The 71,145-nt window shown below is 40.9% G+C and overlaps 6 protein-coding genes across 19 annotated transcripts; 5 read left to right on the top strand and 1 right to left on the bottom strand.

Annotated features, from left to right (window-relative positions):
- Positions 1–33,085: 33,085 nt before the first annotated feature.
- Positions 33,086–39,326, top strand: LOC113281765 (chaperone protein ClpB3, chloroplastic-like). Its single transcript, XM_026530606.1, has 10 exons — positions 33,086–33,511; positions 34,296–34,514; positions 34,667–34,904; positions 35,433–35,628; positions 35,813–35,867; positions 36,401–36,551; positions 36,668–36,976; positions 37,377–37,642; positions 37,780–38,706; positions 38,820–39,326. The coding sequence occupies exons 1-10, from the start codon at positions 33,233–33,235 to the stop codon at positions 39,153–39,155; spliced, it is 2,976 nt and encodes a 991-aa protein (XP_026386391.1). The 5' UTR covers positions 33,086–33,232; the 3' UTR covers positions 39,156–39,326.
- Positions 39,327–40,058: 732 nt separating this feature from the next.
- Positions 40,059–47,392, top strand: LOC113281763. 2 transcript variants are annotated; one of them, XM_026530604.1, is made up of 9 exons: positions 40,059–40,263; positions 40,368–40,461; positions 40,690–42,201; positions 42,342–44,156; positions 44,390–45,400; positions 45,769–45,873; positions 46,006–46,095; positions 46,257–46,367; positions 46,468–47,392. In XM_026530604.1, exons 2-9 carry the CDS (start codon positions 40,399–40,401, stop codon positions 47,023–47,025), a joined length of 5,265 nt encoding a protein of 1,754 aa, XP_026386389.1. In that variant the 5' UTR covers positions 40,059–40,263; positions 40,368–40,398; the 3' UTR covers positions 47,026–47,392. The 2 variants fall into 2 exon arrangements, with proteins under 2 accessions (XP_026386389.1, XP_026386388.1); XM_026530603.1 differs by having other exon boundaries at positions 40,059–40,461.
- Positions 47,350–49,951, bottom strand: LOC113281764 (pentatricopeptide repeat-containing protein At3g29290-like). The gene is made up of 2 exons (XM_026530605.1): positions 48,138–49,951; positions 47,350–47,812 (listed from the first exon to the last, which is right to left on the bottom strand). The coding sequence occupies exons 1-2, from the start codon at positions 49,683–49,685 to the stop codon at positions 47,588–47,590; spliced, it is 1,773 nt and encodes a 590-aa protein (XP_026386390.1). The 5' UTR covers positions 49,686–49,951; the 3' UTR covers positions 47,350–47,587.
- A 1,783-nt stretch (positions 49,952–51,734) lies between these two features.
- LOC113281761 lies at positions 51,735–53,170 on the top strand. Its single transcript, XM_026530602.1, has 5 exons — positions 51,735–51,891; positions 52,062–52,135; positions 52,225–52,304; positions 52,548–52,702; positions 52,802–53,170. The coding sequence occupies exons 1-5, from the start codon at positions 51,777–51,779 to the stop codon at positions 53,014–53,016; spliced, it is 639 nt and encodes a 212-aa protein (XP_026386387.1). The 5' UTR covers positions 51,735–51,776; the 3' UTR covers positions 53,017–53,170.
- Positions 53,171–57,814: 4,644 nt separating this feature from the next.
- On the top strand, positions 57,815–58,730 carry LOC113279135. Its single transcript, XM_026527839.1, has 3 exons — positions 57,815–57,869; positions 57,994–58,093; positions 58,239–58,730. The coding sequence occupies exon 3, from the start codon at positions 58,245–58,247 to the stop codon at positions 58,728–58,730; it is 486 nt and encodes a 161-aa protein (XP_026383624.1). The 5' UTR covers positions 57,815–57,869; positions 57,994–58,093; positions 58,239–58,244.
- Positions 58,731–60,193: 1,463 nt separating this feature from the next.
- Positions 60,194–63,818, top strand: LOC113281760. 13 transcript variants are annotated; one of them, XM_026530595.1, is made up of 5 exons: positions 60,194–60,272; positions 60,505–60,580; positions 60,701–61,023; positions 61,345–61,552; positions 62,010–63,818. In XM_026530595.1, the coding sequence occupies exon 5, from the start codon at positions 62,756–62,758 to the stop codon at positions 63,662–63,664; it is 909 nt and encodes a 302-aa protein (XP_026386380.1). In that variant the 5' UTR covers positions 60,194–60,272; positions 60,505–60,580; positions 60,701–61,023; positions 61,345–61,552; positions 62,010–62,755; the 3' UTR covers positions 63,665–63,818. The 13 variants fall into 13 exon arrangements, with proteins under 13 accessions (XP_026386380.1, XP_026386383.1, XP_026386377.1 ...); XM_026530592.1 differs by lacking the exon at positions 60,194–60,272 and adding an exon at positions 60,278–60,318; XM_026530589.1 differs by lacking the exon at positions 60,194–60,272 and adding an exon at positions 60,293–60,391.
- Positions 63,819–71,145: the final 7,327 nt, after the last annotated feature.

Here is a 71,145-nt window from a genome sequence, read left to right as displayed (position 1 = left end):
GCAAACCTAGGGCCAAGCCGCCACACGCGCCATTGGCACATGCCAAGCGACGCTTGCGACCTAGCATGCCAAGCCATGCAAACCTAGGGCCAAGCCGCCACACGTGCCATTGGCACATGCCAAGCGACGCTTGCGACCTAGCATGCCAAGCCGTGCAAACCTATTTCCACCAAGACAACAAGTTTTTGGTCATGAGAAATATAATACTTAGAAAGGAAACTCTGCTAGCTTTCCCAAAAGCTTTCACCTTCTGATACAAGTCAAGTACTACTCTCCCAGAACTGTTCTGGTCTCAACACTCTCTTCGCTTCCCTCCATAAACCAGCCCTTCTCCTCCTCTTTGTGACCGAAGAAAATCCGGAACGACCATTTCTTGGTTTAGACCGGAGTTGTACAGATTGATCTCTCGAATCTAAAGTATTCTCGTGCAGTACATTTGTTTAGGGTTTAGATTTGTTTCTCACTCACCTACCGAAATTACCAAAATCGGCAGAAACGATTTTCACCCATAAACAATTGGCGACCACAGTGGGAGATTGATCTTTCGGTTACAATGTCAGTTTTCAATCCTCGATCTAATACTTCGATCCAGGCATCAGGACGGCAGAAGCAAGCGATCTGTTCAGGGATCCACAACTCGACTACCAGACAACCTGGTTACCAGTCGCAAACCGCAAGAGACGGCTGGGGACTTCACAGAAACCGAAAGCATACGATCCAATCATCAAGTGACTCAAAACGAACAGGGACTTTCCACCATCGCGGCGGTGCTTCCTACGAGACTCGATCTTATACACGGAGGATCCCTTTTTCATCAGGAGATCCGGTAAACCGAGTAAGTCTTGCTTAGAAAGAATATATGGTTTATAATTTCAAGTTTTCACAGGAATGATAAAACCCATAGCCATGTTACATTTCATCCCATGTCATCTACCAACACGCAATGTTCACGGTTCCATATCTTCCATGGGATGTTCGTATCACTTACAATCATAACCAAAAAACGGCATCATCCTAAAACGGTTCATCCCGAATAATAACCCAAAACCCTCATAGGTAACACTTGTCTATCAACCCAGAAATCCAGAAAATCAAAACCATAAGCCAGGTGTTTCATTTGCCTTTCAAAAAAAAAAACAGAAGAATTTCAGAAGACAGATGTGCATCCAAAGGAAGCCATTCAATAGTGGTTTGATCTTCTCGAAGAAGACATCCTTCGTCATTTGGAGGACCGCCTGTTTCAGCTCCAATCTTTTGGACATCCTTCAAACCTCCGCCTCTTGTTATTTGACCACGTCCGCAGAAGGACCTTCGGTCACCTTGGCCTGCAACCTTGGATCTCAGAGAAACCCTAACGCCCAGTCTTCGTGGAATCAGTTGCATGCTCATGTGTACCTACTTTACATCATAATGATTACCAGTCACTATTCATGAGGTAGCTGACGCTACCACAGTAATATTCGAAGAGAAGAACAATATTTCTACAGATTTATGGGAGGCATACCTATGGCTAGGGTCTGCACCAACACAAGAAACGCTGGAGTACATACCTGGAATATGCTGGCCCACTTTATTGCTACTGCTCCATGCCAAGACAGCACCCACACCGGAACCAGCGCCCACGCCAATCCAGCGTCCATGTCAAGCCAGCGCTCGTTCCAACAAGATGCAGCACTAACAACTTGCATCTTTCCAGGGTCAGCAGCTTGCATCTTTTTCAGCGCAGCTTGCGTCCTCCCGACACCGACAACTTGCATCTTTCCAACGCCAGTAGCTTGCGTCTTTTCCAGCGCTGACAGCTTGCGTCCTTCCAGCGTCACACTTGCACTTCCAGCTTGCGTCTTTCCAGCGCCGGTAGCTTGCGTCTTTTCCAGCGCTGACATCTTGCGTCCTTCCAGCGTCACACTTGCACTTCCAGCTTGCATCTTCACAGCAGCTCGGAGCTTTACAACATCTTGCATCTTTGCAGCAGCTTGCATCTTTACAGCAGCTTGCATATTACAGCAGCTTGCATCTTTACAACAACTTGCATTTTACAGCAGCTTGCATCTTCCCAGCGCTAGTAGCTTGCATCCTTCTAGCGTTGCACTTGAACGCCCCGTAGGGAATCAACAATTCGATTTCATCACACGTAAAGATCAGGAACGACTTCTCCAAAATCGAAGCAAAGAAAATCAGCAAACCCCCTGAGTTCACGAAGACTCTCTTCCTGTCAAGAGACGCATGATTTCTGGGGACTTCACCCACAAAACTATGCGGTCCATGATGAAACATTTACATGAGATTCTATGTTTCCCCAAGGCACAACGTCAAGACATATTTGCAGCTCTCAACCGCACCGCATCACAGAAGCATCCTTTTCCAACCAGAGAAATCGTTCCCAAATCCCAACCTCTCTTGGAGAGCACGATTGATAGATGAAACTGGGGACTCCTAACCACTGTCCGCTTGAAGGGCGTCCAGCCTTACAGCACACTGATTGACGCAGCCTCTCCAGCGGCTCCGCTTCAATGTTCGCTTCAGCGGCCGCTCCGCTTTAACATTCGCTCCAACAGCCGCTCCGCTTCAGCGTTCTTTCCATAAGCTGCTCTAGGATCCGAAGACGAAACTCCAGCGTTTTTCCTTCATGAGTTTCAACGTCCTCTCCGAGAAACGAAGCCACTTCAACGCCTCCTTCCTTCCAAGGATCGTGTCGTAGCCGCTGCTCTTTCTTTCTAAGGATTTTTTCATGGCCGCCGATCTTCCTTGCCGAGGGTCGTGCTGTAATCACCACTCCTTCCTTCCAAATTTGCTCACTTACGCATCCAGACAATTCGTTTACTTCCATGGACAGTCTCTTCTGATCACATATGCTGCCAAGAACTGTCGTCGCCCGTTTGTCGATACTAGCCAGAGTTTCACCATGGAAACAATCACTGTAACGGTAACCCGTACTCCTCCATATTTTAGTTACGCGTGGAAAAAGTAACAAAATCACAAGTACGAATACACGATGGTGGTATCCTTATCATGGTCAACCCACTGACCACACAAGATGGAAACATGCAAACTACACATGGGGACTGGAAATATACACGGGAGCCCTTCACTGTTGAAGCTCAGAAGACACGATCATCCATCAAATCATGACCTGAAAAAGCCGAAAATATACAGGAAATGCCTTATTCCATTATTCAAGAGCTCTGAAGGGATTGGAAGGTCGAACAACCTAATCTAATGGAAGATTGAGGTTTTTCAAATAAGAAGTTTTTCAAAGATGTAAAACCGCAAGCGGGATGCTAATTGGTGAAACCCTAACTTATCCATGAATACGAAGAAGATAACAATAAGTCCGCAAAAGCATCAAGATGTCTATGAAACAAAGAGAAACAACAAAAAGGAAAACTGGTCATCGAAAGAAAATACACGAGTTGCCAACGCCTCTGTCAGAGATTCTTCAAGCACTTTCCCCAACAATATCTCGGGCAACAAAGGTTCCATCCAAAAGCAGTATCACCAGTAGTCGACACCTCAACATCCCACTTGGAAACCGCCTCAGCAGCAACAGTATCCGTCTCCTTCCCGACATCCGCTTCAACAGATGACCCAGCATAGACCACTATGACTTCCCCAGCGTCAGCACCAACAGTTTCGTTGTCCGCTCCGTAAGCTGTTTCAGTTTCATCGTCAACCGCAGCGCCATCTTCCTCGTAAATCTCCTCAACAACCTCTCAAAGAGGATTCTTCGATTCATCCGCAGAATCAAGAACTATGACACCGTCTTGGACAGGGAAGTTACGATGGCCTTCTCCTACAAGTTGAACAAACTCAGCTTGCTGCTGTTTTCAACCGGTTTCAACCGAGAGGCGGACTATTCCGCCCTAAAAACTGGTCCTAGAAGAAGTTTTATTACAGTGGAGCCTCTCAATGCGCCGAGATACTTTGTCATATTCCCGCTCTTCCTCCATATTCACCGAAGCCAAAAGGGTCTGGACACACACCCGTATCTCGCATAGATAGGTAGAAGAGCAATAAGATACGAGGAAAGTTTCACATTTGTCCATACAAGGTGATTAGGGTTTGGTGAGGAACGCAGAAAGCATAATACTCTCGAAATTTGAATAAGGAAAGGATTTCCCGTTTCGGATGAGTAAGGAGGAGAGGCGAGCCCGCGAAGACAAGCCAGCGTCGTGTCCAGCAGTCTGCGCTTTCTTCTGCGCCAGCACTTTGCCTAGAAGTCCGCGTTTTCCTCTGCATCAGCACTCTTCCAAGCAGTCTGCGCTTTCTTCTACGCCAGCGCCCTGCCAACAATCCACATTTTTCCTTGTCGCTCTTCCCTTACTAGCGCCATGCCTTGCCAAGCGCTTTACAGAACGGCCCACACCCGTTCCATGCCTGTCAGTGCTAATGGGTCCCTTTCATGCCAAGTCTATGCTAGCAGCTCCGCCTCGCGTTCCAAAGCCTAGCCCTGAAGACACCCAATCATACCGGGATTTGCGCAAAGCTACCAGATGAAAGGATTGCGGATGCTACTTACCTCTCGAAAAAGATTTTTGAATAAGGAAAGAATTCCCTATTAAATCCGCGCATGGAGAAAGGTGATCGGGACCACAAGAGCAAGCCTAACCACTTTCAAGACATCCACGCTTTCCTTGCCAGTGCCAGTCTTGCCAACGCTCCACGACAACTTTTGCAACACTCCGCGCCTTTCATGCTAATCCCATCCAATGCCAACGCTCCGCGCCATCCAGGAAAACCCGCGCTTTCCATGCCAACGCCTTACCAGTGGACCATGTCAGAGCCTTGCCAGCAACCTGCGTTTCCCCTTGCCGACGCCATGCTTTTCCAAGCGGCCCACGCCCATTCCAAGCCCATTGGTGCTGACAAATCCCTTTCATGCCAAGTCTATGCTAGAAGCTCCGCCTCGCGTTCCAAATCCTGGCCCCAAAGACACCCGACCATATCGGGATTTGTGCAAAGCTACCAGATGCAATAATTGCGGATTCTACTTACATCTCGAAAAAAGTCAGACATATCTCCTTGGTCCTCTTTCATGACTTACTGTTTCAGTTCTATCCTCGTCTGTCACCATCTTATGCTTACCTCACAACAAGGCCCCTTGTTCCAAGCTAAGCAGGGGACATAATGTTGATCGTGGTTTTTAGACAAGGGGTAAAATCGTAAAACCTTACGCATAGCATGACGTCCCGGTGACGCTAAACACATTTATTAGAACATTTAATGCACTTATGTAAAAAATTACCAGGGTATCTTTTTTCAAATGCTAAACTAGGGTTTCGACACACAAAACCCTAAGCCGCACAATCGTTGTGCATCATGGCAACTATGCCAAAACCAAAGCCGCACAATCGTTGCGCATCATGGCAACTATGCTAAAACCAAAGCCGCACAATCGCTGCGCATCATGGCAACTATGCCAAAACCAAAGCCGCACAATCGCTGCGCATCATGGCAATTATGCAAAAATCAAAGCCGCACAATCGCTGCGCATCATGGCAATTATGCCAAAACCAAAGCCGCACAATCGCTGCGCATCATGGCGACTATGCCAAAACCAAAGCCGCACAATCGCTGCGCATCATGACAACCATGCCAAAACCAACCCGCACAATCATTGCGCTTCACGACAACTGTGCCAAATTCGAGCTGCACAATCATTGCGCCACACGCGCCATTGGCACATGCCAAGCGACGCTTGCGACCTAGCATGCCAAGCCGTGAAAACCTAGGGCCAAGCCGCAACACGTGCCATTGGCACATGCCAAGCGACGCTTGCAACCTAGCATGCCAAGCCGTGCAAACCTAGGGCCAAGACGCCACACGCGCCATTGGCACATGCCAAGCGACGCTTGCGACCTAGCATGCCAAGCCGTGCAAACCTAGGGCCAAGCCGCCACAGTCGCCATTGGCACATGCCAAGCGACGCTTGCGACCTAGCATGCCAAGCCGTGCAAACATAGGGCCAAGCCGCCACACGCGCCATTGGCACATGCCAAGCGACGCTTGCGACCTAGCATGCCAAGCCGTGCAAACCTAGGGCTAAGCCGACACACGCGCCATTGGCACATGCCAAGCGACGCTTGCGAGCTAGCATGCCAAGCCGTGCAAACCTGGGGCCAAGCCGTCACACGCGCCATTGGAACATGCCAATAGACGCTCGCGACCTAGCATGCCAAGCCGTGCATACCTAGGTCCAAGCCGCCACACGCGCCATTGACACATGCCAAGCGACGCTCGCGACCTAGCATGCAAAGCCGTGCAAACCTAGGGCCAAGCCGCTACACGCGCCATTGACACATGCCAATCGACGCTTGCGACCTAGCATGCCAAGCCGTGCAAACCTAGGGCCAAGCCGCCACAGGCGCCATTGGCACATGCCAAGCGACGATTACGACCTAGCATGCCAAGCTGTGCAAACATAGGGACAAACCGCCACACGTGCCATTGGCACAAGCCAAGCGACGCTCGCGACCTAGCATGCCAAGCCGTGCAAACCTAGGGCCAAGCCGCCACACGCGCCATTGGCACATGCCAAGCGACGCTTGCGACCTAGCATGCCAATCCGTGCAAACCTAGGGCCAAGCCGCCACACGCGCCATTGGCACATGCCAAGCGACGCTAGCGAACTAACATGCCCAGCCGTGCAAACCTAGGGCTAAGCCGACACACGCGCCATTGGCACATGCCAAGCGACGCTTGCGAGCTAATAAATGCCAAGCCGTGCAAACCTTGGGCCAAGCCTCCACACGCGCCATTGGCACATGCCAAGCGACGCTCGCGACCTAGCATGCCAAGCCGTGCATACCTAGGGCCAAGCCGCCACACGCACCATTGACACATGCCAAGCGACGCTCGCGACCTAGCATGCCAAGCCGTGCAAACCTAGGGCCAAGCCGCCACACGCGCCATTGGCACATGCCAAGCGACGCTTGCGACCTAGCATGCCAAGCCGTGCAAAAACCTAGGGTCTAAGCCGACACACGCCCATTGGACACATGCCAAGCGACGCTTGCGACTAGCATGCCAAGCCGTGCTAACCTGGGCCAAGCCGCCACACACGCCATTGGCACATGCCAAGCGACGCTCGACCTAGCATGCCAAGCCGTGCTACCTGGGCCAAGCCGCCACACCGCCATTGGCACCTGCCAAGCGACGCTTGCGACCTAGCATGCCTAGCCGTGCAAACCTAGGGCTAAGCCGCCACACGCGCCATTGGCACATGCCAAGCGACGCTTGCGAGCTAATGCCAGCCGTGCAAACCTATGGGCCATGCCGCCACACGCGCCATTGGCACATGCCAAGCGACGCTTGCGACCTAGCATGCCAAGCCGTGCAAACCTGACCAAGCCGCCACACGCCATTGACACATGCCAAGCACGCTCGCGACCTAGCATGCCAGCCGTGCAAACCTAGGGCCAAACCGCCACACGCGCCATTGGCACATGCCAAGCGACGCTCGCGACCTAGCATGCCAAGCCGTGCAAACCTAGGGCTAAGCCGACCACACACCTTGGTACATGCCAAGCGACGCTTGCGACCTAGCATGCCAAGCCGTGCAAACCTTGGGCCGCCGCCACACGCGCCATTGGCACATGCCAAGCGACGCTCTCGACCTAGCATGCCAAGCCGTGCATACCTAGGGACAAGCCGCCACACACGCCATTGGCACATGCCAAGCGACTCTTGCGACCTAGCATGCCAAGCCGTGAAAACCTAGGGCCAAGCCGCCACACGTGCTATTGGCACATGCCAAGCGACGCTTGCAACCTAGCATGCCAAGCCTTGCAAACCTAGGGCCAAGACGCCACACGCGCCATTGGCACATGCCAAGCGACACTTGCGACCTAGCATGCCAAGCCGCGCAAACCTAGGGCCAAGCCGCCACACACGCCATTGGCACATGCCAAGCGACGCTTGCGACCTAGCATGCCAAGCCGTGCAAACCTAGGGCCAAGCCGCCACAGTCGCCATTGGCACATGCCAAGCGACGCTTGCGACCTAGCATGCCAAGCCGTGCAAACATAGGGCCAAGCCGCCACAGTCGCCATTGGCACATGCCAAGCGACGCTTGCGACCTAGCATGCCAAGCCGTGCAAACATAGGGCCAAGCCGCCACACGCGCCATTGGCACATGCCAAGCGACGCTTGCGACCTAGCATGCCAAGCCGTGCAAACCTAGGGCTAAGCCGACACACGCGCCATTGGCACATGCCTAGCGACGCTTGCGAGCTAGCATGCCAAGCCGTGCAAACCTGGGGCCAAGCCGCCACACGCGCCATTGGCACATGCCAATAGACGCTCGCGACCTATCATGCCAAGCCGTGCATACCTAGGGCCAAGCCGCCACACGCGCCATTGACACATGCCAACCGACGCTCGCGACCTAGCACGCCAAGCCGTGCAAACCTAGGGCCAAGCCGCCATACGCGCCATTGGCACATGCCAAGCGACGCTTGCGACCTAGCATGCCAAGCCGTGCAAACCTAGGGCTAAGCCGACACACGCGCCATTGGCACATGCCTAGCGACGCTTGCGAGCTAGCATGCCAAGCCGTGCAAACCTGGGGCCAAGCCGCCACACGCGCCATTGGCACATGCCAATAGACGCTCGCGACCTATCATGCCAAGCCGTGCATACCTAGGGCCAAGCCGCCACACGCGCCATTGACACATGCCAACCGACGCTCGCGACCTAGCACGCCAAGCCGTGCAAACCTAGGGCCAAGCCGCCATACGCGCCATTGGCACATGCCAAGCGACGCTTGCGACCTAGCATGCCAAGCCGTGCAAACCTAGGGCTAAGCCGACACACGCGCCATTGGCACATGCCAAGCGACGCTTGCGAGCTAGCATGCCAAGCCGTGCAAACCTGGGGCCAAGCCGCCACACGCGCCATTGGCACATGCCAATAGACGCTCGCGACCTAGCATGCCAAGCCGTGCATACCTAGGGCCAAGCCGTCACACGCGCCATTGACACATGCCAAGCGACGCTCGCGACCTAGCATGCCAAGCCGTGCAAACCTAGGGCCAAGCCGCCACATGCGCCATTGGCACATGCCAAGCGCGCTTGCGACCTAGCATGCCAAGCCGTGCAAACCTAGGGCCAAGCCGACACACGCGCCATTGGAACATGCCAAGCGACGCTTGCGACCTTGCATGCCAAGCCGTGCAAACCTAGGGCCAAGCCGCCACACACGCCATTGGCACATGCCAAGTGACGCTTGCGACCTAGCATGCCAAGCCGTGCAAACCTAGGGCCAAGCCGCCACAGGCGCCATTGGCACATGCCAAGCGACGCTTGCGACCTAGCATGCCAAGCCGTGCAAACATAGGGACAAGCCGCCACACGCGCCATTGGCACATGCCAAGCGACGCTTGCGACCTAGCATGCCAAGCCGTGCAAACCTAGGGCCAAGCCGCCACACGCGCCATTGGCACATGCCAAGCGACGCTTGCGACCTAGCATGCCAAGCCGTGCAAACCTAGGGCCAAGCCTCTACACACGCCATTGGCACATGACAAGCGACACTTGCGACCTAGCATGCCAAGACGTGCAAACCTAGGGCCAAGCCGCCACAGGCACCATTGGCACATGCCAAGCGATGCTTGCGACCTAGCATGCCAAGCCGTGCAAACCTAGGGCCAAGCCGCCACACGCGCCATTGGCACATGCCAAGCGACGCTTCCGACCTAGCATGCCAAGCCGTGCAAACCTAGGGCCAAGCCGCTACACACGCCATTGGCACATGACAAGCGACACTTGCGACCTAGCATGCCAAGACGTGCAAACCTAGGGCCAAGCCGCCACAGGCACCATTGGCACATGCCAAGCTATGCTTGCGACCTAGCATGCCAAGCCGTGCAAACATAGGGCCAAGCCGCCACACGCGCCATTGGCACATGCCAAGCGACGCTTGCAACCTAGCATGCCCAGCCGTGCAAACCTAGGGCTAAGCCGACACACGCGCCATTGGCACATGCCAAGCGACGCTTGCGAGCTAATAAATGCCAAGTCGTGCAAACCTGGGGCTAAGCCGCCACACGCGCCATTGGCACATGCCAAGCGACGCTCGCGGCCTAACATGCGTAGTCGTGCATACCTAGGGCCAAGCCGCCACACGCGCCATTGACACATGCCAAGCGACGCTCGCGACCTAGCATGCCAAGCCGTGCATACCTAGGTCCAAGACGCCACACGCGCCATTGGCACATGCCAAGCGATACTTGCGACCTAGCATGCCAAGCCGTGAAAACCTAGGGCTAAGCCGACACACGCGCCATTGGCACATGCCAAGCGACGCTTGCGAGATAGCATGCCAAGCCGTGCAAACCTGGGGCCAAGCCGCCACACGCGCCATTGGCACATGACAAGCGACGCTCGCGACCTAGCATGCCAAGCGTGCATACCTAGGGCCAAGCCGCCACACGCGCCATTGGCACATGCCAAGCGGCGCTTGCGACCTAGCATGCCAAGCCGTGAAAACCTAGGGCCAAGCCGCCACACGCGCCATTGGCACATGCCAAGCGACGCTTGCGACCTAGCATGCCAAGACGTGCAAACCTAGGGACAAGCCGCCACACGCGCCATTGGCACATGCCAAGCGACGCTTGCCACTTAGCATGCCAAGCCGTGCAAACCTAGTGCCAAGACGCTACACACGCTATTGGCACATGCCAAGCGACGCTTGTAACCTAGCATGCCAAGCCGTGCAAACCTAGTGCCAAGCCGCCACACGCGCCATTGATACATGCCAAGCGACCCTTGCAACCTAGAATGCCAAGCGGTGCAAACCTAGGGCCAAAGCCGCTACGCGCCATTGGCACATGCCATGCAACACTTGCATTTTGGCATTACCACCTGCACTCGATGCGTAACCTACAACCAAGGGATTCCACACAAGCCATTGGCACATGCCATACAACCCTTGCAGTTTGGCATGCCACGCCTACATCAAAGGCCACGATTTCTCTCATGTTGCAAAATCTCGACCGTCGAAGGTCGCCACTGAGCCGACACATCTCTCGAGCTCAACTTATCAAACACCAGCGACATGCTACACGTTTTCCATGAAAACACTCGAGACATCAATACATGTCACAAACTGGGGGATGCTATTTAGGGTTTTGGTTTGGCGGTTTACAACGTGCGGCATACATAAATTCCCGTTTCAAGACAGTGTATTAAAAATAAAACGGTTAGTAAATGCAGGAAGTAATGGTGAAACGCTCTTTCATTATGGAACATCAATTCCATCAAATTCCATCAATACCAGGCGTTACCACCTCTTCCCATTTAACTCATCCGTTTCTTTTTCTTACGAGGCCAGAATACGTTTCACTTAGACTTGTATAAATAGGTCTTACCTCTTTCCACCAAGATAACAAGTTTTTGGTCAGGAGAAATATAATACTCAGAAAGGAAACTCTGCTAGCTTTCCCAAAAGCTTTCACCTTCTGATACAAGTCAAGTACTACTCTCCCATAACTGTTCTGGTCTCAAAACTCTCTTCGCTTCCCTCCTTAAACCAACCCTTCTCCTCCTCTTTGTGACCGAAGCAAATCCGGAACGTCCATTTCTTGGTTTAGGCCGGAGTTGTACAGATTGATCTCTCGAATCTAAAGTACTCCCATGCAGTACATTTGTTTAGGGTTTATATTTGTTTCTCACTCACCTACCGAAATTAACAAAATCGGCAGAAACGATTTTCACCCATAAACAATAGCATAACACATAATTTTGACAAAGAGAGAAGTCTTCATCCAAATTAAAGTCGGGTTTATCCTTTGAGTACATTGCATTGAGTTATTAGGAGTTTTACTAGAGCTTGTAGGTGTGATTTTGATTTGGAATGGGTGGTTATATGGAGAACAAGTTATTTCAAGTTTAAATAGGTGGTTGAACAGCTAGAACCTTCTACAGATTAGTCTTCAAACGGATATATTTTTCAAAATTAAAAAAACTAGCCGATTTGAAGTGGTACAAGTGAAATTATAGAGCATTATGGCTGGGAAATGCTAGGCATACCAAGCCGTAATTGTGTATGACCTGCAGAGTTGGTGGTCTGTCATAGTTACGGTTGGGATTCCTGGCCATAATCCTGATTTTTACTTTTAGCCAGAAAAACGGCTGGGATTCATGTCCGTACTGGAAATTACGGCTTGGATATGTAGCCGTTTCTAGGAGCTATTTTTTTTTGGTTTACCAGGGTACTATACGGCTAGGAAAGTCCCAACCGTAAACTGTCACGTATGGGTTTCCGAACCGCTTCCCACATAACGGCTAGGAAGTATCTAGGTCGACCAAGACAAAAATATATTTACGGATATAAGACTTAACCGTGATTTTAACACGGCTTGGATATCTAGCCGTAAACATGACTCGTTGTAGTTCAAGGAATTTAGACCAAACAACGGCTAGGTTTTTCCCAACCGTGAACAGGACGCGGACGGGTTTCCTAACCGTGGTGCAATTTACGGCTGGCAGTTTCTAACCGTTTTCAATTTTACGGCTATCAAAGTTTATTTTTCAACATTTATAGGCATTTTTGGCTAGGTTTTGTGAAGCAACGACCTAGCCGAAAATGCCTGAAAAAACAATGATGTTGTTTTTTTCCTCATTTTTCTTAGATCAAACACATTGAAAGACTAACATTAATTCATAAATGCAAAGTTATAAAAATCCATCCATCTCAATCCTTAACCAAAGAACGAAAACGGTAAAATGTCAAAGGCTTAGATAACAAAATATTTATGAAGTAAAATATTAAAAAGCGAGTAGATTGTCATTCACTTGATTCACTTGATTCCTCCTCAGAAAACTCTTGAAAAAACGCATCCAAATCGTCCTCTTGGTCCCGTTCAACAACTGGTTCTACAACTCTAGCCTTTTTACCTCCTTTTCCCTTACCAGCTTGAGTGGGAGTCTTTTTACCTCCACCACGTCCACCTCGAGCAGCACTTGTTCCACCTCGAGCAATTGATCCACCTCGAGCACTTGTTCCAGCACGACCTCCTTTTTTGCCGCCTCTTCCTTGCTTTGATGGAGCTTTCTCACGGGGGGGAGTATCCGAGTCGTCGCTAGAATAAGGAGACCTAGCCCTCTTATTTCTCCTTGATCGGTAATCTTCTTGAGGATATAAACCTCCTTTCTCAGGGAGTATTATGCCTTGGACTCGATTCCGAAGTAATCTTAGTTCAGGGACGGTTAACTTCTCTCCCGAATCAATCATACGGGTGATGTCCTTGGACACCCAATTAACTCGTTCAACCTATTTTTCATATCAAATACACTTATTCATAGCTAATCAAAAAAAAAATTATAAAGATAATTAGTAGTATACGTACCACCATCTTCTCCCATTCATTTTGTTCATTTATCTCTTCCGATGATTTTGAACTCTCTTTCGCCGCCTTTATTAAAATATTTTCGCGCCTCGGGATCCAAATTTTCCACATAAGGATGAGCCCACTCTTGATACCACCCCATGTAATTAGCATCCGCTTCGGAAGTCCCATGAGAAGCTTCAAGCCCTCTTCTACTCATTTGGTTTGCTTGTTGGGAACGAGCATTCCAATCTTCGACCGACGGAGCTATTGTTGTTGCATAGTTCAATTTGACATCTTTTTCCTTAAACATGGAGTTGGAAACGCTCAGTGGAAAACGAGATTCTTGAGGTACAATTTTCTGGACAATACCAATTTGGCGGAGCGTTCTACGAGGATCCAAAATGATGAACCCGGTTGAATGAAACAAAGGTCCCGTATAGGTCGCCACATTAGAAAATACTTTATCAACAACTTCCTCATCTCCATCCTCATCAAGTTTCAAATATGGATCAAACACCACATCATTAATTGTCAAAGCATCCAATTTTCTCCTCATGTCGACCATTTCATTCTCTTTATCCTTCTGTTGGGTCCCGTTAAAGGGGTATCTTCCTCCTGTAGGTTTCTCTAGAGGACATTTTTTTATCCCGAGTAGGCCTCAAGGATTTGAAATGGTCGTAAACCCATGACTACAAAACAAAAATTAATCAATTATACATACAAACTAATATATATAAAAGTAAACTAAACCAACATTTATTATATTAACACAAAAATATACCTGTATAAGAGTAACACATCCCGTAATTTGTGTTATGTTCCACCTAGAAGCTTTACAAAGATTCTCCATAAAACTAGCAAGGAGGGCGGTGCCCCAAGAGTACCTAGGAACCTCGTTTGTTTCCGGATCGAGACTGAGAGTCTTCAACCACTGCAAACAACAAGCATTTACCTTATTTCCTGAGAAACCGGGAAAAAAAACGGTCCCAATAGCGTGCAACAAGTAAGCTATAGCCGTATGTCTAGCTCTTTATGCGTCCATCACGATCTCTCCATTCTTGGTCTTATGGTCAGAATCCTCAAACTGCTCCCTCAGACGAACCAGGTTAATCTTCCTTGACATATTAAATGTTTCACGACGTTCACCCGGTTGTTTAAATCCTCTTTTAGCTCTGGGCGGGGCTCCATAACCAATCTCAAACTCTTCTTCCGCTTGATCTTTGCTCCATCCAAGACAGTGGTTATCCAAGACATAAAGCTCATCATAAGGTAGAGTATTGTTGAAACCCTCATACACAACCTTTCCTTCCAAAGCAAGACCGGTGATTTCCTTTGCATCATCCGGAGTCATAGTCATCTCGCCGAATAGGAGTTGGAAAGTCATGGTTTCGGGCCAGAATCTTTCTCTAAAATTACAAACTGTCACAACATCATACGACTTCTGCAGTGCCTCAATTCCGGACCATGACCCTGAAGCTTTTACCAAAGATACCACATATAGATGCTCTGGATCATGGTTTTTAAAAGCATCGCTTCACGCTACGCTTCGTACACTTTGCTTTAGACTTTTTCAATTCGCTCTGAAGCGTAGTTATGAAGCGAATCTACCATGAAGCGGAATATTCCTTTAATTGATGCGCTTTTTGACTTAGTCAATTCATTTTTATGGGGGTTTCGAACCTTCGAATTAAACTAAAGTGAACCACCATGCCACGCTACTGTTTTTGAAATTAACTGGACTTATATTAAGTTTATACAATTATTATCTTCCTAAATATTAAATTATTAATTACAAACTACTATTATTTATAGGAAAAAATCCGCTTCAAACATCAAACATGAAGTGACGCTTTACGCTTCAACATACGCATCGCTTCGTAAAAATAAAAAACGCTTCACACTTCGCTTCACGCTTTCAATACCTTGCTTTGGATGCTCACCCTCCAACAACCAAAACCTTGGTTGTTGGTGCTTTAGTTTAGGAACCGCTTTATCGGGAAACTACAAATAATATAAAATTTTGGTTGTTATGATTGAATATCCATAATAAAATCAAAACAAAATATATTAAGTTTGATTTATTACCTTTGCGGTACAGACTCTAGAAGCCCATGATGACTCCTAACCAATCAAGACAGAACGATCTCTTGGCAAACCCCAAGGTCTCACATTCTTCTTTTTAGGTAAAAACTCGATAACATCAATGATGTCTCTTGCATTATCCTTTGGTGGATACTTCTTCTTTCCATCCTTCTTGTCCTCCTCAACCACTGCTTTACCTTTATCAAGAGCATCACCACTAGAACTACTAACTTCAGTGACAACTACACCTTGATCAATAGCAGCACTAGAAGTGGCAACTTCAGTAACAACAAGTCCACCTTTATTTCCTACAACAACAGTATCTACACCTTGATTTCCTACAACAACATCATCTACACCTTGATTTTCTACAGCAACTCCACCTTGATTTCCTAAAACAACTTCACCTTGATTTCCTACGGAAACTTCACCTTCATTTCCTCCAGTAACAGCAAAACCATCATTTCCTCCTGAAACTCCACCTTCATTTCCTCCACTAACCGCAAGCACAAATTCACTTACTCCACCAACTCCAACTTCACTTGTATTCCTTGCGTTTGCACCCAATGGTTTTCCGTGACGAGGTTGCGGATTGGGCTCACTAGAAGGTGTTACTTCTATTGATCTTTTCTTCCTCTTTTCGTTTCTGTTTAAAGACAAACCAGACAAGAATGCAAAAGAAGATAATTCACAACGGCTAGGAAATCTTGACAAAACCCAGCCGACAACATAAAAACGGCTAGGATGTATGCAAAGTTCCAGACGAAAATACAGTTACAGATGGGTTAATTATCAAACGACCAAGACGTAATCAAAAAACGTCTAGAAAAAGTGAAAAGTCCCAGCCGCAACAGAAATAACGGATGAGATTATGATTTATAGACCAAGACGTAAAAACAATAACGGCTGGGAATTTTTATTTTCTTATTGCTTACTCATATTACAGATAGGAAAACCTAGACGTAACCACTACCGTTGAAACATGAATTCGAACACATAGATATATACGGCTAGGAAAGTCCCAGTCGTGATTAGGTTGTTGCGGTGGGATTATTCTATCTCGTATGCATCGACTATATTACGGCTGGGAGTTCTTAGATTTCCCAACCGTGAGAACATAAACGACTGGGAGTTCTTAGATCTCCCAACCGTGATGCATATAAACGGTTGGGAAACAAACATATCCTAACCGTAATACTTATTTACGGCTGGGAAACAATAACTCCCAGCCGTAAACTGTTTTTGAAACTGTTTTTTCAGACCTAAAATCTTCGAAACTTAATGAAAGATCGATAAAAAGCTTAACTAAAGAGTGGGTATTTCGATTCATACCTTATTGCTGTCATCTCAGGAGTCTGGGAGGCTGGTGCATCTCCTTCATTCAATTCCTCTTCATCTTCACTTACCACTTCATTAGTTGAAGTTGGTTTCTCTGCTTCAATAGGAGGTTGATTCGACGAATAATGACCTAATTTTTCCTTTGCTTTCATGCTTTTATACAATGAGTTTAATCGACGATGTAATTTTTTTGAATCGACGATTAATCGTTGATGAACGGAGAAGAATGGAAGAAGAAGAAGAAGAGAAGAAGAGGGGCAGAGAAGAAGAACGAGAATAAAAATGAAAAGGGGGCAGTTTTTTTCTCTTTTAATTCATTTGATTTTCAGTTTTTTTTTTTACATTTAATGAAAATCAGTTTTTTTTATTGATTAGATTAATCAGTTAATGGAAGGGTAGAAGTGTCTTAAATGAAAATATATGAGGGTGTTTTTGAACTTTCACATAAATCTGATCTCCCCCTATACCATTTAGTATCCACCTAGCATTTTAAGCCCCCAAAGTCACACCCCCTCAAAGCCCCAATAATAGGATTCTAAATTCTTTTTTTCTTCTAATATCGAGTTATTCGAATATTTTTGATCTACAACATTACAAACTAATCATTTTAAATCTGAGCGACATTTTAATCAATCTATTTAATTTGGACAAGCATTATAAGTATTACCACAAGATAAGGCTCGTTCATATGTCTTGAAAAAGTTTCTCTCTCCTTGACTTGGGCCGCCGAGTTTTGACCACGAGTTGAGTTTTTTAAACAAATATCTGCATATCACCTACATCTTCTTGTTCTTACTCATATCAATACCCGAGAATCATTCTTTACACTGAGTGTTAGAATCCTTCATGTCAGTTTGCTATGTTCGTAAGAAGGAAATCTAGGATAAATTTACTAGGATTTTGTTGCTCTTACTAAGAAATCAAACTTCGTTGCTATCACCCACTATCTCCTACCGGTTTTTTAATTAATTCCTGCTCAATCAATGGATCTTCAGCCACCATGTAAACCACCCAATAACACCGCTCCAGCAAACCCATCTCAACCATCTTATTCCTTACATCCGACTCCACCACGCCTGAAAAGCTTCACAACCCCCCACAACTTTCGGCTATTCCAAGACCCTGCAATAATGATGTAGCTGTAGCACCTCCCAACCATTTTCTATCCCCCATCGGTACCATCAATAACATTACCTTCTCAGCATCTTCATCGTCTACCTCTACCCCATTTTTCTCACCCCCATCCTCTCTCCAAAAAGAACCAGACATCAACCACCCAACTCAAGAGAATCTTCAAAAAGAAAACCAGCAAACTTTACCAGATCAGACAAAAACCCCTCACCAATCACAACTTTTAGCAACCCCTCATCATCAAAGAAAAAGTACAAAGATACTCACCTTTTCCAACTCACATAAAGGATGCAAGATCTCATGAAAGACCACCATCGTCACTGTTTAGCTGTAAAGGTCCTGTCAGGTAAGTTCTCGTATAATACCCTTCAAATTGAACTGAAAAACCACTGGAGCCCCATGCAAATTAAACATCTAGAAACTTTCACTCATACGGAAGCCTACAAACTGGTTATGCACCATGAAACTGATAAAAACAAGTTTTTAGAACATAAACCCTGGATTATTTCTGAACAGGTGGTACTGTTTGAGGACTATGAAAAGTTCATCGCTAACCCTGATCAGAGTTTTCTAGTTGCCGTTTTTTGGCTGCAGATTCTTCATCTCCCAAGATACTGGATCGACAGACTCTCCATTGAACAACTACTACAGAACGTAGGAACAGTACTGGAAGTTGATCTTAGTTCTTCTCCACCAAGAGCTAAACTAGAAATGGACCTCCAAAAACCCTTTACCCCAGGTATTCTACTGAACTGTGAAAAAGCTACTTGTATCCAGCTAGCTTATGAATATCTACCCATGATTTGTTATCGATGTGGTTTACTGGCCACATAGCAAGAGAATGTATCAAATTCATCAGCACAGACCATGCACTGATGGATGCTCAGTTTCCGAAATTTCCATATCACCGCCTCAACAGCAGGATGAAATCTCAAAACCCACAACCAAAAACCCAAAATCTGCTGACATCCTCTTCATCCAATATCCCTTCAAAAACATCAGCCTCTACCCACCAATCATGCTCCACGAACCATGAACCCCTCCCCAACCTCTTCCCCTTACCAAACCATCCACCAGCACAGTTTTCAACACCGCAACCACCACTACCACAACCAACCTCCACCGTTTCGAGATCGATCCCAACAAGACTATCCCCAGCCATGACTCAGCAAGGACTCAACTGGAATCCGGTTCCCCAAAAACAAGGTGCTAATGCTGCTATCCCGGCGAAATCCAAGAAACTTCAACAGTATGACACTATCTCTGACGTAAAAGCTTCACCATCAACTATCCCTATCTCTGCACCAAGTACCAAGGAGCCTACTAGCCGAAAGAATGTTGCCTCTGAAAGCTCAATGGCTAGGGCCCACAGAAGCGGGTTGGTTCCCCCGAATCCGCAAACCCGAATTGTACCTACCAGACCCGAACGACCGGTTGAGACATCACCACATACAACAAACCAGGCATATATGTCGGCCGCAGAGCTGACCGAAGCTAGGACTGGGCTCAATCGAGAAACCAACAAGGCTGCTGACAAAGGGAAAGGCCCAATGATTTCTACAAGCACTACAACTTAACCATTTCATATCCGAGAACTACAACGAGTGACTCCACCAGCACCAGGGCCCGCCTCCATCCAATTATTCCCTCTCTCCACTTATTTTTCACTCAGTTTCTCTCAATTATTGATGAACTTTTTACAGAAAAAGGAGGCCACTGTGAACCTGCAAATAACAGCTGTGAATGGTGGTAGGCTTCTAAAAATCCTACAAATGATAACCGCAAGTGCACGGTGTCGATTGAAGCTAATGTGCAAATACGGGTCGATCCACAGAGACTTGTGTGTGTAGTTGAAGTTTCCTAAGCTAAGCAGTGACAGTAAGTGACAGTGGCAGTGAGCCAAAGATGCAAAGATTGACAGTGGCAAAGAATTAAAGGCAATGAGCCTAAGGCAGTGAGAAATAAAGAACCAAGGAAGTAATGGCAGTGAAGCACTAGAACAAAGAAATAAAGAATTAGGGATTGAATCCACCACTAACTTAAGTTAAGTCATCCTAGTTCCATTATGTTCTTGTCCCTGGTGTAGATATCAGTGAGCTTCTAGGCTTGCTGACTATCTAGATGGCAGTGAAGGTTCAAGCCTGCTGCTCATCAAAGGGTTGTTTCAGGAGGATGGTTTAGTATCACTAAGATAATTATCTAATCCTAGTATTAGCTGTCCTCTCACAAAACAAACTAACCGCAGATCAATCACTTAGATGAGTAAGCAATCCTGAAGGATAATTTCAATCCTAGCATTCTTAGCACAACAAGACTATATCAAAACTTGAACTAAACTTAACAATGAATTAATGGTTTCATCTAACCCTAGCAGTGAACTCAGAACATAATTAACATTCAAATGGAACTAAACATGATCATGTGAAATAACATTGCATTTAAACAACTAAACAGTGAATGAAAATTGCAAATGAAGAACCCTAAAAATTAACAGTGAAATCAAATTGACATTGAGAATTAAATTAACCCAATTAGGGGGTTTCTCGGATGACCCAAGAACAAGTTTTGCATTCTCTACAGCTTCCCTTTTATAGCTTACAACAAAATCCCTAATTTCAAAAAACCCTAATTTTGAAAACCCTAAATTAATTTGGGGAAAATCAAATTCTCTCACCCATGTGTGAATTCTGCTCGACCCATGCTTCTTGATGTCCCTCTGATGCTCTTCCTGCTCTTGTTGCGCTGTTGGCCTAGCCCTAGACTTCTGTGAACCCTAGATTCTCTCACTGTCGAGTTTGTAGCATCAGGACTCGATGCTACAGACGAGAAAGGAAGCGACAAGGGTGGTGATGGAATACTGAGTTTGTCGGGGGAAGGTGGTAGTGGTGGTGTTCGAGGTGGAGATGGAAGAGATGGTGGTGATGGAGATGGCAGAGTTTTCTCTGCAGACGGAGTGGAGGAGAAGAACTCGATGTTTGGGAAGAAGGGGGTGTTTGGTTTAGGTCAATGGGTTCGATGGCTAAGGTGTTGAGCGGAATCATCTGAAGTTGATGCGCAGCGAGGAGATCCGTTGGATAATCACTTACTAATTGAATCGAACGGCACGATGTAAACAAGCTCTGAGCGACCGTTGGATTAAGTGATACAACGAAGCTGACGGCTCCAGATGGAGTTAGGTGCTGTAGTGTTAGACATGAGCTTCAGACTTTGATGTACGACGATGCTGCGACCGTAGGATGCTGAGATGATCCAATCTGACGGCTAGAAAGGGAAACGGGTATGGATATAGGAAATGGATTTGGGTGAGGGTTTTGGGTCTTGGGTATGCCAAGCCCATATCTTCTTTAAGAACAATTCTTCCTCTTCAAGCCCACTTCTAGTTGATCCGGCTCTTGCAAACATCATTCTTCGCTTCCTCCTAGCGGGAGTCTTTGCCGTTCCTTTGCTCTTTTCGCTCCATGAGTTAACCAGGCTTTATTTAGTACCTAAAAATGCAAAATTAATTAATAAAAATATTTATTCTTGAAAACAATGAAAATACAGAATATGGGATAAAATGTAGAATTAATGCACAAAAGATGAGTTAAATGCCAAGAAAAATATATAGAAATATGCACTTTTTAGCACTCATCAAATACCCCCAAACCTGAATTTTACTTGTCCTCAAGTAAAACAAAACTAAGGAAATCCTACCTATACCACTGTCGCTGGTCTCTCGAATGCATTTAGCGTATGCACTAAGCCTTTTAAACCACTAAGTGTCCCTAGTGGACGAGTGAAGTCTCGTGAAGGTTTGCTTAGAACGTACCTACAAAGTTCTAGGTCAAAATATAAGCTCAGATTTCATCAAATGTGACATGTGCAAGTCAGTTTAAGCTCACAGCAAAATGGTGATGTCAATCTAGCTATCCAAGGCACAATCCTAGCACTGATAACAAATAAAGACATGTGATAAGAGTGTAAAGTGTATCTACACATGTGTAAATAAAGATCGGATGTTATGACTACTAATCACCAAGAGATAGTTTCTCAGGATAAGAACCAAGGTCGAAATCTAGCTAGCTGTCCGGACTTTACGAGAATTGTGAATGAGTTGGAGGTATTTCACAATTACCCGCGTTGTACATCAATGGCATACACCCTTCCTTGCTTATTACAATGAAACAACAAAATGACTATTTACATTGACTACTCTCTTTTATTTTTGGAACAAGAGAGGATGGAATTGATAAATACTTGATTGATTTTTTCATTTTTTTCATTCTTTTTTTTTTTTTTTTTTTTTTTTTTTTTTTGAAAGGAAACACTTTTGATACATATACAAAAGGAAACAAAAGATTACATGACACTTTGCAAGAGGTAGCCCTTTTTGATGCACCCAGTTAAATTCGATGGTTGTCTTTCTTAATGTAACCTCCACCTTCTATCCCAACCAACCAAAGAACAAGCTAGTCAAGTTTCGTTCAGTATTCTAAAGTGATTGGCAATCGTGACTTCCTATCAAACACCTTGAAGATCGAGGCTATACATGTATTGGTAGATCGTGCGCGTGCAAATTTCTTATCACTATGTGAATTGTGCTAGAATCAGGGTGCCTAAATATCTAGACTAAGACTCCTAAAATTACATATTTGCACAAGAGTCAACATTTCAAGGTAAATGAGCTCCATTTTTATGTTTTTTTTCAATTTTTCATTTTTATTTTTTTTTTCATTTTTTTTTCAAAAAGAAGGAGTTCTTGTTTTCAATTATGGCATATTATCAAAGTATCTACTTTTCACCCCCAAACCTAAACTAAACATTGTCCTCAATGTTTCAAAATATGAACAAAATTATAATACAACATATGAAGAGGATCATGTTGAGTAGAGAAAAAGGAAAGAGAATACCCGATTTCGGCGAAAGCAATATTAGAACTCCGTTATTCAAGGCAAGAATCCAACATATGTCAGCCGAGATCATATTGGATTAGCAAAATATATACAAAAGGAACAAAAGGTTTTTAAGAAATTTTATCTACTGGATTATATACAAAAATTCACCATACACTAACAATCTAAAGAGTTGAGGATCAACCCAAAAGACAAAGTGTAGAGGTTTCAACAGCTTCACACAAATATAACAGGAAGAAACGCAAGTGAAACTGTGAAACAAAATGAGCTACCCCCAAACCTGGATTTTTCAACGGATAAAATTTTGGAAACAAAATCTCGCAGTTTTGGGGGTTCATCATGCACAAGGTCTACTCGAAATGAACTTTGCTAGGGACGGGCAAACATGCTAATTCCAACTGTGGCTCCTCAAAGATATTATACTTAGATGCAAAATAGTCCAAAGGACTTGGGAAGCACACAGTTCCAAACCTAGATTAGGGACTCTCAGAAAAGTCGGTTTGACAATATGGGTACAAACCAAATCTAGGTTGGGTGGAAGGCCATCAGATTGTGACTTATGTAGGACGATAGGCACATCATTACTAATCACATCAACATCTCCTAAGTCTTCTACACGTGTCACAACATGCTCACAATCATCAAACAAATTGGCAAGATCACAATCAGAGTCATCAACATCATCAACAAATTTATTCTCATGCATCGGCAAATCAGGAGAAATATCACAATGTGACCTAGGTAGAGAATCAGACACATCAAATATATTTTCATGCATATTAGCATTAGTGTCTACAGAAGATTCAACTATTCCTATGTCATGCTCATCTTCGCAGAATAATTGTACGAATCCCATGTCAATATCAAAATCATATGAATTACAATGAGTATTAGAAAAAACAACATTCATGAAGGTCGAGGGCGAGAAGCCATATGTTATTGAACCAACAGGTTCCACAATATTTTCATGTTCTTCTAACATATCATCATAATCATCATCATGGTAGCATGCATATTGGTCCTCATTAACAGTGGTGGTGTCATTAGTCGATTCATGTTCCTCTAAATTAGGTTCATATTCAACATCATTTACATGAATGGGACTAGACACTTCATTAGGGACAACATACATTTCCTCATGAATTCCTCATTTTGTAGGTGAAGCAAAATCTGATCTAAATATTCATGAATTCGTGATGTAGATCTATCAAAGTTTTGCTTACTGAGTCTTAAAGCTTCTGTGGTGGAGTCTAAATTCATGGGAGTACAAAATTCTTCATGTTCAAATTGTGGTGAATGGTACATGTGTGCATGGTCATTAGGGTTTACAAAATATTGATCGCAACCCTCAAAGGATTGATTATGGTCCCAATGACTACCATTCTCACAATTTATGGGCATTTCATACCTTGGATTTTCTCTAGATTGCCTAAAATTATGCAAAATATGACAATTCTCAACAGGGTGGTCTAAACTACCACATGCGGGACATGCATAGATTTCAGGTTGCCTAAGAAAATTAGACGTGACAGATTCCTCATGTAATTGCATTTCTAAAGCTGTGATTCGAGCTTCTAATTGATCGATCAGTGATGATTGTGTGAGTGAGGCACTAGCAAAATGTTCATTTTCACGTTGTGATGAATGATGCATGTGTGAATAGTTATTAGGGTTCATGTATTGAGGTTCGGGACTTTGAAAATGTCCATAATAATTCCTATAACTATTGACATCATGGTCTATGGGAGGTTCATAACGTGGAGTATGTCCATACGCAAGTTCTCTAAGGGATTTGTTGTATTCCCCAACTGTAGACCAAGATCCAGACATGATTTGGCTCAAAAGCTAAGTAACTATGTTACAAAGCCCAAAATTTGGTTTTTTAATGGGTTTGGATTTTTGGGAAAAATTTGGTTTTTATGGGTAACATTTGGTTTTGTCGGGTTTGAAAAAGAAATTTGGTTTATAATGGGTTCGAAGAACTTTGGTTTATTGGGTTTTGAAAACTTTGGTTTTAGACTTTGAAGACAAAGCCCATTTGGGAGCTTTTGGTTTTGATGGGAGCAAATTTGGTTTTAAAGAGGTAGAAAAATTTGGTTTTTAATTGGGAGCAAAAATTTTGGTTTTAGTGTTGGGAGCAAGAATTTTGGTTTTAGTGTTGGGAGCAAGCCCACATTGGTGGGAGAAATTGCTTTGCCAAGGGAAGGTGAACTAAGCCCACAATGTGTATGCAAACTGAAGCCCAAGGTAGCTTTTGAAATAGCCCAACTGTTGCTTGTTTGGTCTGAGGCCCAGTTGGGTTTCAAAAGTTCAGTTTTTCTAATTTAAAATTACAGGCCCAAATCAATCTAACACCACAAGCCCACAAGCAATTAAACAAACAAGCCCACAAGAAATTAATTACAAACCCAACAGAAAAATGGAAAAAATTATTACAAGCCCACAAATTAAAAATGGAAGCCCACAGGTTGGGTTCTCTTAATGGGTTTAGGCTTACTTGCTTAAGCACAGCCCAGCTGCTCAGTTTGGTTGCAAAAGCCCAGTTGGGCTTTGGATCATCCTAAGCTTTTGTCTTTGTTGAGGCCCAGTTGGGCTTGGCTTATGAATGGCAGCAGCACCACTTCAGGCCTAGCAGCAGGAGCAGATCAGCAGCAGCAGCACAACAGAAGGCTTTGGGTCAGGTCACACAGCAACAGGTGCAGAAGGCAGCAGCAGGCAGCAACAGGGAAACTAATAGCCTCAGTTCCACCAGTTCACCAGCAACAGCAGAGGCAGCACAAGCATGAGCACCACAACAGCTACATCAGTAGTCTTGGCAGCAGCAACAGGAAAGAGGAAGAAAGTAGCAGCAAGTGGCAGGCCCAGCTGCAAATCAATCAGCAGCAACAACAAGGGCTCAGCCAAGCAAAACAGAGTCACAACAGCACAGCAACAGGAGCACCTGGAAAGCTCAACAGAAGCTGTCAAGAACAGCAAGGGAAAATGATGCAAAGATGAAAAATTATGCAAAGATGAAAATGCAAGTTATGATGCACTAAATGCTTATACTAAGATGCAAAGACTTCACTACACGACACCAAGTCCCCGGCAGCGGCGCCAAAAACTTGGTAGGCTTCTAAAAATCCTACAAATGATAACCGCAAGTGCACGGTGTCGATTGAAGCTAATGTGCAAATACGGGTCGATCCACAGAGACTTGTGTGTGTAGTTGAAGTTTCCTAAGCTAAGCAGTGACAGTAAGTGACAGTGGCAGTGAGCCAAAGATGCAAAGATTGACAGTGGCAAAGAATTAAAGGCAATGAGCCTAAGGCAGTGAGAAATAAAGAACCAAGGAAGTAATGGCAGTGAAGCACTAGAACAAAGAAATAAAGAATTAGGGATTGAATCCACCACTAACTTAAGTTAAGTCATCCTAGTTCCATTATGTTCTTGTCCCTGGTGTAGATATCAGTGAGCTTCTAGGCTTGCTGACTATCTAGATGGCAGTGAAGGTTCAAGCCTGCTGCTCATCAAAGGGTTGTTTCAGGAGGATGGTTTAGTATCACTAAGATAATTATCTAATCCTAGTATTAGCTGTCCTCTCACAAAACAAACTAACCGCAGATCAATCACTTAGATGAGTAAGCAATCCTGAAGGATAATTTCAATCCTAGCATTCTTAGCACAACAAGACTATATCAAAACTTGAACTGAACTTAACAATGAATTAATGGTTTCATCTAACCCTAGCAGTGAACTCAGAACATAATTAACATTAAAATGGAACTAAACATGATCATGTGAAATAACATTTCATTTAAACAACTAAACAGTGAATGAAAATTGCAAATGAAGAACCCTAAAAATTAACAGTGAAATCAAATTGACATTGAGAATTAAATTAACCCAATTAGGGGGTTTCTCGGATGACCCAAGAACAAGTTTTGCATTCTCTACAGCTTCCCTTTTATAACTTACAACAAAATCCCTAATTTCAAAAAACCCTAATTTTGAAAACCCTAAATTAATTTGGGGAAAATCAAATTCTCTCACCCATGTGTGAATTCTGCTCGACCCATGCTTCTTGATGTCCCTCTGATGCTCTTCCTGCTCTTGTTGCGCTGTTGGCCTAGCCCTAGACTTCTGTGAACCCTAGCTTCTCTCACTGTCGAGTTTGTAGCATTAGGACTCGATGCTACAGACGAGAAAGGAAGAGACAAGGGTGGTGATGGAATACTGAGTTTGTCGGGGGAAGGTGGTAGTGGTGGTGTTCGAGGTGGAGATGGAAGAGATGGTGGTGATGGAGATGGCAGAGTTTTCTCTGCAGACGGAGTGGAGGAGAAGAACTCGATGTTTGGGAAGAAGGGGGTGTTTGGTTTAGGTCGATGGGTTCGATGGATAAGGTGTTGAGCGGAATCATCTGAAGTTGATGCGCAGCGAGGAGATCCGTTGGATAATCACTTACTAATTGAATCGAACGGCACGATGTAAACAAGCTCTGAGCGACCGTTGGATTAAGTGATACAACGAAGCTGACGGCTCCAGATGGAGTTAGGTGCTGTAGTGTTAGACATGAGCTTCAGACTTTGATGTACGACGATGCTGCGACCGTAGGATGCTGAGATGATCCAATATGACGGCTAGAAAGGGAAACGGGTATGGATATAGGAAATGGATTTGGGTGAGGGTTTTGGGTCTTGGGTATGCCAAGCCCATATCTTCTTTAAGAACAATTCTTCCTCTTCAAGCCCACTTCTAGTTGATCCGGCTCTTGCAAACATCATTCTTCGCTTCCTCCTAGCGGGAGTCTTTGCCGTTCCTTTGCTCTTTTCGCTCCATGAGTTAACCAGGCTTTATTTAGTACCTAAAAATGCAAAATTAATTAATAAAAATATTTATTCTTGAAAACAATGAAAATACAGAATATGGGATAAAATGTAGAATTAATGCACAAAGGATGAGTTAAATGCCAAGAAAAATATATAGAAATATGCACTTTTTAGCACTCATCAAATGGTAACCCTCATGTTAAGATGACCCATAACTACATGGAAGAGATAGAAACAACAACTGCATCTCCAGTTGTCCAAAATACTGATCAAAATCCTGCACCAACAGTAGATACACATGTGAAAACATATAAACGCAAAGAAAGAAGGGTGAGGAAAAGTTTACCAAAACATTTACTCATCCAACCAACTCCTGCGTTTGGAGCTCCAGCACCACCACCAAAACTACAAAAATTCATATCCTTATCAGACCTGAGGGTAGAATCAAGTAGAACATCTCAACCAACTCATGAAGTACCAGTGGTAAGGACAAGAAAACCAAGATCTTCCATCTATATTGGGCGCACTTCCCAACCTTCTAAGGGGACACAACAACAACAACAACAACTCTAAAAGATACAAAGCTCTATACAACCGGTACAACTACCAAGGGAACACCACCCACAACGGCTTGGCATCTATCTCTTGAAGATGAGACTGATGGCAATACCAGTGATACTCCTCTGCGAACTGTTGGCCAAGGCCAACACTCGCCTTCATTATGAATTACTTGGCCTGAAATTGTCAAGGTGCCCACAATACCTTGACAATTCAGAAATTGCGTGAGTACACACGCAATTATAGACCTTCTATTATGTTTTTATCTGAAACGTTATCATCTGCACATCATATTTCTTTTTTGCAAACTTCTCTAGGATATGATAACTGTTTTGTTGTGCCTTGTAATGGTCATAAAGGAGGGCTAGGGCTTCTGTGGAACTCCACAATTAACATTATTGTTTTACTTTCTAATCAATGTATTGTTCATGTCTATGTTGAACCTGTTTCAAACTCTCAACCATGGATATTCACTGGCATTTATGGGCCTCCACAACCACAAGCAAGATGGAGCATTTGGCAAGAATTCAACTCAATTATTCCTCAACATAACCTCCCATGGCTGTTGATGGGAGATTTCAATGAGGTTCTCAACCAATCTGAAAAATTGGGAGGACGTCATGTCCACTGCGACCAAGCCAAATATTTTAAAGAGGTGATTGACACAAACGGGCTCATAGATTTAGGCTTTCAGGGAGACACTTATACTTGGACCAACAAACAAATGGGGGAAAACATTATCATGGAAAGATTAGACCGTGGACTGAGCAAACAATCCTGGCTATCCTTACACCCCAACATGGTGATCAAATATCTACCCAGAATAGCCTCAGATCATGCACCCTTACTGCTTCAAGAAAATTTCATCAGATGGATGCCAACGCAAAATTTCATAATGGAACACCTATGGTTTATTCACCCCCAAATGAAAGAAGTGGTGCTGGAAGCTTGGAACCAATCTCTCTCGCCTTCACCACCCATCGACCTGCTGGATAAAATGCGGAATACTACCAATTCTTTACAAAAATGGAGCAAGGCCACATTTGGACATCTTCCATCAATGATCGCTACAATGGAACACATCATCAATCATGCCCAACATATGTGTGCAACCTCAACAGGCCCAACACTGCAAGATTGGCTACAAAAAGAAAAGGATTACAGACATACACATTTAATGCTGGTAAACTGCAACGAACTATACTGGAAACAACGATCGAGAATACAATGGCTGCAAGAAGGAGATGCGAATACCACATTCTTCCATACAAAGGCAACAACTCACAGGAGAATTAACCATATTTCGAAGATTCAAGATAACCAGGGAAGATGGCATACACAGTCGCAAGCCATCCTGAGAGTGATACAACACTTCTTCACAAATCAATATGCAGCTCCAGCTACACTCATTGATCAAACTCTGTTCGATTGTATCTCCAATAGGCTTACTCCAAACCAATGTAGGGGCTTAATCCAGCCAGTCACGGAAGAGGAAATTGACAAAGCTGTATTCTCAATTGGAACCAACAAAGCTCCTGGGCCGGACGGGTTCACTAGTAAGTTCTACACCTCCTTTTGGCCTTCAATCAAACAGCAAGTGATAGGCATGGTCCAACATTTCTTTGAACAATCCCAGATTGAACAACCTTTTAACCAAAATCCAAAACCCCACCAAACCAAATCATTTTCGACCAATTGGGCTATGTAATGTGACCTACAAAGTTATAGCCAAAATCCTTGTTAACCATTTAAGACCTCTATTACAGTTCATAGTCAGCCCATTCCAGAGTGCCTTTGTACCTAACAGAGCGATCCATGACAATATTGCCATTGCAACAGAACTATTCCACACAATCAGAACCACCACACCATCAAAAACCCCAAAAACCGCTATGAAACTTGATATACAGAAAGTGTATGATAGTCTTGGTTGGGGTTTCATCCGTCTCACACTTGAAAGAATGGGATTCCCACCAACATTCATACAATACATCATGGAATGCATTACATCGGTTTCATACTCTATCAATCTCAATGGCCCCGCACAAGGTCTCATCCAACCAAAAAGAGGACTACGCCAAGGGGATCCACTTTCACCATACATTTTCATCCTCTGCGCTGAAGTACTCTCCACTAATTTGGGTGTGTTAGAACAAACTGGAGAATTGAGAGGTCTAAAAATTGCAAGGAATTCACCACCAATATTGCACCTGATGTACGCAGATGACCTATTAATCACATGTTCGGCTGATGTGAAGTCCTGTGAAACCCTACAACGACTCCTCCAACGGTACTCCACTTATGCTGGACAAGCAATTAGTCGGGAGAAATCTTCTATCATCCACCACCCTAAATTACATGCGGCTTTGGTGCAAAAACTCAAACTCTGTTTCAACATCAACATCAACACAACAACAACCCCACCGACGTACCTAGGCATCCAATTCAAGAATGGTAGAAACTACTGAAATCTGTTTACTGAACTTTTAAACAGGTTAGAAAGAAAAGCAAAAGCTAGATAACAAAGTGTGTCAATCAAGCAGAAAGGCTAGTTCTGATAAAAACTACGTTGACCCCAACTGTGAATCATGTCATGCAAGCACAACAACTTCCAACTGCGGTGCACGACAAGATAAACAGAATTATCAAAAACTTTCTATGGGGCCACGATAGTCAAACAAGAAAGATGCACCCAATTGGTTGGGAAACAGTGACGAAACCATTATCACAGGGGGGCCTTGGTATCAGGAAAAGCAAAGAACATAACCAGGCATTGCTGATGAAACGAGTCTGGCAGTTACAACAGTCAAAAGTATTTGTGTGGACCTCAATATGCACTCCAAAATACTTCAAAACCAACTCAAACTCAATACCATTCCCAAAGCCTCAATCATCAGCCAGTCCCCTTTGGAAAAGTTTAGCTAACACTTCTACTTTTTTTGAAGGGTTTGGTTTTTTCACAGGTGGAAGATGGAAAAAACACAATGATAAGCCAAAACTGGATCCCAAATTCACGTCCTTTATCAATTCAAAACCTACCCATCAACATTCCACTCAATACACCAGTTAGCTACTTCATTGAACCTTCATCAAATACATGGAACCACAACCTCCTTTTTTCAACCTTCCCACTACCCATAGCCCAAAATATCATCAGTATTCACCTACCCAAAAAACCAAAAGATGATCAACAACTATGGCCACACTCAAAAACTGGCAATTACACATCCAAAACTGGTTATAACAAACTCACCTCCCAAACAACCAATCCCCCAACAAACCAAACATCAACTCAACACTCTGCGGACTCCAACTCAATTTGGAAACTAAAATGTCCACCAAAAATCAGACTTTTCTTGTGGAAGGTCACACACAATGGATTACCAACATTCCAACGACTCCACCGACTCAACATCACAACATCAAATACATGCCCAAATTGCAACAATGGGGAAGAATCAACTCAACATCTACTGTTCGAATGCAATAACTCAAAAGAAGTATGGCAACTAATAATAAATCATCTAGCAAGTATTCCGGAGACAAACAATACTCATCAACAACAACACCAACAAGCGGGATCACAACAACATTAACATCAACAAAGGCCAGCAAGCTCCAACAACTACATATACCCAACCAACATTCATGACGTACTACACAAAACATACTCAGAACAAAAAAGAGTGTTACTGAGTTTCACGGTATGGCACATATGGCTGGCCAGAAATGAAATAGTGTACAAAAGGAAAAGACAACATCCAAGGCAAACATTCCATGTCATAATGGTAATGTATGAAGAGTATCAACGAGCAAAGGAATATATGGCTTCGATCATGGCTAATGGACCGACAATTGCAAGATTACAAAGGAAGAGAACGACTACTTCAACAATCTACATAGGATGGACTCCACCGGAAATAAATTGGATCAAGGTAAATACAGATGGCGCATCCAAAGGAAACCCGAGACCGGCATGAGCAGGGATCATATGCAGAGATAGTGAAGGGAATCTACTGAAGGCAATGGCAGCACCACTGGGGATAACCACTTCAATTCAGGCGGAAACATGGGGATTACTACTTGCGGCAAGGATAGCTACTCAACACCAATGGCAGAAAATCTGGTTTGAAATCGACTCGCAAGCACTACTCAGTCTAATCCAAAAAAAGGAATCAATACCATGATACCTAAACAACATGCTAGTAGAAATCAACTCGCTCCTAAGTCAAATACCAAGCTATAAAATCACACACACTTGGAGAGAGGCGAACCAAGCAGCCGATGGATTAGCAAATAAAGCGGTCACAAACCAAACCAACAACACAACTGCGGCAACAACTAATAGCTGGGAATCACATGCCCATCCTTCATCCAAGAAATTGTTTTTAATGATATGATTGGAACAAAATATCCTAGAAATGTAACCTCAAGTTTCTTATCTTAATGAAATGAACTTATTCAAAAAAAAAGTATTACCACAAGATTAAATATGTTGCTGGATCAATTTTTTTCCAGATGATGTTGGATCATATTTAATATGTTAAATATGTTGCCTTTGTGTAGGTTGTTTCTAGGTAGGCAAGCCGGCATAAAAGAAACTCCTGCTACACTTTTATGGTATAATTTTTTTGTGAGATAATCTCTAGCCTACCGGAACTTGTTCCTGAACAAAAGACTTCGGTAATCAGTGTTATGCCTCTTGCCGCCGAGTCCCCCCTTGTATTTCACCAGCAGTAGAGGTCGGTTGAAGATGGCCCTGCAAGCCTGCACCCATCCATTCCGTTCAATTCTAATGAAAGTGAAATAAGAGGGACCCACAAAGATCTTTCTAATGAACCAAACCTACACACGTGGAAGATGCGTAATACGCACTCTGCCTATCTTAGTGGGATCTCTATGTGCCGAAGAAGAGTTCTTGAACAATCTAGTACTCTTCTTCTTTCTTCTCTTTGTCTTCTCTTTCTCCCACAGTTCTTTTTAAGGAACACTCTACTTTCCTCTATTTACACGCAAAGTCCCCACATTTACTTCATATTTACATCCATTCAGAGAGTTCCATTTCAGTGAGTAAACCCTTTTGAAGGTTTTCTTTAATGGAGACAATCTTCTCAGGTATTCAGTTAAGAGTTCCTCCTTCATCAACTAAGAATAGTAATGGAAGTATATTGCTTACTCATCCACAATTGTCTCTGGGTTATAATTTAAACCCTAAAAGAACAACACTTAAATTATCAAAAGCATTGAAAAAAGATGATGGTTTTATTAGTAATAAAGGGTTTAAGAGATTTGGTATTGGTAATGGTTCTTCTACTTCTACTTCAAGGCGTTCTTCTTCTTTTGTTGTTAGATGTGAAGCTCCTAAAGATGGAAAGGTAAACTCTTTCAAACACTTGTAGCTATATTTAGGTGAAATTCTGCATATTTCGTTTAGTTTTTTGATGATTAAATATTATGTTATGTTTTTGTTAGTGTGGATTTGGTACAATTGGGTTAATTTTGGTGAATCTCGTTTGAATTTTGGGAGCTTGTTTACTGACAATAGAGTTTGGTTCCTTTGATTTGGTGATCACCAATGTGAAATATGTATTGAATGCTCCTTTTGTTGGTTGCTGCCGCTGTCATTACCAGTTTTGCAGCGATTTAAACATCAAACTCTTGTTTATTTCTACCGTGCACTGTGCATTTTCATTGGCAATGTTAGAGTACAGGCTTTCAATGTGATTGATTTTAACTATAGAAAACTAGGATATTTGAACAATGATTGGAAAAAAGTACAATATTGATGGATGAAACAGCTCGGTTACCATCTGTTTCTAGGTTAAAACACCAGAAGCATGTTTTTGTATGTTAGGTAGTTGTTCATCTTTCCACGGAGTAGTGGATTATTTGGATGTTTATTTTGTTTCGCTGCTTGTGGTACAAATGTTGCTAGATTTTACAAGTTCAATTGTTCAGCTGTTGTATATAATTTCTTCAACTTCCGTGGACATGGGTGTACATTTTTCAAGTGGCTTCAATATTTCCAATGTGATAAGTAGAAAGCATACATGCTCATAAGATGGTCTAGGGCAATCATACCTTTCTCTTCCATAATAGGCTTTATATGTTTATAAAAATGATTTCTGTGCACTGATGTCAATCTTTGTTTCTTCATAGATTACCCAACAAGAATTTACAGAGATGGCATGGCAAGCTATTGTTTCATCCCCAGAAGTGGCAAAAGACAACAAGCATCAAATTGTAGAGACTGAGCATTTGATGAAAGCGCTACTGGAGCAGAAAAACGGCCTGGCTCGACGCATATTTGCCAAGGTGGGAGTTGATAATACCCGCCTTCTGGAAGCTACTGATAAATTCATCCAACGGCAACCAAAGGTAAATTGCTTATACTTTGGCCATGGTTGGGTTTTCTAGGGATATATGAATTGGCTAGACATATAAGATATCTTTAAACAACAACATGCCCTTGTTGATGCCTCTATGTAACTGTCATACTTATCACTTTCATAACTTTTCCACTGTTTCAGGTTTTTGGTGAATCAGCTGGTTCTATGTTAGGGAGGGATTTGGAAGCTCTCATTCAGCGATCCAGGGACTACAAGAAAGAGTACAACGATTCCTTTGTGTCAGTTGAACATTTGTTACTTGGTTATGTACAAGATCAACGTTTTGGGAAACAATTGTTTAAGGATTTCCAGATTTCGCTCAAGAGTCTGAAATCTGCAATCGTAGCTATAAGGGGTAGCCAGAAGTTTATGGACCAAGGTAAATATGGACCCTTAACTTTCCCTCTTTCAGTGACTTATTTCTCTTTGTTATCATTGTATATTTGTATTTAAGCCACTTGCATGAGTAGTAAATCTCTTCTGAAGATGGATTCTCATTTTCTTACTGAGTTGTCCACATGCATGTGACTGAACCACCATACATTAAGGATTTTCATTTTCTGGTCAGCCACCTGGTCGGCATGGATACCCTTACACTATTTATAAGTCATTGCTCGCAGCAATTCATTACAGTTTTTGAGTTGTAGAACAGTGTGAACTATGAAATTGTTCTATAAGATTGTGGTCTAGTGATGTCCTCGTGGTGATCTTTCACATGTTTTGGGTATTAGTTACATATGATGCTTGATTTCAATCCCTTTTCAATTTGTCTTGTCAATTCAGTCTTCTTGACTGTTACGTCATCATATTACTTCCAAGTAGAAATTTAATTTGTTAGTTGTCAAACATTGAATGAGCTTAGCGGCTCCAGTGTAGTGCTAAGGGTCACATTTTGAGTTTTCAACAGATCCCGAAGGGAAGTATGAAGCCTTAGAGAAGTATGGAAAAGATTTGACAGCTATGGCACAGGCGGGAAAGCTTGATCCAGTCATAGGAAGAGATGATGAGATACGCAGATGCATACAGATCCTATCAAGAAGAACTAAGAATAATCCTGTTCTTATTGGTGAACCCGGTGTTGGGAAAACTGCAATATCAGAAGGGTAAGTGATTTGCGATGACATCTCATGCAGGGGTCGGCCTACTTGACTTGGCATGACTGGAAAGTTATATCATGCTCAAGTGGTCTTGGGTATCGAGGCTCAGTAATGTCAAAGCCCAACCTCGCCGAACATTTGTTGGACTTCTCAATTAAGTTTGCTTAATCAAATTATATTCTGTGTACAGGCTTGCCCAGAGAATTGTGCAAGGAGATGTTCCTCAAGCTCTTATGAACCGCAAGGTATGCATTATCCGAAGTTTTCCTAATGATGTTCATTGCTCATTTTTTATTTTGTTGAAACTTGCTGGTCTGGGTAAACCGTTTGTTGCTGAACCATGAAATGTATGATAGTAGAACCATAACTCGATTGGTCACGTGGGGATGCCAAGCCATTGAATTAGATAGAAACACATGCTAGTTTTCCAGAAATTGTGGTAATATATTGAACCATAAGGAAAATTGTTGTTCTGTCTCATCAGCTGATGAGTAATAAGGTGGATTATTGGAAGACTTATATTCCGTGCTACCTACCCATATTAGTACTATGGGTTGCAACCATGACAACTGTATATGATTTTGGCTGACTGTCTCAGCTGTGTTGGTATGACCACTGGCTAAAACCTGACGAATGATGAGTAGTCTTCAACATGATCAATATTACAGGAAGTTGTTGCTGTTTTTCTTGAACTAGTTCGATTAGCCAAAATGCTTATTTTTCCTGTGATGACCTATGAATGAAATTAAATCTTTCTTTCTCTAAACAACTTCTGCAGTTGGTTTCACTTGACATGGGTGCACTAATAGCTGGTGCGAAATTTCGTGGAGAATTTGAGGATAGATTGAAAGCTGTACTCAGAGAAGTAACAGAATCGGACGGCCAGACAGTGCTGTTCATTGATGAGATCCACACAGTTGTTGGGGCAGGTAGAATTTTCTTACCATCCTTGTTCTCAAAGAGTGTCTAAAAGTTTGTTCTTCAGTTATTGGCCCAGTCTTTTCCTTTTTCTTTGGTTGCTGATCTCCCTGGTATTTCTGTTTAGGTGCTACGAATGGTGCCATGGATGCAGGAAATCTGTTGAAGCCTATGCTTGGCCGTGGAGAACTGCGATGCATAGGTGCAACAACACTCGATGAATATCGCAAATATATTGAGAAAGATCCTGCCTTGGAACGTCGCTTCCAGCAAGTTTATGTTGATCAACCTACAGTTGAAGATACGATATCTATATTACGAGGGCTGCGTGAAAGGTACGAGCTACATCACGGTGTCCGGATATCTGACAATGCACTTGTTGAGGCTGCTATTCTGTCTGATCGCTACATCAGTGGACGTTTTTTGCCGGATAAAGGTAATCCATGCAATCTATTACACCTCTTCCAGTAGGAAAAGTTTAAGACTAATGCAATAGTGAATAATTTTTCTCGGCTTTTTTGCTGAAATATCGCAATAGTGAGTAACTAGCCACTCAGGTGTAGATGATTCCACTCAAATTTCATGCTTCTTCTGTGGTCTCCTTTATTATCTAGTATTTGGGAGCCACCTGCTAGATGTTTATTTTACTATCCAATTTGTGTTGAGCTTATTTTCCATTTGTGTTGAGTAGCATAAGTTTCTCTATATTCAACTCAATAGATCACGTTTTCCTGTAGTCAATAGATCATGTTTTCCTGTAGAGTAGTACAAGTTTCACGTTTTCATATAGTTTGTCCGAGTTGTAGTGAAGTGCTAACGATTCATGGTTGTTACAGCTATTGACCTAGTTGATGAAGCAGCAGCTAAATTGAAAATGGAAATTACTTCCAAACCTACTGCCCTAGATGAGATCAATCGGACCGTGTTAAAGTTGGAAATGGAACGCCTCTCTCTCGTTAATGACACAGACAAAGCATCAAAAGATAGACTAAGTCGTCTTGATACCGAGCTATCTATCTTAAAGGAGAAACAAACTGAGCTGACTGAGCAATGGGAGCATGAAAAAAATGTCATGACACGTATTCAATCCATTAAAGAGGAGGTAACTGATTTTGTGCTGATATTATCTTGATATATTTGGTAGTTCATCTTTGGTTCCTTGATTTTAATAGTCAATGATTGCACTGATAGTAGTATAAAGGGTTATTCATCTTTGTTGGTCCTCATTTCTCAATGCAGGTTGACAGGGTAAATCTGGAGATTCAGCAAGCAGAGAGAGAGTATGACCTCAATCGTGCTGCTGAGTTGAAGTATGGAAGTCTCAATGCTTTGCAACGCCAGCTTGAAGTTGCTGAACAAGAGTTGAGTGAATATCTTAAATCAGGGAAATCCATGTTAAGGGAAGAGGTTGCCGGAAGTGACATTGCCGAAATAGTTAGTAAATGGACTGGAATTCCTGTTTCAAAGCTGCAGCAATCAGAGAGACAAAAACTATTACATCTAGAGGAAGAGTTGCACAAGCGTGTTGTGGGTCAAAACCCAGCTGTGCAAGCAGTAGCTGAGGCCATCCAACGGTCTCGAGCAGGTCTTTCAGATCCTCACCGCCCCATTGCCAGTTTCATGTTCATGGGTCCTACTGGTGTGGGCAAGACGGAACTAGCTAAGACCCTTGCTTCCTACATGTTCAACACTGAAGAGTCCCTCGTCAGAATTGACATGAGTGAGTACATGGAGAAACATTCAGTCTCAAGATTGATAGGAGCACCACCTGGCTACGTTGGGTATGAAGAGGGTGGGCAGCTCACAGAGACAGTACGAAGGAGGCCCTACGCTGTAATCCTGTTTGACGAAATCGAGAAGGCTCATTCTGACGTGTTCAACGTATTCCTTCAGATTTTGGATGATGGGAGGGTCACCGACTCACAAGGTCGAACCATAAACTTCAACAACACTGTCATTATTATGACTTCAAACGTGGGGTCACAGTACTTGCTCAACACAGATGATGAAACTTCATCAAAGGGTTCTGCATACGAAACCATTAAGCAAAGGGTGATGGATGCTGCCAGGTCTGTCTTTCGTCCTGAATTCATGAACCGTGTGGATGAGTACATAGTCTTCCAGCCCCTCGACCGCGAGCAGATAAACAGTATTGTGAAATTACAGGTAAGCTGTTTTACCTAGCTACATGGTTTTCTATTCGTTCTTCTTTCAAGTGTTTTTCTCCTTAGATTAGTTCTTTTATTCCTACGACTGACTTTTACTTCATAACATTCCAGTTGGAACGAGTACAGAAGAGAATTGCAGATAAAAAGATGAAAATCAAGGTAACAGAAGCTGCAGTACAACTTTTAGGAAGTCTTGGGTATGACCCCAGCTATGGAGCCAGACCAGTGAAGCGAGTAATCCAACAAAACGTGGAGAACGAGCTTGCTAAGGGTATCTTGAGGGGAGATTTCAAAGACGAGGACACAATCTTAATAGACACGGAGGTTTCCGTCTCAAATGGCCAATTGCCTCAACAGAAGCTTATCTTTAGAAGAGTAGACTCCTCTGACTCAACCGTATCTTCACCTTCACCGGACGACCAAAAATCGTTCTCCGAAGCCGTATAATTTCCTTTTCTAGTTTTCTCTCTAGGAACATATAAATAAGTCTGTCACAAGGTACAGTAGGTTTCTAGTTTGTACACAGTTTACTTTTACTTTCTTGTAGAAACAATAGCATATTCGATTCGGTAAGAATTTAATGGTTTTATAGAAGCATGGTGTGTCATTTTGTTTCAAGGATGAAAATATAGATGTACATATTATTGTGCAAACAATGGACCTTGGTATGACGATGGATCTCAAAGCAACCTGAGTACCGTATTTTGATGAGATTTGAAGGCATAGTAATGAGCACCTCTTTGCACTTTCTTGCTTAAAAAATGAATAAACAAAACTCATCATGGGAAACCACTCTCTCTCTCTCCCCCGAGTAAAGGAGGAATTGGATGATTTTTTCTCAACAAAATATTTATTCAGCTGGGCAAGCCATGTGTCTTAGGTACTATTCGGTGCTGACTTTAACATACGAAATTGGTGGATCCACAATAAATTGCTGTTTGTTGTGAAATTAGGTAGAAGTAGTTGTACAAAAAAAAATATTGTGCCGAGTTGCACAGAAGGCTGCGAGTTTCCAAGACGAAAAAACGGTGTAAAAGGGTGCAACCTGCGAAAGTGATGCAGCTAGATCAGAAAATACAACAACTAAGGTTGCCGCTAAATCAAAAATTACTCCCATACCGATGTTGTTTGATCAAAAAATGCAATAGCAAAAGTTACTCATACTCCTCAGGGTGAGTGAGAGTACAACCAGTAAACAGTAAAAGACTAAAGTGTAAAACAGTGACATATGGTTGTAAAAAGAGAGAGGACAAAGATGTCATTAAACATATTAACAAGAAGAGATCCGTAAATATCCCGTATCCTGTCTCTTCCTACTAAACAACAACCCCTCTCCTCTCTCAGCTTCTGTTTTTCTCTCCTCTCCCTTTCTATAACATTCAAAAAAAGGAAAAAAAAAGGTTTCATCTGTGAAACCCTAATTTGTAATACTGGAAGAAATTCTCATTGTATATGCAAACTCCAGGGTTTAATGATTTCTACTGTTGGTCCTTCGAGTTGATGATTGAGTGAAATTGCTGGTTTATTTATTTATCAGAAATGTAGAAAAACTTAGGTAAAATTCACAATTTTTGAGTAATAATTTGAAGGAAATGTGAGTGAGTTTTTGATTAAAATATTTGATTCTTACTGTTTTTCTGTTGTTGTTGATTAAAATAGTTGATTACTATGATGATTAGTTAATGAATTAATGATGGATAGCAATTGTGAAGCTGGAGATGATCAGGGTTCAGGATGGTTAGAAGTCAAAAAGGTATTATTATCCTCTTCCTATCACTTCTCATAATTGACCATACTAGTGTTGATTTGTAAATGCTGATTTCCTTTTTATTGGGTTTTCTTGTGCAATTCTAGGATTTTAATGTTGAAATAACTAAATTGAGATAATAATTCGATGTGAATTTTAACTGATAATTATCCAGGATTAAGAAATGTAACTGACTTGGCTGCATGTTTCGTTGTTGTTTTGGTTCTTGTACAGAAACATAGATCTAGTCCAAAATACTCTTCCCAAGGTTTAGTAGGGGGTTTTTCTAATAGACGGCCATCCAGCTCTTCGCACAATCAGTCTTCGGGGAGCAGCCGAAATGGAAATGTTCATTCTAAAGGTGGCAAATGTTCTAGAGTTGGACAAGAATTTGCCAGGCATGGTCAGGTAATTGGTGACTATTCATGTTCGGGTTTAAAACAATTAGAGAAGGCTGATGACGATTCCTGTTCGGGTTTAAAACAAGGTGATAAAATTTCTAGAGTTGCGCAAGAATTTGCTAGACATGGTCACGATTCATGTTCGGGTTTAAAACAATTAGAGAAGGCTGGTGACGATTCTTCTTCGGGTTCAAAGCAAGTAGAGAAGGCCATTGGCAATTCTTGTTCGAGTTTAAAAGAAGTGGAGAAGGCTAGTGACAATTCTTGTTCGGGTTCAAAAGAGGTAGAGAAGGTTGTTGATTGTCTTGATAAATGTGTTGTTAATGAAGCTGGTGAACTCCCTAAGTCATCTCCATTTGGAACTGAACCTAGTATGGATACGACCGGGGAAACACGAATTACTCAAAAGGAAAAGTTGGATGTAGTTATTCCCAAAATCAAGTGGGGTGACCTTGAAGACGATGCTTTGCTTTTGTGTGGTGCGAATTCTGAGAAAATTACATTTGGTAATCTTGGACATGATGATACTCTGTTGGTGGAAAAGAATGGAGATGGTTCTTCTTCTAATGCTTTCCAAGAGGACAAAGCAGTGCTGACTTCATTGGATATGAGCGACAACGGTTATGAAAATAATTCTACAGAAATCAGTGGCATATCTTCCCATGATGTGGCAATAGCAGATTCAGACGAGAAAGTGGCTGGCCGAAACAATGTAGTCTTGCCAATTAACTGTGATGCTCCAGACGGTTTGGACTTCGACAATGTAGTTACTGAAAAGAATCTTTCTACTGATGCTAATGGGGTCTCTAAGATAGTGGCAAATCAACCTGAGGATAAATTTGAAGATGGTTATCAGGAAATAGCTGAGATAGTTACATGTGGAAATGATACAGTTTTATCCCCAATTCTGAAGAGTGGTTCAGAAGCTTCAGATGCTGTACCGGAAGCTTCAGATGATTTGTCAGTCGCTCCTGTTGAAGATTTGAATCAGTCACAGGATGGAACAGAAAATGCTGACCTATCCGAGGTTCCATTTATGAATGCTATGGGAGATGGTGATTCAGGTGAAAGCAAAGAAAGGTTTAGGGAACGACTATGGTGCTTTCTCTTTGAGAATCTTAACAGAGCAGTTGATGAACTGTATCTTCTTTGTGAACTGGAATGTGACTTGGAGCAGATGAAAGAAGCTCTTCTTGTCCTGGAAGAAGCTGGTTCGGATTTTCGGGAACTAAAATCCAGAGTTGAAGGATTTGAGAAAGCAAAAAAATCTTCCCAGCCTTCTTTGGATGGGCTGCCAATGAGCGTGACAGCTGACCACCGTAGGCCGCATACTTTCTCATGGGAGGTTAGTATGGTTACTCTTTTCTCTTTACTGACTTCTAAATGTTTGCTTTAATAGCATAGAAGTGCTTGCTTGTGATTTCTGGTTTGGTTCAAGTGCTCAGTGTACAAGATAAAGTCTAAACTGGTATTTTCTGAACGCAGGTTAGAAGAATGACATCTTCAGCTCACAGAGCGGAAATACTGTCTTCATCTCTTGAGGCTTTTAAGAAAATACAGAATGAAAGAGCTACAATGAATCCAATTTACAATGTAAAGACCTCAAACCCTGTTTGTGAAAATCCTAATGTTCGTAACGATCCTTTGAGGAAGTCATCTGGAAGGGATGTTGTTACACAAAGTGCTACGGAATCAATAACCAAGTTAAGAAAAAAGAGCCGTGTTTCAGATCATGGTCTAGGGAACATGATTACAGAGAAAAGAAACATAGATGGAGGAAGGTCGAGTAAAGTATCTTTAGTACAAAATAGCTGCCACACAAAAAACAGTTTATCCATTTGTGGCCCTAGTGCATCTCACTTATCTCTGAAGGATAGTTCTGCAGCAGGAAAATGTAACAATGAACCACTTGGATCAGCTTCCGATTTGATGAAGCAGCAGCCGAGAAAGGATAAAATATCGACAGAAATTAAGGCTGAAAAAACCCTGAAGTACATGGATCCCTTGAAAAGGCATATTCCTCTTCCAGATAAGGAGAAGGAAAAGGATAAGAGGAATACACCATCATGGAAAGACATGGATGCCTGGAAGGAGAAGAGAAACTGGGAAGATATACTTGCATCTCCGTTGCGTGGCTCTTCTCGAGTTTCACATTCACCGGGCATGAGCAGGAAAAGTGTGGAGCGTGCACGTGTTTTGCATGATAAACTAATGTCTCCTGAAAAGAAGAAAAAAACTGCTTTGGATCTGAAAAAGGAAGCAGAAGAGAAGCATGCTCGTGCGATGAGAATCAGGAGCGAGTTAGAGAATGAGAGAGCCCAAAAACTTCAGCGTACATCGGAGAAATTGAACCGTGTCAACGAGTGGCAGGCTGTTCGTAATTTGAAGTTACGAGAAGGGATGCATGCTCGCCATCAGCGTGGTGAGTCCCGGCACGAAGCTCATCTGGCTCAAGTTGTGAGAAGAGCTGGTGATGAAAGCAGTAAGGTTAATGAGGTACGATTCATTACTTCTTTAAATGAAGATCATAAAAAGTTCATATTGCGCCAGAAACTTCAAGAATCAGAGCAAAGGAGAGCTGAAAAGATGCAAATCATTAAGAGCAAGCAGAAGGAGGATATGGCAAGAGAAGAGGCTGTGTTAGAACGAAGGAGGCTTCTTGAAGCCGAAAAGTTGCAACGCCTCGCTGACATACAACGGAAAAAAGAAGTGGCTCAAGTAAGAAAAGAAGAAGAACGCAAGGCATCAAGTGCAGCCCGTGAGGCAAGAGCCATAGAACAATTACGGAGAAAAGAAGTTAGGGCAAAAGCACAACAAGAAGAAGCCGAACTCTTAGCACAGAAGTTAGCTGAGAGACTACGTGAAAGTGAACACCGCCGGAAAGTTTACTTGGAGCAGATAAGGGAGAGGGCCTCCATGGATTTTAGAGACCAATCTTCACCTTTGCTGCGCCGTTCTCTGAACAAGGAGAGCCTGGGTAGATCAATATCCGCAAGCAACATTGAAGATTACCAATCAAGCATCTCAGGTACAGGATGTTCTTCTATTGGGTCGGGCAATACAACCATGCAGAATCCTCTGAAGCGGAGGATCAAAAAGATCAGGCAAAGGCTAATGGCTCTAAAATATGAATTCCCTGAGACCCCAGTTAGTGCTGAAAGCACAGGCATCGGATACAGAGCTCAACTAGGAACTGCAAGGGCAAAAATTGGAAGATGGGTACAAGAGCTCCAGAGGCTTCGACAAGCCAGAAAAGAAGGGGCTGCAAGTATAGGATTAATAGTAGCCGATATGATTAAGGTACCCTTTTTTCTACTCATAAGAGTTTACCTGTGTATATTCATCCAGCAATGACCACTGAGGTCGACTAAACTACTTTGGCTTCTCTATGCTTGCAACACTAGCATGTAGTAGCATCACACCCACACTTAATTTATGATTGAAGAAACTAGCTACCGTATTGTTGTTACTTTAATTTGGATCATTTCATTGAATAATCATATTGACTTTCTAACCTTATATTTGTGATTTAGTACATGGAGGGAAAAGAACCAGAGCTTAATGCATCTCGCCAAGCACGTTTACTTGATTTTATTGCTTCTGCACTGCCTGCTTCTCACACATCAAAGCCTGAAGCTTGTCAGGTGACTATATATCTTTTAAGACTTCTGAAAGTGGTGTTGTCTATTCCTTCGAACCGGAGTTATTTTCTCGCTCAGAATCTTCTGCCTCCAATCATCCCGATGCTGTCTGCAGCTCTTGAGAATTATATCAAGATTGCAGCATCATTGGGTGTCCCTGGGACCACCAACCCATTGTCAAGCAAAACATCTCCTGAGAATTTCGAGACCGTCTCTGAGGTACTAGAAGGATTCGTATGGACTGTCACGACAATTATTGGTCATGTTAGCTCTGATGAAAAGCAGCTTCAGATGCAGGATGGCCTACTTGAGCTAGTGATTGCTTATCAAGTTATCCATCGGTTGCGAGATCTCTTTGCCCTCTATGATAGGCCCCAAGTTGAAGGCTCCCCCTTTTCTTCTTCTATTATTTTAAGTTTAAATCTGTTGGCTGTTTTGACATCGAAGCCGAGACCAACATCTTCAATTGATTGGGAATCTTTTCCATCTAAAGTCGATGAAAATCAAGAATCTAAACTCATAGATTTTGCTGATCTGGGGGATACCTCTTTGAATGCGGCAACTGGAGATAATAGATTCTCGTTATCTGTACTAGAAGTTATTGCAGAACAACCCCTTTTAGATGGGGCAGAGGACTGCAAATTGGTTGATATGGAAAAAGAGCTGATGGATGCTCCAGGTGAAGCTCGTAAAAGTCCGGCGGGAAGATATGTCAAACTCCCATCCCAGAAGGATGAAATAAATTCCAGGGACATTAGTGCACAAAAGAGTGAAAACAACCAAGGTGTAAAGCAGCCTGTAGCATTTCTTCTCTCCGTGGTCGCTGAAACAGGACTCGTCAGCCTTCCTTCATTGTTAACAGCTGTGCTGTTACAGGCAAACACCAGATTGTCCACTGACCAGGTAATTCTGCTGCCAGCTGTAATTTGATCACCAGTCTTGGTAACCTCATCCGTATGGCTCTCATGCATATTAAGGATCTTCAAAATTAATAGTTGTTGCAATCATGCCTTCTTATTGTAGGATACAAACTATTTCAATGAATATTTGCAGTAGCAATGGATAGTTAACTTCTTCTAATTTCTGTTATAATCTCCATCTAAGCATCTTAGATTCTATGACCCTTACCAATGTTCAGATGAGTGCGTTTTCTTTATGCAATTGGGTAATTTTTCCTTTTTCTTTTCGTGAAATTGTAGATTAGTTCCCTTACGTGTGACCCCTTCATGCTTATTTATTATCTCATACTGACTCAAGTTAATAAATCTCAGGCCTTATATGTTCTTCCATCAAATTTTGAAGAAGTTGCAACTGGTGTTCTTAAGGTGTTGAACAATTTGGCGCTCTTGGATATCAAGTTGATGCAAAGGATGCTAGTAAGTTGCTGTTTCTCACTTCACATCTTAGAGTTTGTTATCTTAGTGGACTTTACTTCTTAAAAAAGAAATTAACTGCTCATATGGCTTACGTCAGTTTGACATGACAGCATTTTGTATGAATATGAACAGGCTAGGCCAGACTTGAAAATGGAATTCTTCCATTTGATGAGTTTTCTTCTCACACACTGCACAAATAAGTGGAGAGTAGCTAGTGATCAGGTGAGTATTCTAAATTCACTAGATTTCGATGTTCTCTTGACATTTATGTTCAGTTGTTTTACTTCTAAAAATTGTGGGCACTCTTGCATACAGTTGATACAGAAAGTTTTTTCTTTTTTGAAATATTGTTTGTGTTCACATCCTTCCATTATGATGCTCAGGTGGGTCTACTTCTCCTCGAGTCTCTGTTGCTTCTTGGCTACTTTGCCTTGTTTCATTCTGGGAATCAAGCAGTCCTTCGGTGGGGAAAGAGTCCAACCATTCTCCACAAGGTTAGTTTGTTCCTCATAGACGAGGATCTAACTTGTTAAGCAATTAGAGCCTGAGCTTATGTCAAGGAAATCTAACTTGTCTTCTGATGGTTGGGAGCAGGTTTGTGATCTCCCTTTCATGTTCTTCAGCGACCCAGAGTTGATGCCCATCTTGGCTGGAACATTAGTCGCTGCTTGTTATGGTTGTGAGCAGAACAAGGACGTGGTTCAACAAGAGCTCAGTATAGATATGCTGCTGTCATTGCTCAAATCATGCAAAAATGGGTTGTTTGCACTTCAATCTGATCTCTCGCCACCTTTAGATAACATTTCTACAGCAGATGATCCATGTGAGGTTAGTCATCAGTCAGGACCTGAACCTAAAAGGTTTCAGGGTGAATTATCTGCTGCAAGATCTAGCCGTTACAATTCGAGAAACATTCGCTTGTTATCTTCAGGAAAAGCAGGGCCTGTTGGCAGCAGTAGCAGAGGGGGGAAGATGAGAAACCATAAGGATAACAACAAACCAACCAAAACTTGTGAAGACTGGGCTGTCAAGCACAATCTACCAGCAGCAGAAGCATCCTCTTCATTCATGTTGCATAGTAGATTCCCCAGCGCCTTTATTGATAAAGCAGAGGAGTTCTTTTCAAGCTCCAATGATGCATCTATTGTCTGACAGTAATGGTTCAGCACACATGTATATTTTTGCAAGTACTGGGACTATTCTGTTATCAGATATTCAGTAGAGTTATCAAGGAAAGTTCAAGAAACTGGATCATCCGTCTTCGTAAGAGTTGAGTATGGGAAACCAAAAGGTTAATAATTTAATCAAGTTCAAAGAAACTAGTTCTTTTTGCCACCTTGTCTTACTTCTTCCAGTTTTGTTCACTAAGTAACACAAATTCACAGGCAGGGTAGAGTCCTGAAAATGTATCTTCTTCTAATGTCTGGGCACTATTGTCCTGAAACATACATATTGTTTTCTCTTCTCTGTATGTAATTATTAAAATAAAATTAATTAATGATATAAAGATTACAGATGATGTGAATGTGTTGTCCATTCTCTCTTGTGAATCAAGGATTTGCCACAATTACTAGAGAAAAGCATCCCGTACAAGTTCTCCGTTGACGGAGGGAGGAGCAACTCATCATAAATAATCCCAGTGCAAAAGTTATTATCAGTGTACAGCTCTAATATGTATAGTAAATTCTTATGTACCAATTAAAGCTAACATAAGCTACAACCGTCTTTCATCCAAGGAACGACGAGGAGTTGGGTACCTCTTCCGCAGTCTAACTGAATCTCTTTTCAAGTTTTGAAGCATTAATGCTCGTGTTTTACCATCAGGCTGGAGGCCTCTGTCACGCATTTTTATATATAGCTTCTTTGCTGACATGATCTTCCCTCGTAAACACATCCCATGAATTGCTGCATTGTAAAGTGATACGTCTGGCGGAACACTCTGGTTGATGTCAAAAGATGAGATAAACGAGTTGTTGTTAGAATAAGAATAATTTGGTGTTTATACGCCACAACAACCATGAATACAAGATCTTTCTTGAAAGTTAGAAGACGGTTAACATGAAGTTGGAGTGACAAAATTGAAAAATAACCATATATTTTCAAGGTGAACTCAAATCATCAATTGCTAACATAGAACTTGGCTAGTCTTTCGCCAATATATCTTTCAATGCAGAGACAAATGATTCCTATCTTGATATAGAATGATGCATAGCAGAAATATTATTAAGTTTAAATGCACGAACTCACGAGATAAGAGAGCTTACATCTACAATTTGTTCCACTTCAGGCCAAAGGGAACCCCAGATGCATGATCTTATCAATGATAAGTAAGTGAATGTGTTTGGCGTACAACCTTTGTGAACCATGTGTTCGTAAACCTGCAAAGCAACCTTTGGTGTCCTTGCAACCTCACAAGTATCAATTACAAGATTGTACGATTCAACAAAAACCACCATACCACCAGATTCCATTTGCCACAAAATCTGCACCGATTTATCCCATAAACCAAGCCTCTGACAACACATGAGAGCAGTGTTGTATAAATGAGGATTTAACTGCGATTTTTGCTTCATTTTGATGCTCTCGAATAGCCAAAGAGCATCTGAATATCTGCCCCCCTTGTATAAAGCATTGAGCAATGCGTTCCATGTGTATTCATCAGGCTTTTTATCAGAAGATTTCATGTGATCAAAAACCCAGAAGGTTAATTTGATTTCCCCAGCTTTCCCAAGTGAGTTGATCAAGGAATTATAGGCAACACTGTTCGGACTGAACCCAGAATCCAACATGCTTTTAAATACGTTAAGCGCTAAACTCCAGTTCCCTTCTTTAGTACTTGCAGAGATTATAGCTTGCATCATATCCTCCCTAGGTTCCAATTTGTTTTCAATCATCTCATTGTAGACATCTATAACGAGTTCGCTTTGACCTGAACGCATAAAAATGCCAACTAACAGACCATAAGTAACTGTTGTGGCTTGATGACCATTTTTATTAAGACTTCTCCACATTTTCTCCGCTTCAATCCAATTATTAGCCATCCCGCAAATCGATATCATTGTATTATAGACAAGCACATCAAAATCCTTTCTTAGTCTACTTTCACACTCCAATTCCACAAACATTTCAACTGCTGAATCACAACCTTTAACGCGCGCAACCGCTTTGAGAATCAAACTGTAAGTATGTGCTGAAGTTACTCCATTTTTCTTCATCAACTCAAAAACTTTCAACGCTTCCCCGAAAAACTCATTCCTCAAAAAACAAGCAATAAGTGAGTTACATGCATGTAAATTAGGTTGAAGACCTGATACTTCCATTGACATGTACAAATCAAATGCACTGTTAACCTTATTAGTCCTACTAAGGTTCAAGATCCTCTTCGACAAAACCTCTTCATCCCTTTCCTCCAAGAAATGCAACCTTGGTTCAAGAACACAACTTACCCTCCCAGAATTAGAAGGAACTGAATCTATTTTAGACTCTAACCTTTCATCTAGATTTCCCCAAGGAGGCACCAAAAACTTTTCATCTCTACGACCCACATTTCTTTCATCATTCCGAAACAACATTTGGTTGTTGTTTTCTTCATCATCAACTAATTCATGTTCTAAGTGACTTAACACAACCCGATTCACCTTTTTTCTGCCAATACAACTCATTTTTGGAACATAAATTCTTCTCTGCTTAGCTAAACCAAATTCAAGCTTACAACGAAAACAATTTCTACAAAATTTATTTTCTGGGTACTGGATATCCAACCTATGCAATGGAAGTTGAACTGCAATTGGACTCCTCAACATACCCACCATTGTGCACCACACAAAAGCAAAGTAATTATACAAGATAACTTTTCACAAACAATTAGAGTGCAAACTCTTCTAAACTAGTATATGAATATATGAAGTTAAATCATGATTTGATTGTTAACTTTCAAAAACCCACCTCAATTTAGCCATTTCTGAGCTGAAAAGTTGAAGAAATTTCATTTTACTCGGCAAACCCAAACATCTATTCAATGAATTTATCAAAAAGGTGTGAGCTTTTTGATGGTAGGCATAAACCTACTAGAGTTGAAGTGTCTGAAAATTCAGACACTGGTTGAATTATATCCATCACAAGGTTTGAAAAACACCCGTTTTTTTTTCCAAAAAAACACCCGTTAAAACGGTCACATCCATATACCGTGACCGTGAGGATCCCCGAACCCCGTGTCTATATAATGCCGATAAATAGGAAATGACGGTAATTTTTTAGGACCGTTTTTACGTTTTCACACACGTTATAACCGTTTTTCTAAAATTGAATTTAACGTTTTTTCCATTTAAATAACATTTTAACATAAGTTTTTTAGACCATTATTCCCGTTTTCACGTCAATTATAACCGTTTTTTAGTTAAAAAAAATATAAAAATATTTTCTTACAATTTTTTATATTTTACTCCCTCCGTTCTTTTTTAATAGGCCAGTTTCTATAAATAAAAGTTTCAAAAAAATAGGTCAGTTTCCTAATTGGGAAAGTCAAATGTTATTTTAATTTTTTGGGACCACTTTTCTCTTAACTTCTTTTGATGACAAGTGTCATGTGGACCACTTCACTTTACTTCTTTTGCTAACAAGTGTCATGGGGACCATTTCACTTCATTTCTTTTATTGACAAGTGTCATGAGGACCACTTTCAATGATTAGTTCTCTTAATTTCCTTAAATTTCGCTAAAAACAAAACTGGTCTATTCAAAAAGAATGGAGGGAGTAAATTAAAGACTAAAAAATTACAACTAATATTTTAAAAATAAAAGAATAAAATAATAAAAAATGTATTTTTTATGTAGAAAAGATTCATACTTGCTTAATTAACGGAAAATTATATAAAGCTTTTGGTTGGTAACCTAACAACAAGCTGGGCTCCAACACCTTTTTGAATAGCAACGCCTAATCTATGAAAAATAAAGCTACCAAAACCACTACTAGCGTCGTTACTAACTAAACAATTCTTCATACGCTTGGAAAAAACACAAAGTATCCTCACCCAACTCCCTAGAGTAGAGAAAGCCAAAACACTCAATCCATGACCATGTGAAATACACTTGTCCAGGTACTTAGAGTGTTTACGTGAAACCGCATTAGATATAGCTTTCCCTGGGATGAAAGAGCGAATTCCATCACCTGTGAAGGGCGAAACACCTGTGACATCCATACAAACATCCTTTCCGTCTTTCCAGTTAAGCACAAGAATATCAGCAGGTTTCAACTCCTTGTCATCATTCGTTAGAAATCCCAAAGAAACTTCCTTACGAGCAGGCACACTAGCTTTGAAGCAAATGTCGACGACTACATCACGGACAATATCATGTCGAAACCTGGGGCCTAAATCCTTAGCACAATGAAGCGCATGATACCAAAGATGTCCATGGTTTTATTACAATATATAGATTACGTTATAACAACGTTATTAGACCCGTTATAACTGTTTTCACGCACGTTGTAACCGTTAGATAGAAATTTCAAACCATAATTCTTTTTCATTTACTATTTAACCGTTATAACGCCCGTTATTTTAGAATAACGTATAAAAAACGCGTTTTTCCCTAAATAACGTGATTTTTGGCTGAAACGTGCTCACACCCGTAAAAACGCGTTATAACGGTCACGCTCAGTAGCCGTGACCTGAACCGTGAGCTGTTTTTCAAACCTTGATCCATCTTCATTGTATTTGTACTATGTGAAGATTTTTAATGATCAAATCTACACCGTTGATTTATTGAGAAAAATAAGTTGGTACATCAAAAGTTTGATGTTTTTCTTTTTGTGTATACTTATAGGTGTCCCCTTATAATTCCAAATGTTACAGAACACAACAACAAAAGAAAGTTTGCCGTTTACTCGTTTTTGTTCCATCTGCAATGGCAAAGGAAATAATGGAAGGAATAGCTTCAATAGCTTTACTCCCATGTGGATTCATATCAGGACACTTCATTCAACTTCCTGGTTCTATATGTTATGGTCTTCAAGGCACTGGTATGTACATGGGGTTTTTACTCCACTATTTTCACCTTCTTGATTTTGCTAGGTAACTGTTTGATGGTTTTCCTCAACCAAAAATGGGGGCATATTCTTTTGGTTTTCTTTTTTGGTATTGGTTTAAAACTTTAAGTAAATTCATTGTCGTTTTCTTTATGTTTCTTAAGAACTTGCTTGTGAGATGGAATGCAGCAGAGGCGAGGATTATCGCTTAATCAAGCTAACAATTATCGACTACATTGTAAGACGATCTTCAAATTTTTTAGGTGTTCTCTCTCTACTCACAATTGAGTTTTGTGCGTAACTATAATAATAACTGTATACTTGTAGAGGAAGAAAGAAAGGGTTGTTGTAGTGGAATGCAGAGGCCATGATGCTGCAAGGCTGCGCAATGTTGACCAGGCACATGGGTAAGCTACTATGTCAAATTACCTTACTTCAAATGGTTTTTGGGTTTATATTATAACATCTGTCAAGGTTCTTTCTATCTTCTTAAGCCATTTAAAGGAAGTTAAACCCATGATACTGAACCACCATACAAACAAAAACACGGATTCTAAGCGTAGGATGTTAAACACTTGGCATATCTTATTTGGATGTGAATCTCTATTCTCACCTTATCAGTAGTTTCTTCTTATGAATTTATTAAACAGATGGGAGAAAGATGTCATCGGGATGGTTGAAAAAAAGAATGTAGAGCACAAAATCTCTGTTTCATTCGACTGTGAAACACTTAAAGCTGATAAAGCTGCAGAAGATCATATCAGACAATTCATGCCAAATCTAGTTGGACTAGAAGATGTTGTTGGTAAGTAGCACACATCCCTTCTTCTCATTTTCGACAAAGAGTCAGTCAGGTGTTGTCATGTTTCTTCTTGGTTATAACATGACTTGTTATCACTTGCAGTCAATGTGGGTAAGATGACTATAGCTGGGTTCAATTTCGAAGCTGAAAATGTCAAACTTGAAGAAGAAGCTTTTGAAGCCAGCCTTGCAGAAGAAAACTTTGAAGCAGACAATGTTAAACTTGAAGAAGAAACTTTTGAAGCAGATGTCAAGCTTAAAGAAGAAACTTCTGAAGCAGAAGTCAAATTCGAGGACGAAACAGAAAATTGCAGCTAGTGCTGGTTAGATAAAGTTGTCTGTTTTACTCGGTTGTTATTTACTATTCCTTTTACATGGCATGAACCTTTTTCATGTTTATACTAAGCATCTCTCAAAACTAGAATCATGTATATAGAAGCTCTGCTAAGAGGATGAAGGGGTATTTTAGTCATTCCAAACTTATGTTACCGGTTTTTGGTATATTACAATCCGGTGGGTTTTAGGAAACTCCAAATGTTTTCAGACCATACATATACATTCACACGGCTCTTTAATAAGCACCAGCCCTCTTGGTGTCGCGCGCTTCATAGTTTTGAAGCATGAAGATTATCAACCCTAGAATACCGATGCCGGATCTCCCAGGTGATATCATTGTCTACATACTATTGAAGTCGCATACAAAATCAATATGTAGATTCAGGTGCGTTTGCAAACATTGGTACGAGTTATTCAAAAACCCTGATTTGAAAAGTTAAATTGTTTCTGTACAGAAAATAATCATGAATTCGACATGCATATCACAAAATCCTTCTCATTATATACAATATTTGAAAATAAATATTGTGGATATGTTAAGATTGATTCTCCGTTGGAAGATACAAGTGTAAAGATTAAAATTGTTGGATCTCATAATGGTTTGATTTTGATGGAAGAAGATGGGAAGACAAAGGCAAGACATTGGCTTTGGAATTTTATATATAATTTGAGTACAAATTGTTGGATTCACATTGAAAGTTAGGCCAAATGCTTGAATTCTAGAGCTCGTGGCCCCCTACCAATAAGAATCGAGGGTTAACAATATATTTTTCAATTTTTCATGCGCAGCAAACTCCTTATGTGGAGATTACTCACCTTATATTTTCTGTTATCCCATTACTCTACCAATAAGAATCGAGGGTTAACAATATATTTTTCAATTTTTCATGCGCAACAAACTCCTTATGTGGAGATTACTCACCTTATATTTTCTGTTATCCCATTACTTCTCCACCGTCTATTATCTAATCTCGAAGCCCTAATTCTCTCTTCTCTCTTAATTCTCTGAAAAACATGGTAAAATATTATGAGAAATAAATAGAAGGCGGAAGATCAGCTTAGCTATCTGTTTATCGATATCAGGCAAGAAAAATATTATCTTCTTTGGTTTACTATTGGTTTCGATTTCCAGTAAATTATTATGGAAGCTTTTTAGGTTTGTGATTTAGTTGCTTAATAATTGGATTTTTTTGTTTAGGTTAAGCCTCTGCAACTAGAATTTCTAATTCTGAGATGGCGGGGAATGACTACCAGGACCTAAAGAGAGGAGGGGGGCAAGAAGACATGTTTTCGATAAAACTATCTAAGAAAAGAAAAGAAAATAAGGAGAAATGAAATGCAGGTTGCTAAGTATTTTGTTGAAAAGAAAGATAGCTGTCACTAACATAGTGTTTCTATAGTTCTGATAAATGACTTCTTATGTAGCCATATTTATTTATTTTTTTCGCGATGTTTTGTTGGCAGATATAACTAAGTTCAACTATGCTTGAGCTGTGAAGTCCAGTGGCGTTGTTTTTGGGCAATTATGGACTTCGGGCGGATAATTTGTCTATACAAACGGGTGAGGCATCTTTTTATTAGGGAAAAATCTTTTGATTCAAGTCGACTGTTATTTACAATTGGGAGTTTTAACAAACTGCCACACTTCCAATTTCATGTTTAAGAAACTGCCACCGTTTTTTAAAAAGTTTATTAAATGCCACAACTGTTAGTGTTTCCGTCTGGACCCACCTAATTGGTCAAAAGTTCGCTGACCAGGTCAAGATTCTTACACCTGTCTATATATCGACGGCTCAAGATTAGCTTCATGAGATTACTACACGTGTAGTGTTTTAATTTACTATCCTATCCTTCACGGAAATGAAACCAAACCAAGTTTTTTGCTTTCTCATTTTTCATTTCGTTCTCTCCGTGTCTCTCTTTTCCAGCGGAGAAACTTAGGTTAGAGAAAACTAGGGTTCTACAAAGGGATTTGGTTTAGGTTGTGAATCTGAGTAAAGGGTTTCAGCAAAGTTCAAGATGAAGAAGAAGAAGAACGGGAAGAACAACCAGTTGTATCTTTTACTAAAACCCTAACTTCGTTATTCTCGATTTCTGAAGAAACCCATCTCTTTCTTCATCTTCTTTTTGTCTTCTTTTCATTTTGTTACTTAAAACGATGTTGTTGCATCTTAGGGTATTGAATCGAAGCATGAGTTGATGTTTGGTTTGATTGTTTTCTGATTTTTCATTAGGGTTTGATTGTTTCAGTAAAGTTCATAGTGATTCGAAGCATGAGTTCAATTTCTGAAGTTTATTTTTAATTAGGGTTTGATTGTTTGATATGTAATGTAAGTAGGGCTTAAATTTTGGAATTTGTATGATTAGGGTTTAAATTGTTGGATTTCAGTGCTTAGAAATTTGTGGGTTTACTGAAGTTTATTTGTTTACTTATGATGCAGTGATGAAACATATTATCCATATAGAGACATCAGCGTCTTGGTTACGGACAGTAATATGACTTTGTTCTTCCCTCACATGGATAGAGAAAAATTTGACCTCAAGGAATTTGAGCAGATGTTGCGTGTTAAGTTGCGCCTTTCTGAAAATGAAATTCCTAGTTTATATTGGATGATAGAACCATGTTTGCCTGAGATTATGGATAGGAATGAGGACTTGTTTAAGTTCTGGGAGCATGCAGTACCTGATGATAAAGGATTTATATGTTTACATTTGAAGATATTAAATTCTGAATTCGGTAATGACAACGACTTCATTGAGGCTGCAATGGAACAACCAGTGACAGTAATTGATGAGACTCCAAAGAAGTCCCATAAGAGGATTGCTAAAAAGCCAGTTTCAAAGGAAAAGTTTGTAAGGAGATCACCAGAAAAGACTGTAAGGAGATCACCAAGGTTGAAAGCTCAGTCAAAGTTTGAAAACTCAAATGGAGGAGTATCTAGGAAATTGTTTGTGGATCTGTTAAATGAAATGGAATCTCAGGGTTATTCTTGCGTTAGTCAAGCCAGTGTTGTGGGTTATAGCAGTGTACCAATTCAAGTGACTGAAAACTTTAACCATGATTACTGGGTTGATGCAGTCAAGAATACTGATGCAGTGAACCAGATTGATGCAGTGAACAACAATGATGCAGGGGTCAGCAGTGATGATGATGAGGAGAATGTGGTGTTAGAGAACACTATTATGGATGAATGTCACCCCGATGAAGACCCAAATGCTCCACCAATATATGACAGTGATGAAGAGGATGATATTGATTATGAAGATATTATCAAGACATGTAAAGTTGGAGATGGAAGTAGTCATTCAAGCAGCGGTGAAGAAGATGATGAAGAAGGTATTGAAGTATTAACCCTTTGATGTTTATAACTTATTGTCTATTTCCCCTTTCTTTAAATGTACTAACACTTTGATGTTGTTTGTTAATTGCAGTTTCTAATGATGGTGGGAGTAATGATAATAATGATTGTCTTGAAGCAATAAATGATAAAGATGTGAAAGCGAAGTTTGATTACAAGAACTGGAAAGAAGACTTCAATATGCACAGTAATGAAGAAGAAGAACCCTTATTCCCTGTAGAAGAAGAGGTGGCTCCTGTTGATCCTACAAAGATTGAGGTAAAGTATGCTTTTAATAACAAGAAGGCATTTAAGAAACATCTTAGGGGTTACTGTGTAAAAAATAATTATCAGTACACTGTTTACAAGAGTGATAAAACTAGATTAAGAGTCAGATGTAGGTTTAGGGAAGAGTATGGATGTCAATGGTTTGTAAATGCTAGCATAAAAAGGCATGAGCCTACTTTCATTGTTAGGAAGGTTAATCTAGAACATACTTGTGTTGGAAATCCAAAGAGTTTTAACAGATCTGCCAATCCTGAGTTTGTAAAAGAAGTGGTACATGAGAAGTTAAAGGATACAGCTGGGGCCTTAATTCCAAAGCCTAGACATATAGCAAGAGACTTTTTTGTTACTCATAACATAGATATACCATATATTTGTGCATGGAAAGCAAGAAATCTTCTTTTAGAAGATCTGTTTGGTAATTATGATGACAGCTACAAGGATGTACCCATCTTTTGTGCAATGGTGGCTCATACTAATCCAGGGTCAGTTGCTAAATACAGTTATCGAAAAAAAGGTAACATTATGTTCAGTACATCTTATTTATGCTCTTCCCTTTATTTATTTGTAAGTTATGCTCAGTTAGTTACATAGTTTGGTTACTTAAAGTGCAGATAAGGCATTCATGAGCATGACTATTTCAGTTGCTGCACCAATGAGAGGATTTCAGAAAGCAGGAAGACCAGTCATAGGGTTAGATGCATGCCATCTAACTGGAAAGCGTGGTGGTGTTCTAATGGCTGCAACAGCACTTGATGGTCAGAATAATCTTGTGCCTTTAGGCATTAAGGTCTGTCAGAGTGAAACTAAGGAGAACTGGACTGGGTTCCTCAAGGATTTGGCTCCAGCAATCAATGCACGTCATGCTGGCAGAATTACCTTTATTTCCGATAGGCAGAAAGGCTTGTTGGAAGCTGTTCCTAAGGTTTTCCCTGGTGCAAGAGTTAGATATTGTTTCAGGTATGTGTTTTTTTTACAGTAGTTTACATTGTGTATGTGTTTTTCTATTGGTTCAAGAACTTGAAGAAGTACTAACTCTTTATTTGCATATGCAGGCACTTATACAAGAACTTCAAGAAATACTACAAGGCACCAACCTTGCACAGTTCATTGTGGAATGCATGCAAAGCATACAAAGTAAAGCATTTTCAGGGGATTCCCTTGTCAACATGCTGTATGTGCATTGAAACTGCTGAGGCCAAACTGGAAAGAGTAAGTGGTTTGTATTATTCAATTACTTTTTTTGTATTATTCATTTACTTTTGTTTTTGTAAGTGGTTTGTATTATTTATTGTTCCTTGTACACTGACACACCTTTGTTTTATTGATTGAACAGTTATTGTGCTCCTTACTATTCTGTGGAGTATTATAGGACCACATATGCAAATGCTGTCACACCCTTAGAAGACATAACTGAATGGTTATGGGAAGATAAGGTAGATTTATAAACTTTATTGAAAGTGGTGCATTTACTTTTCAAGATATTGGTTATTTATTTTTCTCTTTTCCCTATTTTAAGAATCAAACCCTTTAGGGTTTCATTACTTTAACTTTCTCATTTGTTTTCTCTTCTTCTGGCAGGAAACCATGAACGTCAACGTAAACCCTCCTCCTTATCAGAGAAAAACTGGAAGACCAGCAAAGAAGAGGAAGAGAAGTTATGATGAACCTGAAACTGTGGTGAAGAAAAGGAAGTGTGGAAAATGTGGATCTATTGCTGGCCACAACAAGAGAACCTGTACTGGTGGTGATGTTGGTAAAAACCAAACTGGATTCAAGCCAAGCACTGAGTATGATGCTGCAAACTGCACCTTCACACAGAGAGATCAGCCTGAAAGTAGCACTGCAAGGGGTAAAGCCAAGGTGAACAGATCCAGAGGTACATCATTTTTTGTTGGTGAGTCATCTGCAGGACCTAGCACTCAAGGAAGACCAGTAGCAGGACCTAACACTCATGGATCTACCCAAGATAATCAAAATTTCAGTCAGAATTTTGCTGGTATTGGATCTGTCAGTCAACATCTTTCTGTCACAAAGGGAAAGCAAACCAAGGCTAAGAAGACTAGGAAGTAGAAGTGTGTGTGCTTTATTGTTTGTTTTAGATATGTTGTGGACAAGTATCTAATTGATGGTTAGTTTTTTTGGTTGCTTTAGACACTGATTCTGGTATGGACATGTATATGTACCAGAAATCAGTTTTATTTTGATGGGATAATCTTGCTTTATGAATGAAAATGATATTAGTTAGAACTAATTTTCAGATTACATGTTAATTGTCTTTTCAAGTTAATTTTTACACATTCTCAGATGCGTTTCTGATTTGCATTGTTCTTTGTAGCATTCTTGTTTATGCAGTGGCTAACTCGTTCCAGGTTAACTCGTTTTCTTCACTGCACCGAGTCGCGAGTTAACTCTCTGCTCAATCACTGGCTAACTCGTTCCAGTTACTGATTCAGGGGCTTTAATGTCATTTTACGCTGCTGATTTAATGCCACATATGCACTAACGGATACTAACGCCAGTTAACTGTTTTCTCAAAAAAACGTGACGGAAAAAGTCAAGAGTGTGGCATTTAATAAACTTTGAAAAAAACGGTGGCATTTTCTTAAACATGAAATAGGAAGTGTGGCACTTTATTAAAATCCCTTTTACAATTTGGTGATATTGCTCATTAGTTTTATATTATTAGAGAGATAGGTAGTCAGCTTTTACTGTTTGATTGCATCAGTAACGATAGACTGTCGTTTGGGACATTTCCATAATTGTATTGTTAATTAGGAGAGTGTTAGATGAATGTGGCTCACTTTTAACGCAACATCATGATCTACGTTCTGTAATGCCTTCCAGCTTACCAAATAATAGTGCAGTGAAGTGGTTATTGACATTGAGATGAATATTACTGGACATAAATGGTTCTCTTTTAGGGTTGGGATTTTTTATGGCCTTGATAGCAAAATGGAAGTCGAGTTTTATGAGTTCGATGGTATTAACAGTGACCTCTTTCTGTTAACTGTGGTTAGTGTTTGGTTTTACAATTGGCTTGAAAGGATCCTAAAAGATAAAACTCAATTACTGCAAATGATGTTAAGATTAAAGCGGAAGGTAATCTTCTCATCAAGTTTACCTCCCAAAAATTTTCACTGTAATCTTCTCATCGTGTTTACTGCAAATGATACTACGATTAAACAACCAACTGCAAGTATCGTAGATTCTTATATAAAAATGGCAACGAACAAAAATATGCTAATAAATGCTTTGGTCAATGATTCGTGGGATGGCATGCAGGAGTTTTTTTTAGAGTAGTTTAAGAACCATTCTTTGCGGTAGTTTCATATATGTGAAGTTTATAACATGAAAATATCATCTCTGGAGCTCCTTTGTTAGGTCATAAGTGCATAATTAAGTTTTTGTTATGATATATTTTATTGGTTTGGTAGCTTAAGTTAAGTCGCACCACAAGAGTTCTGATTACCTTTGAGCTAATATTTTCTTAATTTTTTGATTAGGGAGGATAGCAACACATGACCATAGCTATTTGTAAGGATGGGTATCCATGTCTATCCTGATTGTGTGGTTCCCCTAAGCTATAAACCCCTATTCAGAAAGGCAATTGAGGTGCTTTTTGAATTCTTCCTCCTGGCCTCTGTTTACCCATAACCATGTATAGCCACCATATCCGTTCTTGCTATCTATAAAAGTTCATGAGTTTTTGCGCCCATGTTTGTTTGCATTGAGTAATATACATTGCTTTACCACTTTTTCACTGCCATCTCAAGGTCATAAATTTTCGGTTACAATTGTGAATTTCTTACCAAAGTCACAGGATTTTTTTTTTCTTTTATGTCAGGTTATTGTTTAGGCTCCAACAAGGTAGAGGGCCATTGAGCATATGAAGAAGGATCTCAATGGCACCGTAATTACAGGTGAACAGTCTCTTCCTTGAGTCAAATTCTGTCATATCAAAATGTTAATTCAGTTGATGATCCGGTTGTGGTCTCCTTTTAGTTTTCTTGATTTTTTTCAAAATTGTCATCCTTTTTCAGGGGTTCCGACAATCACTGGATTATACAAACTAATTTTGGAGACTGGGATATTAATGCTCTTTAAGACAAATATGAACCAAAAAGTAAACCTAATTGTTTTCCAGAAACCTAAAAGGGTTTCCACTCTGTATAACAAGACTTTAAAAATGGCAAAGTTGATACTGCATTCATACTGAAGCATGAATAAGAGTTAGTTGTTGTAAGATGCCAGAGCTTATCGTTTGGGCGCTTATATTTTTTTTTTCTGTTTTTTGTTTTTTGATCTTGATACTTCTCACTTGCGGCCACAACAAAAAATGGTGCTATCAATACGGCCAAAAGAGGTAGTGAATACAATTCCTAGAGAAATATTTGTTGATCCAAATTGGTTGTCACCTACATATCCTGAAACCACTGTTTTCTTAATGAAACCAAATATCCCTGAAATGAGTGTTTGTTTCTTTGCACTTAAAGTTAATATTGAGATGGGTTCTAGGCTGCTAGCGATACTGTGAATTCTTAATTATGTTGAGAGAAGAAAGTTTCCTGTTAATTGTTCTTGAATATTATGATTGTGAAAGTGAGGTTAATAAGGATTTTTCCTTATCACATACTCTCTTTTCTCTTTGTAACTAAAGTGGTTTTATGATATATGTTTGATTTAGGAAGAACTTGAAGGATATGGAGGGCCATCGAAGACAGTTCCATCTCGAACTTCTTCAAATAAAAGTAGAGCAGCTGAAGTTTACAAAGAGTAGGTTGTCCAATTGTTTTTCTCTTTGTACGCTCTTTGAAGATTCTTCCAGAGAATCTTTGAAGAAATTAACAACAGCAAACAACACAAGTGGGCCAGCAATCACAAAACAAATCTAGGTAGGTACTGATCCACCTCTTTATGTACTACAAGACTACAGTCGTTGAAAGTAAATCTTACTTGGCACCATATGCATGCTCGTGTCACTAGGTTGAAGGTGGTAAATACATCACATCAATAATACTGTTCTGGCACCAGTTGAACATTTGTCATGTTCACTCACGCTAGCAAAATAGAGCAGTGTATAGAATCATTACATTATTGCAAGGAACTGCCTTGAATTCATACTGTTGGCTTCGTAGTGATGATGGGAACATGAATTTAACATCTAATATCTTCATTTTCTAATCTTTCAAAGAGCCGGCTTCTTCAAAATATAGCATTGTACTATATTATGCCAAAAAATACAGTGTGTGCGCACTATATACTTCATTATGATTATGTGATTGATCTTGGAAAAGAACCCCAGGAAAAATGTCTTGGTCACTGAATATTTTATTATTTTTATTGTTGCAGGAGATAAGGAGCGACCCTCTTTACATGCAATTTGGATGTGAGCATCTATGAGGTGATTGGCTAAGGAAATCAGGAGCATTTTTGCTAATCAAACTCTATTAAAGAAAATTGAAAAAGATCAGTATGTTTGTTATAATTTTGTTAGACCGTATAAGGATGGTTTACAACCGAGAAGAGTAAGTCTCATTCCTGTTTGGTATGTTCTGTTTATTCATGCTTAAGATACGCTGCTAAGTCCTAACTGCTGCTGGGACAGTAGTAAAATACAACCAAATGGAAGCAAAAGGCAACAATGTCAATGATGATATAAAAAGAGAACCATGCTTAGTTTTAAACTTAACCAAGGAATGTCTCAGCCCTTGCACACCAGAACGGGAAGGAATACACACATATTGGGGTCTTTATTATCATCAGCCTCACATGGATATTTCAGATCTCCTAAATAGAATGATAATTAAGGAGGGTTAATTGACTTCAGCCCGTGCCAAGCACGGGCGACACACTAGTCCATATAGTAAAGAGTTAAAAGAAATATTTATTCCAGAAGCCTATGGACCAGCGGGTTATGAAAGTTGGGTATGCAGTGTTACATATGGGGTTGATTATAATTGCTATATACCGGTGATTACAATATTGTGGCAGCTTCCACCTATGGTTACGAGGGAAATGTTCGCTATGGTTGTCGAATTCAGGTTTATACATCGGAATCGAATTCATGGAAAACCTTTCCCAGACTCTTTCCTTATATGTGCAGTCCCCTTCAACGTGAAGTAATATTTGTTCGTGGAGCTTTTCACTGGAAAGGGATGCGACTTCCATCCGAGACATCATGTATTGTTTCTTTTGGTATCCATGAAGAGAACTTCAACGAAGTAGTAGTCGTCCCACAAATCTTCGATGACTATGCTAATAATGCTCCAATGAGATTGGGTGTTTTAGGAGGGTGCCTTTGCATAATACGATCATATGCTGGTGTTAATATTGATGTTTGGGTGATGAAAGATTACAATGTGATTGAATCTTGGACTAAATTGTTCGTTTTCCAGATTCCAAAACATATAATGCGCATAGACGATGTGAAAATAATATGGGAATTCAAGAATGGGGAAGTTTTATTCATAACAACCAAGAGAACTTTTGCGACATGCATGTTGTGTTGTTTAGTTTTGTATGACCCGGTGAGTCAAATCTGTAAAGTCACCAAGATCTGGCATCAACCAGGGTCCCATTGGAATATTGAAGCTTATGTTGAGCGGAGTCTTGTGCCATTCAAGTTGAACTCAACCAACGATAACTTGAAGTTGAACTCCAAGAACATGCTGCACACAACAAGATCAAGAAATTTAGAACCATCATTTAACAGCTTCCTGAAGGAATTGGCACATATAATTTTGCAAAAGTTGGCACAGGTAGCACCAACTTCAATAAGTAAATTTGCAGTTCCATTGCTCCCGAGACTACGAACACCAGACGTCCACTCAACCAACGAGAACTTGAAGTTGAACTCCAAGAACAGCTTCTTGAAGGAATTGGCACTTATAATTTTGCAAAAGTTGGCACAGGTTGCACCACCTTCAATAAGTAAATTTGCAGTTTCAATGGTCCGGAGACTCCGAACACCAGAAGTTGGCCTATTATTGAGACCTCAAATTTGACCCGTGACCAGATTTGGACAAAAGTATCCTTCCCACACCTGTCTGTCTTTGATTTACATTTCATTCTCTGAAAAATTTGTAACCGATTTCACTAAATGAATATGACAGTGACTTGCAAATCATAATACATATTCCTGTTGTAAGGGATCCTATCAACTGCTACTTTGCAACTCAAACAATGAAAAAAAATATAGAAAATGGAAGAAGTTATAAATAATGGTGTGATACATCAAGATTTTGCTTTGTCTCTATTTTCTTCGTTGTTTACTGTAACAGTATCTGTCTCCCGAGAATAATCACTACCAGGCACGTCAATCATTAATAAAGCATCTTCATCTTCCTTGTCTCTGGTTTCCATGTCATCTTGTTCCTGAACACAACACACAATTCATGAGCTTACAGCTGAGCAAGGAAATAAATCTCTTCTACCCGAATTCTTAACTCATTATTTCATTCTAACTTCTACCTTTGAATTCTCCACATATTCTCTCCGCCCTGCAACAGATTTTAATGGATTTATGTACTTACAAGTTCATGGCAGTCCAATTTGCAAGCAGCACAAACACCATGTTCCAATTCGAAAAGTTCCTGGAAAGTTAAAGTGTTAAACCCATGATACTACATGGATTCTAAGCCTTGAAGTTAAACACATCAATTTTCTCTCCTCATGAGTAATTTTTTCTTCTGAACAAAATACATGGAAGGCAAAACTGAAAATGTTGTTGGAGTCTTGCAACAATAGAAGAAACGTCAGATGTATCAAACAATAAATATAAAGAACCGTATCAAACAACTTCACCACGAACAAATTGATGAGGGCAGAATCACAGGTTCAACAAGCTGCCCTTAACACATTAGTTCGCGGGTATACTCTAAAGTAATGCTAAACCTCAACGTGCGAAGATGTGTCCAGGATAAGACTGCCCGATATAACTTGTATTAGTACAATACAAGTTACCCACTCTTAAACTCAGCAACGGGGATGGAAGTAAAACGCCGCACGAAAATAAAAGCAAGAAGATGAAGAAAAGTAGACCTAGAGATGGTCGCTGCTTGTGTGTTTTGAAAAGAGATTTTCGAGTTGTATTTATAGGAAAATTAACTTGCAAATCAAGTTAGGTTTAATTTTTTTCTTATAAAACGAGTTTTGTTTCTTGTAAAACAATTAAACACAAAAAAAGGAATTTTTTCCATAAATAAAACTCTTAAATAAATTATTTATCAAGTTAAAAACTTGCAAAAAATAATTTCAAGTAGACACGGACTTGGTGCTTCGTACACGCGCATGGGTCGAAACATGTATTTTTCTCCCCACCCGCTCCAACCACATTGTTTTACAACATATTCATGAGAACATGGTAATATAGTGGAGCACCTCTTTAGTTTTCCACAATGTGGGACTAAAGGTTCAATTTCATTCACTCAAAAATGAGTGAGTATCCTTAAACCCTTAGGTCATGAGATCAAACCACACCAAGATCAAAAAATCATTTATTAAATAACTCATTTTCTCCAACAAATGTTGCTATAAGAGGGATACGATGTGTTAAACAGATGGGAGAAAGATGTTGTCGGGATGGTTGAATGCAAAGCACGATTTTCATTCGACTTGGAAACACTGATAAAGCTGCAGAAGATCATATCAGACAATTCATGCCCAATCTAGTTGGACTAAAAGATGTTGTTGGTAAGTAGCACACATCTCTTCTTCTCATTTTCGACAAAGAGTCAGTCAGTGTTGTCATGTTTCTTCTTGGTTGTAACAAGACTTGTTATCACTTGCAGTCAATGTGGGTAAGATGACTATAGCTGGGCTCAATTTCGAAGCAGTTCAAGAAAGTGCACTATGTCTTGAACTGCTAGCGTTTGGTGTAATTCTAATAACATCCACGCATGATATCCTCCAAGTGTTGCTAAGTTCATGCCGTTTTGTCCATTTTGGCCCTGGACATATCCTGTTTCTCAAAATGCTTTAGAGAATCGGCTCCATTCTCATTGGAAGCGAGCCACTTCCTCATTCAGATAGGTGAGTTCCATCAAGAGTGTTTACTGCCACACCCCACTTCAATCTTAAATTGAAACTATAGAACTCATTAAGACTTAATTAAAAGTCATCCTCCACATGCAGTCACACTATCACATCAACACCATAGGGAAGGGACAGAGAATGAAATTCTCTGATAGTGTTTACCTTTACCCACCATAAATTAGTTGTCTCATTCGGAACCTTGTTATTGGAATCTCCAGTCAGCAAGGTTGAGTATCCTTCATGGCAAGTTTAATTATTTGAGCCTAAGCCTCATCCCCTTCGATGCTTTACTAACTATCTCCTTGGGAAAACCTTTCGTCAAAGGGTCCGCGATATTCTCCTTGGACCTTGTCCAATCTATGGAAATAACGCCTATTGAGATTAGTAATTTCAAAGAATCATGTCTTCTACGCATATGTATAGACTTTCCATTGTAGAAGCTATTCTTAGCTCTACCTATTGAAGATTTGCTGTCACAATGTATAGATATAGCTGGCACATGCCTATGCCAGAGAGAAATATCTTCTAAAAAGTTTCTTAGCCATTCGGCCTCCTCTCCTGCTTTATCTAACGCAATAAACTCCGACTCCATAGTTGAGCGAGCTATACATGTCTGCTTGGAACTCTTCCAAGATACAGACGCACCTGCTAGAGTGAATACATATCCACTCGTAGACTTAGACTCCTCTGAGTCTGCTATCCAGTTCGCATCGCAAAATCCCTCAAGGACGGATGGATACCCTTCGTAATTAAAACAAAAGGTCATTGTGTACTTCAAGTACTTTAGCACTCTATTAAGTGCATCCCAATGTTTCTGCCCTGGATTACAAGTATACCTGCTTAACCTACTCACAGCATAAGCAATGTCTGGTCTCGTACAATTCATCAAATACATCAGACTTCCTATGACTCTCGAGTATTCAAGTTGGTTAACACCTACACCCTTATTCTTCATGAGTTTGCAAGAAGAATCATATGGAGTGCAAATAGGTTTACAGTCAAACTGATTATATTTCTTAAGTATGGATTCAACATAATGAGACTGACTCAGACTATAGCCATTAGAAGTTTTTCTAATCTATCCCTAATATGACATCAGCGGGGCCTAAGTCTTTCTTGTCAAAGTTCTCATTCAACATTTTCTTAGTGGTATTAATAACATCCATGTTTGTACCTAGTATAAGCATATCATCAACATACAAGCATACAGTCACACAGGCATCCTTGACAAGTATAGTATAAACACACTTATCAGATTCATTAATTCTAAAACCACTAGAAATCATCACATGATCAAATTTCTCATGCCACTGTTTAGGTGCTTGTTTCAATCCATACAAAGATTTCTTCAGTTTACTAACTTTCTTCTCACAACCTTTAACTACAAAGCCTTCGGGTTGTTCCATATAAATTTCTTCATCTAATTCACCATTCAAAAACGCTGTCTTTACATCCATTTGATGTATCTGTAAGTTATGGACAGAAGCTATAGCAATTAACATCCTAATGGAGCTAATTCTACTTACTGGTGAATATCTATCAAAGAAATCTATACCTTCTATCTGTTTATAGCCTTTCGCTACCAACCTAGCCTTGGATTTTTCAATAGTTCCATTTATATTACGTTTTCTATTGAAAATACATTTACAACCTATGGCCTTAGACCCTGGAGGTAAATCTACAATTTCAAAAGTATTGTTTTCTCGAATGGAATCCATTTCACTAATTGAAGCTTCTTTCCACCACGGAGCTTCAGGACAAGTCAAGGCTTCTTTATAAGTCTGAGGATCAGACTCGGCTAGGTATGTAATGCAACCAGGATAGGTTTTCTTAGTTTTAACCCTTTTACCTCTTCTAGGTTCTATTTCTGGTTCATCTTCCTCTAAAGGTAATGACTGACTGGATGATGGAAATTCTAGGGGATCATCTAAACATCTCTTTCGAGAATCATGTTTCATAGGAAAAACATTCTCAAAGAACTCAGCATCCCTAGACTCCATGATAGTATTCAACCCTATGTCAGAAATTTCAGAACTCACAACCATAAACCTATGAGCACTAGAATGCTCCGGATACCCTATAAAAAAACAATCAACGGTTTTGGGTCCTATCTTATTTGTCTTAGGAGGAGGGATGTCCACCTTTGCCAAGCACCCCCCACATTTTGAAGTAATCATAAGATGGTTGTTTACCTTTCCATAACTCATATGGAGTTTTATCTGATCCTTTAAAGGGTACTATGTTCAGGATGTAATTGGCTGAGAGGATAGCCTCCCCCCAAAAATTCGAAGGTAATCCTGAACTAATCAACATGGCATTCATCATATCATTAAGGGTACGGTTCTTACGTTCAGCTACACCATTGGATTGAGGTGAATAAGGGGCTGTAGTTTCATGTATTATGCCATGTTCTTCACAGAAATCTCCAATAGGAATTAGATACTCACCACCACGGTCAGACCTAAAAGTTTTAATGGTAGCATTCAAATGGTTTTCAAATTCACGTTTATATATCTTAAAGGCTTCTAAGGCATCGTCCTTCCCTCTAAGAAAATAAACCTGACAGTATCTCGTACAATCATCTATAAAAGTGACAAACCATTTTTTACCACCTCTAGTTTGAACTGACTTCATGTCAACTACGTCTGAATGAATCAATTCTAAGGATTTAGTGTTTCTCTGGACATTCTTCCTGAATGATTTCTTAGCATGCTTAGATTCTACGCAAATCTCACACTTATGACTTTTATCTAAAGTGAATTTGGGTATGCAGCCTACGCTAGCCAGTTTATGCAATGATTTGTAATTTACATGACAAAGTCTACCATGCCAAACATTCGATGACACACACATGTAAGCAGAAGAATCATTCAATTTCACTTCAGGACATGTTACATTAAGTTTGTAAAGACCCCAGTCTTATAAACCTTACCCACATAATCATTGCCCTTAGTTACTATAAGTTTTCCAGACTCAATTGAAACTTTAAAACCCTTATCATCTAAAACAGAACAAGAAACAAGATTTTGGCAGATGTCTGGAACATGAAGAACTTCATTCAATGTGAGAGTCTTGACAGATGTGAGCTTCAGACCAACCTTTCCTTTTCCTGCAACCTCTGATGCGGATGAGTTACCCATATAGAGTTTCTCGCCTTCCCCTACCCTCTGGTAGGAGGTGAACAGGTCTCTGTTCCCATAAACATGCTTGGTAGCTCCAGAGTCTACCCACCAGTCCATCACATTGGTCACCAAATTAACTTCAGACACTACAGCAGAAAACTCATCCTTGTTCTTTTCAACCAAGTTAGCATTATCCTTCTTGTCCTTACGATGTCTACAGTGAACTGCCATATGGTCAGTAACTCCACACGCATAAAAAGCACCCTTAATTTTAGTAATGCTAGACTATGGTTTTCGAAACATACCTTTCTTGGGAGGACCACGCTTAGAGTTACGATTGTTACTCTCACCTTTTCCAGCTTTGGAAGATCTATGTTCAGTCATATGAGCTTTATTACTCATGTCCCTTGCAAAAGACACATTCTTATCTTTGGAGCACAACAACTCTTCCACTTGAATCTTCTTCCCTAATTTAACCATGTTGATCTCGCCAGTTTCATGTCTTAGCTTTTTCTTGTACTCAGACCAGGAAGTTGGTAACTTCTCAATTACCGCAGATACTTGAAATGTCTCATCAATGACCATACCTTCAGCAAGAATATCATTAATAATCTGTTGAAATTCGAGGAATTGATCAATAACAGGCTTATCATTCGTCATCTTGAAGTCCATAAACTTCGCCACCAGAAATTTCTTGCTCCCTGCAGTCTCCGCTTGATACTTTGCTTCTAACGCAGTCCACAAATCATAAGCACTGAAATTTTCTTTAGCATTGTAAAAATCATACATCGTATCTTCCAAACCATTCATGACATGATTTTTCGCCAGAAAATTACACCGCTTGTTATACTCGATCACTTCCTCAGTTAAAGCTTCATCATTCATCAATTCATCATGTGGAACAAGTACATAATCCAGTTCATTGTGGCTTAGATAAAACAACATCTTGGATTGCCATCTCTTGAAATCCTTTCCATTAAACTTATGTGGTCTTTCAACGTCGTTCTTTCCCATTGTTACAAGGAATAATAATGTGTTAAGATTGTTGGAGTCTTGCAACAATAGAAGAAACGTCAGATGTATCAAACAATAAATATAAAGAACTGTATCAAACAACTCTACCACGAACAAATTGATGAGGGCAGAATCACAGGTTCAACAAGTTGTCCTTAACACATTAGTTCGCGGGTATACTCTAAAGTAATGCAAAACCCTAACGTGCGAAGATGTGTCCAGGATAAGACTGCCCGATATAACTTGTATTAGCACAATACAAGTTACCCACTCTTAAACTCAGCAACAGAGATGGAAGTAAAACGCCGCACGAAAATAAAGGCAAGAAAATGAAGAAAAGTAGACCTAGAGATGGTCGCTGCTTGTGTGTTTTGAAAAGAGATTTTCGAGTTGTATTTATAGAAAAATTAACTTGCAAATCAAGTTAGGTTTAGGTTTTTTTCTTATAAAACGAGTTTTGTTTCTTGTAAAACAATTAAACACAAAAAAGGAATTTTTTCCATAAATAAAACTCTTAAATAAATTATTTATCAAGTTAAAAACTTGCAAAAAATAATTTCAAGTAGACACGGACTTGGTGCTTGGTACACGCGCATGGGCATGGGTCGAAACATGTATTTTTCTCCCCACCCACTCCACCCACATTGTTTTACAACATATCCATGAGAACATGGTAATATAGTGGAGCACCTTTTTAGTTTTCCACAATGTGGGACTAAAGGTTCCATTTCATTCACTCAAAAATGACTGAGTATCCTTAGACCTTTAGGTCATGAGATCAGACCACACCAAGACCAAGAAATCATTTATTAAATAACTCATTTTCTCCAACAATCCCCCACATGAATTAAATCTCGGTAAAAAACGAAAAATCAGAGTACGGAAAATACCATTTAGGCAAAGGTGTCCATGAGGTCTTGAACCTTGCTTAGTGAGAAGTTACCGGAACTACTAGCTAGACAATGCACTATGTCTTGAACTGCTAGCGTTTGGTGTAATTCTAATAACATCCACGCATGATATCCTCCAAGTGTTGCTAAGTTCGTGCCGTTTTGTCCATTTTGGCCCTGGACATATCCTGTTTCTCAAAATGCTTTAGAGAATAAACTCCATTCTCATTGGAAGCGACCCACTTCCTCATTCAGATAGGTGAGTTCCATCAAGAGTGTTTACTGCGACAACCCACTTCAATCTTAAATTGAAACTATAGAACTCATTAAGACTTAATTAAAAGTCATCCTCCACATGCAGTCACACTATCACATCAACACCGTAGGGAAGGGACAGAGAATGAAATTCTCTGATAGTGTTTACCT

Source organism: Papaver somniferum, chromosome 5, assembly GCF_003573695.1.
Source record: "Papaver somniferum cultivar HN1 chromosome 5, ASM357369v1, whole genome shotgun sequence".
NCBI lineage: Eukaryota > Viridiplantae > Streptophyta > Magnoliopsida > Ranunculales > Papaveraceae > Papaver > Papaver somniferum.
Note: the sequence above shows the minus strand (reverse complement) of the source record. Positions and strands in the feature narration are given on the sequence as shown.

Coding starts and splice junctions, on each gene's coding strand:
- LOC113279135 (XM_026527839.1), top strand. CDS start 58,245: ATGAACGTCAACGTAAACCCTCCTCCTTATCAGAGAAAAACTGGAAGA.
- LOC113281760 (XM_026530598.1), top strand. CDS start 62,756: ATGTGCAGTCCCCTTCAACGTGAAGTAATATTTGTTCGTGGAGCTTTT.
- LOC113281765 (XM_026530606.1), top strand. CDS start 33,233: ATGGAGACAATCTTCTCAGGTATTCAGTTAAGAGTTCCTCCTTCATCA. Junction 33,512..34,295: donor AAGCTCCTAAAGATGGAAAG/GTAAACTCTTTC, acceptor GTTTCTTCATAG/ATTACCCAACAAGAATTTAC. Junction 37,643..37,779: donor TTCAATCCATTAAAGAGGAG/GTAACTGATTTT, acceptor TTCTCAATGCAG/GTTGACAGGGTAAATCTGGA.
- LOC113281761 (XM_026530602.1), top strand. CDS start 51,777: ATGGCAAAGGAAATAATGGAAGGAATAGCTTCAATAGCTTTACTCCCA. Junction 51,892..52,061: donor TTATGGTCTTCAAGGCACTG/GTATGTACATGG, acceptor ATGTTTCTTAAG/AACTTGCTTGTGAGATGGAA. Junction 52,305..52,547: donor AATGTTGACCAGGCACATGG/GTAAGCTACTAT, acceptor TTTATTAAACAG/ATGGGAGAAAGATGTCATCG.
- LOC113281763 (XM_026530604.1), top strand. CDS start 40,399: ATGATGGATAGCAATTGTGAAGCTGGAGATGATCAGGGTTCAGGATGG. Junction 42,202..42,341: donor CGCATACTTTCTCATGGGAG/GTTAGTATGGTT, acceptor TTCTGAACGCAG/GTTAGAAGAATGACATCTTC. Junction 46,096..46,256: donor GGAGAGTAGCTAGTGATCAG/GTGAGTATTCTA, acceptor TATGATGCTCAG/GTGGGTCTACTTCTCCTCGA.
- LOC113281764 (XM_026530605.1), bottom strand. CDS start 49,685: ATGGTGGGTATGTTGAGGAGTCCAATTGCAGTTCAACTTCCATTGCAT. Junction 47,813..48,137: donor AAGTGGAACAAATTGTAGAT/GTAAGCTCTCTT, acceptor GACATCAACCAG/AGTGTTCCGCCAGACGTATC.